At 43.7% G+C, this 67274-nt stretch overlaps 6 protein-coding genes and 1 long non-coding RNA gene across 8 annotated transcripts in view; 5 read left to right on the top strand and 2 right to left on the bottom strand.

Annotated features, from left to right (window-relative positions):
* The first annotated feature begins 8963 nt into the window (after nucleotides 1-8963).
* LOC125298374 lies at nucleotides 8964-10471 on the top strand. The gene is made up of 3 exons (XR_007194192.1): nucleotides 8964-9322; nucleotides 9754-9858; nucleotides 10269-10471. It is a non-coding gene; the product is annotated as an uncharacterized LOC125298374 (long non-coding RNA).
* Nucleotides 10472-15304: 4833 nt separating this feature from the next.
* f8a (coagulation factor VIII associated) lies at nucleotides 15305-21961 on the top strand. The gene is made up of 12 exons (XM_048248714.1): nucleotides 15305-15494; nucleotides 15960-16006; nucleotides 16219-16291; nucleotides 16918-17077; nucleotides 17510-17578; nucleotides 17969-18089; nucleotides 18491-18583; nucleotides 19706-19770; nucleotides 20223-20304; nucleotides 20493-20539; nucleotides 21000-21055; nucleotides 21422-21961. The coding sequence occupies exons 1-12, from the start codon at nucleotides 15325-15327 to the stop codon at nucleotides 21501-21503; spliced, it is 1065 nt and encodes a 354-aa protein (XP_048104671.1). The 5' UTR covers nucleotides 15305-15324; the 3' UTR covers nucleotides 21504-21961.
* A 1931-nt stretch (nucleotides 21962-23892) lies between these two features.
* On the bottom strand, nucleotides 23893-30437 carry emp1 (epithelial membrane protein 1). Of its 2 annotated transcripts, none has more exons than XM_048248712.1 (5): nucleotides 29891-30437; nucleotides 28840-28922; nucleotides 27772-27880; nucleotides 26568-26708; nucleotides 23893-24884 (listed from the first exon to the last, which is right to left on the bottom strand). In XM_048248712.1, exons 1-5 carry the CDS (start codon nucleotides 29934-29936, stop codon nucleotides 24724-24726), a joined length of 540 nt encoding a protein of 179 aa, XP_048104669.1. In that variant the 5' UTR covers nucleotides 29937-30437; the 3' UTR covers nucleotides 23893-24723. The 2 variants fall into 2 exon arrangements, with proteins under 2 accessions (XP_048104669.1, XP_048104670.1); XM_048248713.1 differs by lacking the exon at nucleotides 29891-30437 and adding an exon at nucleotides 29718-29864.
* Nucleotides 30438-30859: 422 nt separating this feature from the next.
* On the top strand, nucleotides 30860-38318 carry si:ch73-90k17.1 (mediator of RNA polymerase II transcription subunit 15). Its single transcript, XM_048248986.1, has 9 exons — nucleotides 30860-31379; nucleotides 31497-31615; nucleotides 31902-32052; nucleotides 34682-34800; nucleotides 35396-36505; nucleotides 36595-36982; nucleotides 37089-37427; nucleotides 37794-37926; nucleotides 38231-38318. The coding sequence occupies exons 1-9, from the start codon at nucleotides 31010-31012 to the stop codon at nucleotides 38316-38318; spliced, it is 2817 nt and encodes a 938-aa protein (XP_048104943.1). The 5' UTR covers nucleotides 30860-31009.
* Nucleotides 38319-41323: 3005 nt separating this feature from the next.
* LOC125296994 (extensin) lies at nucleotides 41324-49029 on the top strand. Its single transcript, XM_048247118.1, has 6 exons — nucleotides 41324-41969; nucleotides 42087-42245; nucleotides 43840-43958; nucleotides 45376-45529; nucleotides 46928-47040; nucleotides 47505-49029. The coding sequence occupies exons 1-6, from the start codon at nucleotides 41585-41587 to the stop codon at nucleotides 49014-49016; spliced, it is 2442 nt and encodes an 813-aa protein (XP_048103075.1). The 5' UTR covers nucleotides 41324-41584; the 3' UTR covers nucleotides 49017-49029.
* A 56-nt stretch (nucleotides 49030-49085) lies between these two features.
* Nucleotides 49086-56707, top strand: LOC125296995 (zona pellucida sperm-binding protein 4). The gene is made up of 13 exons (XM_048247119.1): nucleotides 49086-49488; nucleotides 49751-49872; nucleotides 51423-51714; nucleotides 51989-52113; nucleotides 52442-52541; nucleotides 52841-52957; nucleotides 53413-53585; nucleotides 53738-53835; nucleotides 54757-54884; nucleotides 55242-55422; nucleotides 55763-55919; nucleotides 56192-56261; nucleotides 56614-56707. The coding sequence occupies exons 1-13, from the start codon at nucleotides 49086-49088 to the stop codon at nucleotides 56640-56642; spliced, it is 1995 nt and encodes a 664-aa protein (XP_048103076.1). The 3' UTR covers nucleotides 56643-56707.
* Nucleotides 56708-60256: 3549 nt separating this feature from the next.
* The window catches only part of evi5l (ecotropic viral integration site 5 like), an 83496-nt gene continuing 76478 nt past the window's right edge, over nucleotides 60257-67274 (bottom strand). Inside the window, exon 19 of the mRNA XM_048248985.1 lies at nucleotides 60257-60453. Within this exon, the coding sequence (XP_048104942.1) occupies nucleotides 60257-60453 (197 nt within the window). The remainder of the gene's footprint in view (nucleotides 60454-67274) is intronic.

The raw sequence follows: 67274 nt of genomic DNA, 5'->3' as shown, positions 1-67274 counted from the left end.
GTCCTAAGTGTGGTCATGTGAGACAAGTGAATCAGCCCTCAGTGGGGAGCTTATTTTAAGGCAACTCCTGTGTGAGTCATTGGAATCATCATCGAAAATAACTAAATGGCCAAAGAAGGATTGACTATGTAAAAAAAAGCAATGCTTTTGTATGAGCTTTCTTGCAACAAAAGCAAAAATAGTCTGAAGTTACACAATTCAGGAAAAGAGAGAGAGAGAGTGTGTGTGAGACAAGACTTGCGACACACACTTCCAGCTGTGTACTTGTGCCTCAGTAAGTGTAGAAGTTCAGGGGAAGAAAACAGGCGAATATTTTGTGTGTGTGTGTGTGTGTGTGTGTGTGTGTGTATGTGTGAGTGTACGTGTGTGTGTGTGTGTGAGAGGGTTGTGTAAATTTTGGAGGAAGTGTCGTTTCTGTCCAGCACTATTTCATTATACCCATGGTGCAGAACGTTACTGCTTCTTCTTTCACTAAGTGAACAAGACTTGAGATTAAGACAAGATTACGAGTGTCTGCTATACTGGCCCTCCAACAAACTAAAAACAACTAATCCCAGCAGCACCTTGAAATGTTCACTTGGAGTAGCTTACTCTACTGGATGCTCGTATGCCTGCTTGGTCACATTGAAGGTAGGCTGGAAGTGCTCACGAGTTGTTCCATATGTTCTAGTGTGAATGAGAACATGACCTTTGTGTGGTTCTATGTGAAGAACTTTAATTACGCACAAACCCCAGGGTTAGTTCCTGCAGGAGGATGGGTTGTGTGTGATTGGTTTTGGACAGATTTTGCGAGCCTTGTGAGTTTTTGCGTTGCCCATTTCTTGTTCTTGTTCTACTGTATGTACATGCAAGATTAATGCCTGAGTTGGATCACACTGAAGGTAGGCCAACCAACGTTTAGGATCTGTTCTTGTGCCCTAATGTGTTTTTGTGTTCTAATGTTCTAGTAAGGATCTGGTCTTGTACCCTAATGTGTTTTTGCGTTCTAATGTTCTAGTAAGGATCTGTTCTTGTGCCCTAATGTGTTTTTGTATTCTAATGTTCTAGTAAGGATCTGTTCTTGTGCCCAAATGTGTTTTTGTGTTCTAATGTTCTAGTAAGGATCTGTTCTTGTGCCATAATGTGTTTTTGTGTTCTAATGTTCTAGTAAGGCTCTCCCAGCTTTTTGATTTAAAGTCCTATTATGTGATAACAGGGGTTCCACCGTGTAGGAAAATTTTGTCTCAGGAACATTTGTCATATTTTCTGTTCATAAATGGCAATGTTGGGGGAATTCACAACGGTGCTCTCACAAGGATGTTAAAAATTGAACGCTGATAATGGATCAGGTAGATGGTAACAAAGGCAGAAGCAGAAGGCTCATGAGTGCCTGCCTGACTGCATCATGTAATATCATGCACTGTCGTCCGATCTCATCTCCAAAAAAGCACCTGACATACCTTCCACCTGCAAAGTTCCATGTAAACCCAGGAACGGTTACAGCATATTCTGTTACTGTTCAAACAGCAGCCATGTGAATAGGGAATGTGCAATATCAGTCACATTTCATCAACAGTAGAGCAGTGTGACTCATTAGGGCATATGGCCACGACATGCTTTGGTCATACATGACATTGACATGCTTTTGGTCCTTCTGACCCACAACATGCTTTGGTCATACTAGGGCCCATGACATGCTTTGGTCATACTAAGGCTCTTGACATTCTTTGGTCATACTACGGCCCACGACATACTTTGGTCTCACTGACCCATGACATGCTTTGGTCATACTACGGCCCATGACATACTTTGGTATATGGCCCAAGGCATGCTTTGGTATATGGCCCACGACATACTGGTCAACTTATGTGTCAATCAATTGCCTATCACGTTTTTTGTGGGGACATTGGTCATGGTTTGGGATGAGTGGGTTTACAATCATAGACACCTAATCTCTTTATTATTATTATTATTATTATTATATTACTATTATCGTTGTATAATATTGATATTGCCATTTGAGAAACTGATTTTTGTTTTCGCAGGCTGTAAACCGTGATCGCAAGATTAAAACAAAAAATCGCGAAATATTTCACTTTATATCTACTGAATCTAGAATATATGAAAGATTCACTTTTGTCACATTTTTCACTTTTTAAAATAAATTAGGGGTTAACTTTTCACAATATTCCCACCTGTACATGCATACAGTTTGGGTGTCCAATAAATACATTTGGACACACATCCAATCTTTGCAGTGTTTTTTGCAGTGCCTATCTACTTCAATAGAATTCTGTTAGCTTAGCATTCTGTTAGCTTAGCATTCTGTTAGCTTAGCATTCTGTTAGCTTAGCATTCTGTTAGCTTAGCATTCTGTTAGCTTAGCATTCTGTTAGCTTAGCATTCTGTTAGCTTAGCATTCTGTTAGCTTAGCATTCTGTTAGCTTAGCATTCTGTTAGCTTAGCATTCTGTTAGCTTAGCATTCTGTTAGCTTAGCATTCTGTTAGCTTAGCATTCTGTTAGCTTAGCATTCTGTTAGCTTAGCATTCTGTTAGCTTAGCATTCTGTTAGCTTAGCATTCTGTTAGCTTAGCATTCTGTTAGCTTAGCATTCTGTTAGCTTAGCATTCTGTTAGCTTAGCATTCTGTTAGCTTAGCATTCTGTTAGCTTAGCATTCTGTTAGCTTAGCATTCTGTTAGCTTAGCATTCTGTTAGCTTAGCATTCTGTTAGCTTAGCATTCTGTTAGCTTAGCATTCTGTTAGCTTAGCATTCTGTTAGCTTAGCATTCTGTTAGCTTAGCATTCTGTTAGCTTAGCATTCTGTTAGCTTAGCATTCTGTTAGCTTAGCATTCTGTTAGCTTAGCATTCTGTTAGCTTAGCATTCTGTTAGCTTAGCATTCTGTTAGCTTAGCATTCTGTTAGCTTAGCATTCTGTTAGCTTAGCATTCTGTTAGCTTAGCATTCTGTTAGCTTAGCATTCTGTTAGCTTAGCATTCTGTTAGCTTAGCATTCTGTTAGCTTAGCATTCTGTTAGCTTAGCATTCTGTTAGCTTAGCATTCTGTTAGCTTAGCATTCTGTTAGCTTAGCATTCTGTTAGCTTAGCATTCTGTTAGCTTAGCATTCTGTTAGCTTAGCATTCTGTTAGCTTAGCATTCTGTTAGCTTAGCATTCTGTTAGCTTAGCATTCTGTTAGCTTAGCATTCTGTTAGCTTAGCATTCTGTTAGCTTAGCATTCTGTTAGCTTAGCATTCTGTTAGCTTAGCATTCTGTTAGCTTAGCATTCTGTTAGCTTAGCATTCTGTTAGCTTAGCATTCTGTTAGCTTAGCATTCTGTTAGCTTAGCATTCTGTTAGCTTAGCATTCTGTTAGCTTAGCATTCTGTTAGCTTAGCATTCTGTTAGCTTAGCATTCTGTTAGCTTAGCATTCTGTTAGCTTAGCATTCTGTTAGCTTAGCATTCTGTTAGCTTAGCATTCTGTTAGCTTAGCATTCTGTTAGCTTAGCATTCTGTTAGCTTAGCATTCTGTTAGCTTAGCATTCTGTTAGCTTAGCATTCTGTTAGCTTAGCATTCTGTTAGCTTAGCATTCTGTTAGCTTAGCATTCTGTTAGCTTAGCATTCTGTTAGCTTAGCATTCTGTTAGCTTAGCATTCTGTTAGCTTAGCATTCTGTTAGCTTAGCATTCTGTTAGCTTAGCATTCTGTTAGCTTAGCATTCTGTTAGCTTAGCATTCTGTTAGCTTAGCATTCTGTTAGCTTAGCATTCTGTTAGCTTAGCATTCTGTTAGCTTAGCATTCTGTTAGCTTAGCATTCTGTTAGCTTAGCATTCTGTTAGCTTAGCATTCTGTTAGCTTAGCATTCTGTTAGCTTAGCATTCTGTTAGCTTAGCATTCTGTTAGCTTAGCATTCTGTTAGCTTAGCATTCTGTTAGCTTAGCATTCTGTTAGCTTAGCATTCTGTTAGCTTAGCATTCTGTTAGCTTAGCATTCTGTTAGCTTAGCATTCTGTTAGCTTAGCATTCTGTTAGCTTAGCATTCTGTTAGCTTAGCATTCTGTTAGCTTAGCATTCTGTTAGCTTAGCATTCTGTTAGCTTAGCATTCTGTTAGCTTAGCATTCTGTTAGCTTAGCATTCTGTTAGCTTAGCATTCTGTTAGCTTAGCATTCTGTTAGCTTAGCATTCTGTTAGCTTAGCATTCTGTTAGCTTAGCATTCTGTTAGCTTAGCATTCTGTTAGCTTAGCATTCTGTTAGCTTAGCATTCTGTTAGCTTAGCATTCTGTTAGCTTAGCATTCTGTTAGCTTAGCATTCTGTTAGCTTAGCATTCTGTTAGCTTAGCATTCTGTTAGCTTAGCATTCTGTTAGCTTAGCATTCTGTTAGCTTAGCATTCTGTTAGCTTAGCATTCTGTTAGCTTAGCATTCTGTTAGCTTAGCATTCTGTTAGCTTAGCATTCTGTTAGCTTAGCATTCTGTTAGCTTAGCATTCTGTTAGCTTAGCATTCTGTTAGCTTAGCATTCTGTTAGCTTAGCATTCTGTTAGCTTAGCATTCTGTTAGCTTAGCATTCTGTTAGCTTAGCATTCTGTTAGCTTAGCATTCTGTTAGCTTAGCATTCTGTTAGCTTAGCATTCTGTTAGCTTAGCATTCTGTTAGCTTAGCATTCTGTTAGCTTAGCATTCTGTTAGCTTAGCATTCTGTTAGCTTAGCATTCTGTTAGCTTAGCATTCTGTTAGCTTAGCATTCTGTTAGCTTAGCATTCTGTTAGCTTAGCATTCTGTTAGCTTAGCATTCTGTTAGCTTAGCATTCTGTTAGCTTAGCATTCTGTTAGCTTAGCATTCTGTTAGCTTAGCATTCTGTTAGCTTAGCATTCTGTTAGCTTAGCATTCTGTTAGCTTAGCATTCTGTTAGCTTAGCATTCTGTTAGCTTAGCATTCTGTTAGCTTAGCATTCTGTTAGCTTAGCATTCTGTTAGCTTAGCATTCTGTTAGCTTAGCATTCTGTTAGCTTAGCATTCTGTTAGCTTAGCATTCTGTTAGCTTAGCATTCTGTTAGCTTAGCATTCTGTTAGCTTAGCATTCTGTTAGCTTAGCATTCTGTTAGCTTAGCATTCTGTTAGCTTAGCATTCTGTTAGCTTAGCATTCTGTTAGCTTAGCATTCTGTTAGCTTAGCATTCTGTTAGCTTAGCATTCTGTTAGCTTAGCATTCGTTACTAGTTCTAAATGGATGGTTGCTTACTGACCCAAAGGCCAGTCGTTAGTTCTATCTCTCCCGTTGTCAAGCAGGCCTATCCCAAGATTCTGATGAACTTTTGGCTTTGAAACATCGCTTTTACTTAGCCTGCTGTCATCCATCTAGCTAAAAGCCACCTCCGTCATATGCTGGGCAATTTTGCAATGTTCTGAGCGTCTGCATTTTACAGCTCGGATGCAACGCGTGACAGTTCATTTAAACTTCACAACGAAGTTGGCTAATTAATATACAAGTGTGATACAGGCCAAAAATGGATCTACTTCATAGGTGTGCAGATAACATACGGTTAATGGTCGTTCTAAATTACGTAGGACAATGGGAAATTCAACCAAGCAGTGGAATAAGATTTAATAATAGACCCTTTCAAGAGAGTTCTATTATCAGCATCATAGTTGGCCCCACAAGACTTCCTTTTTGACATTCCATATGTTATCTTAATGCAGAGGAAGTAGATTGGGGCCCAAATAGAACGTTCAAGCATTGTTTTTGTTTTTATTGTTGAAAGGGTCTATAAGTAGTGTACAGTTGAACAGAATCCATAAAAGCATGACCATGTACCCATGATTATGAGGTGTAACACTGAAAGATCGGTGACTTGTAGAACTCCAGTCTTGCTGAGTTGTGGAAGAAAGCAGGTTACAGGTGTAACTGTAAATTATTGTTATTTACCAAAAAACAGAAGGGCAAGACAGCATACTTCCATTTCAGATCTCTCAACAAGTGTCCCCTTAATTATCTTCCCACCGGGTACATCCCCCAGTACCAATCTCTCATTACTAAACTAACTAAAATCTTACACACAAATCACTTGTTGACACATGGCAACAAAAACATAAAATAAATAATAAACTCCACATTGATTGTTTTTTCTTAATTACCACAATGTCAAGTAATATAAGGCTACAATATTATGACAAAAAACCTTAGCTGTTAATGAACGCAAAAGAATAAAAAGCAAGACAGTCGAATGATTTATGCCATTTGGAAATGTGAAATCTAGTTGGGAATAAGCATGGAGATATTACAGACCCAGACAGAGAGTGATAAATTACCTCTCTCATTCATTACAATGGCTGACGCAATACTATGCCAACCTTAGCCCAGTTAATGACCTCCTACGCCTCCCGTTTCATGGTGCTCAGTTTTGGCACAAGAGCTATGATGAGCTAGTTGCCTCAGCTACGAATGCCACAGACCACAATAGCCAAAGGGTCGTCTACACCAAGAACGATAACTATTACAATAATGGCAAAAAAGTACTGAAAGTAGGAATGACAACGTCCACACATGTAGCCTACCATAACGTAATGAAGAACGATATCGCTGAGGATCACTTTCAGAGCCATTTTGAGAACGATAAAAAGCTGACAGCCAATCAGAGATATTTCAGATATTTTTGGAATGTCCTTAGAATGGAGAAGGTTCCAAAGATATGGAAGGAGTCTACTATAGTCCCAGTGCCAAAAAGCAGCACTATAAAGAGTGTAAATGACTTCAGACCAGTGGCACTGACCTCACTGGTCATGAAGTCATTTGAAAAGATTGTGAAATGGTTGTTGTTGTTGAGGGTGGGTGAGGCCTTGGATCCGATGCAGTTTGCATACAGGGCTAACAGGGGGGCTAGAGGATGCCCAAATCAGGCTTGTGCAAAATTCCAGAATTGAATTCAAACTGGCTCTGAAATTCCAATTAAATTCTTGAATTTCACTTGCATTTCAATTGAGGTAGCAAACAGGAAGCCAAATTGCAATTCGAATTGTGCACAACCCTGGTCCAAATTACACTACTAAACCTCCTGTACAGTCATCTGGAAGGTCCTGGTACACACGCCAGGCTCTTGTTTCTAGATTTTTCTTCTGCTTTTAATACTATCCAGCCACATGTTTTAATTAGAAAACTATTATCAGAATTTAATCTTGAGAATAAACTTGTGGGTTGGATTATGTATTTTTTAACCAACAGATCATAAAGGTCAATGGCTGTCTTTCAGAAAGGCGCGTCTCTTCCACTGGCTCTCCTCAGGGTTGTGTACTTTCCCCTCTGCTGAAGTCCAATAGGACAAAAAAAATATTTTATTCCTGGTGCAATACGCCTGTAGCCTAGAAATCTAGACGCACCCTAGCGGCGGCAAATTAATTTGCTCAGCCTGTACGTCTAGTATCAAACCATAGGAATTTCTATTGGCTGGACGTGGACTTCATCCAATCACAGCTCTATTTTGTTAGAGAGTCTTAAGGCGGGCTTAACAGGATAACGACAGTCCCTCGACAGTGAACAACAAGGAAGGTGGCTATGGCGAAGCGAAGAGCGGTTGTTTGAATCGGGCGTTGGCGTCAACTTTGGAGGAGTTGGACTTGTGCTGTTCTTTGAAAGTTGAGCAACACAATGCACTTAAGTCATTCCTTTCAAGAAGGATGTCTTTGCCGTTTTGCCGACCGGATACCGGATATGGTCGAAGCTGGCCTGTGCATGCCTAGGCAGTTTGAAAGACAATTCTCTGCCCGCCCCTTGGATTAAAGCGAGGTGATTGGTTCGATTCCAGACTATACATTTCAATGATATAGGATGGCCCGCCAGGCTAATACGCCTGCTCAATTTGCACAATTTTGCTTTTTTTGCGCATAAATTATTCTGATGACCATCTGTCAGAAACATAGATAGATAAGACACTTTCTTATGTGTATCTTTGTGCTATTTATGTTTACCTGACTGCGAGACAAGTTTCCCTTTGGGACAATAAAGTTAACTGAACTGGAGAGTCCATCAAATTCTAGACATCACATTCATCAACACGAGGAGAGACTTTCCTTATCGTTGGTCAGTGTGGGCGCTCATATCGGTACAAATTACAGTCGTCGTACCTGGTGTGAACGGCCCTCAACTTGCTGAGGTTATCCCTCTTGGCCCTGTGAGAAGAGCGTGCTCATAGATGTATAGTTGTGCATGTGGGGTCTATGTGCTTTGGTGAATGGCATACTATAGGTGTATAGTTGTACATGTGGGGTCTATGTGCTTTGGTGAATGGCATACTATAGGTGTATAGTTGTACATGTGGGGTCTATGTGCTTTGGTGAATGGTATACTATAGGTGTGTAGTTGTACATGTGGGGTCTATGTGCTTCGCCACAAAGGTTCTGCTGCTATCCGTAGCCATATCTGCAGATCACAGTGCAAAGCCCTTAAATAAAGTATCAACAATCCTCAAAATAGCCTGCACACACGCAAACATGAACCAGAGAGGGTTTTTTCCCTTTTTTCTTTTTTTCTGAAGTGGCTCCTCTTCGCTGACGTCTCTCTTGAGTCAGTCGAGACAAAATAACACACGACAGCGTACAGCCATTGTCTCCCTCCTGAGTATAGGCTTGTGTAAGAGGCACCTTGTCCAACAGCCGGAGGAAGCATAGCGGGTATACACACAATTTGCCCGAAATTGGTTCACCCGCTCCAGGGCTGCAAAGAGGCCCTGATCGGCCATCACTGTAGTAGAGCATGAATACTGCATGCACTGTCTAAACCATGCATTCACAACACAGACTGAAGAGCTAGTGCACTTATAAGAGTAGACAGGCTTTTATCACTCGTCGAGAGTGAGTAGGTCAATTTTTTTTTAACATTTGTTATGTTTGTTTTATTCTGTAGCATCCCCTTGTTCTGATCAAGGTCAGTAAATGTCCTGAATACTGTATTTTGTTTTTGTTTGGTTTTGAATATGTTAGTTCGGGTTTCACTTTGTTGTGCCTTTATACATTAAAACATTAAACAGGACATTTCATCCAAGGTGAAAGTTTAAAGGATACACATTTGTATCACTCAAGCTGAGTAGGTGAACTCACAACTTTGTTGTCATTAACAACGTTGCTTGGGCTTGCTTGAAATGTCTTTGAAATGTCTTGTTTTGTTTGTGTTTATGTTTGGCTTGACCTAATTAGTTTTGTTTTGTTGTGTTTTTAGAGCCAGGCTCCTCTCGGTGGCCATGGTGACAATGGTACGAACGTCACCAGAATCAGAACCAGTCAGGGGGGCGATGCCGGGGGGGCAGGGGTACAGGACGCAACAGACGAGGAGGCGGCCCCGGACAACTCTGTCTACACGGTGGGCTACATCTATCAGTTAGCCTGTCTGTCTGTCTGTCTATATAACTCCTGTTATGTCTATCTCTGTCTTCCTTTCCATACATCTGTCTACAGTATATACATACCGGTAGTCTTCTACTATGTGAATGTGTCTATTTATTTGTCTGTCTTGAAAACGCATCTTATGTTTGTTATTGAATAAATGTTGCTTAATCTGTCTGTCTACATGCTTATTTGTTTGTTTCATACACATATACATTTCATGTCTATGTTAGTCCATGCATGGGTCTGCTTAACCATCATTTTGTGTGTGTGTGTGTGTGTGTGCTTTCAATGTTGCCCTGCAGGAACAATCTGTGATAGAATAGCATTGCCCTTGTGTTATTTATACTTTGACTTACCAGTAGTTCCTCTTTCTCTCTCTCTCTCTCCCCTGTCTCTCTATCCTAGACCCTGGAGTCTCGTCCTGCATCGATTTATGATGTGTTGGATCCATCTGCATCAAACAGCAGGACGCAATCAAAGAAGAGCAGCAGGAAGAGGTCACAGAAAAAGGTCAGCCATAGACAAAAACATTCCAAATTAGAATGGGCTCTGCTCTGTTCAAGGGAATAGCTAGAACCAGAGCCATATAAAGGTACCTGGCTCTGGCTAGAACTATTCAGGACCTCCTGAAAATTCTCAGCATCTCTAGTCTCAATGTTAACGTATGCCATACTGCCTTCCATTTTCGGTGTCTGGCCCTTGTGGACAACTATAGAATCTTTAAACGCCCCCTATACATTCCTCTCTCCATCACTTGCTTGCTTCTGTTGAACTATTTCTAGCTCTTGCATCAGGAGAGGAATAGTCCAGTACAGCTCTCACAAAACTATAATTTGGCCTGATTAAAGATGTTAATGGCCAACTTAATTATTGTGTAGGCCTTCATTTTTTTTAATGATGCTTTCTTTGTTTCCTCTTAGGATGAAGTTGCCCCTGCAGAGGATGGGATATTTGAATCTGTCTATGAGAATCTGTGATGATTTTTTGTAACGTCATCAGTCGTATTGTCTTGTGAAAACATTTACCTGACCTGCCCTCTGTGCCGTGGTATTTTATGTAGCTTGTGATGCCTGTTTTTAAACTGTGAAGACAATGTGTCATTTCATTCTAGTGGGTTGAGAGTTGGCAATAAACTATGCACTCGTTTGTCTATCTTTGAGTGATTACATCATCTTTATATTGACAATTGGGGAAATCATTTATGAGGTGAGTTCAAGACAGACAACACTGTGCAGAGCGCTGGCCTATAGGCCTATGATTCAATGCAAACAGTGAAGCGTTGAAGACTGTTGTTTGTGCAAGCGCTCTAAGAAGGCTATTGTTTACTTTCTGAATCAATGTAAATACAGGTTTCATTTTTTTTTTTTTATTTTAATTTTTATCTTTCACCTTTAAATGACTTTAGGTGAATAGGCAATGTGAAGAAGAGGCTAAGTGGTTCGCACTCTGAAAAAAGTGACTAAAGACAAAGAACCTTATAGCAAGTTAGTCTGGGAAGGAGCCGATTGGCATCTGTTTCCAAATCAGCAAAAACCCAAGAATGTGTATTGACTTTGGAACTGAGTAGCACAGCTGCATTTAAAACCTTTGTTTACAAGAAAGATGTTTGCTGCACTTCTGAAACGATTTGGTAAGAGTTTAACGCACCAATTTAAGTTTCATTTCACTGCTGGTTACATTCCTGGATATTGTAAAATGGGAAGTTCAGTCAGTGGCTACCCACAGGCGCCTTTTCAGACGGACCTAGGAAATTTAAATCGGCTATCAGACCTGATACCTGATACCAAGCTATTTGTGTGGGTTCACCCAGGCTAGTTCAATCAGGAAATCATACCAAAACTGTGCAAAACGTTGGCAAGCAATTCTCACTCCTCTGCGTTCTCCACCTAGCTTAAGGGCCCTATCATGACATTCTAAAGCGCATCGTCACTCGTCAAAAGTTTATTCAAATTTAGTAGGATGTCCAGTTCACATTGGGAGGGGTTTCGTTATCATAACATTGGAGTGCATGGCAAAACAAGGTGTTCCTAGGTTTTTTAATCAGTCATATGGGTGTGTTTGGGGCGTAACATCATTTAAACCAATGACAATGACATCTGTCATTCCCTTTAACGGCGCAAAGCGCGATATGTCAAATAAATGCATCAGTATTTTGGCATTCAACGGCGCATTTGAAGGAGGCTGTTTGCGAGACCGTATGGAATAGTCATTCCTAAACCATGCTTTACTAAAACCTAGCATAGCTTTTCATTGCCGCTTCAACGCATTTGCACTCGTCTATTATTTGAACTCATTGGCAAAGTGAAACTAACTTCACCAAGGTGTCAGTCAACGACAAGACAGTGCTGACTGACAATGGGTTACCATCGAAAACATAGGGTAGAAAAAGCAACACTTACCCTAATATTGCTCAAATTACCTCTTTCTACTGCAGAGGAGTTGCTTATATCTCATGACAGTGCATCTTCAGCTGTGCTCCATGCGTGTCTCTTCCTCTCCCCTAATCACTTTTAACCGTCATTACCAATTTGCAAATGATGGTGAATAACTACTCATCATGAGATGTACAGTATTTTGTAATATATTTATTATGACCGCCGCGCAGCGAAGCGACGGTCATATAGGTTTAGTCAGATTTTTTTCAAATTTCATGTTCAAATTTCCGTCAAGGATTCCAGGGACACTGTAAGACCGGAGTACGCGAAACTTGTTGGGCATGTAACCCCACATGGATAGCATGGAACCATCGTTTTTCATTTTGATCTGTAGCCCCCTGGACTGGACCTCCCGAAAGGAGGGTAGGGCAGACACAGTTTTCTGTGAATATCTCGAGAACCGTAGGGTTTAGGAGGACCTTTTTTTTTTTTGTATGTTGATCTCAAGGGGCCATGTCAATCCATTCCATAACCACTCATTTCATGTATAGCGCCACCTAGTTAAACACAAAAAGTAAAAAATGAGGTGTTGTAATCGCGGAGGTGTCTGTGACCTAACATAGTCAAAACTGCACGAAATTGGAAGTGTAGGATCATTATGACACCCTCTGAATGCACGCCAAGTTTAGGTGGAATTCCGTTCATGGGGGGCCACACAATAAATTAATTTGTGTTACTATACACCAACTGGCCTGTAGGTGGCCGGAGACAGTTAATATCTCGAGAACCGTAGGGCCTAGGAGGTCCACCTTTTTTTTGTATGTTGGTCTTAAGGGGGCATGTCAACCCATCCCATTACCACTTATTTCATGTATAGCGCCACCTAGTTAAAAATTAAAAAGCAAAAAATTAGGTGTTTTCATCACAATATCTCTGGCTGACAAGGTCAAAACTGCACGAAATTGAAAGTGTAGGATCATTATGACACCCTCCGAATGCATGCCAAGTTTTGTAAACTTTCGTTCATGGGGGGCCTTACAATAAAATAATGTATGTGTACATTTAGTGACCGTACACCAACAAGGATTCCCGGGACACTGAAAGACCGGGGTACAGCAAACTTGGTGGGCATGTAACCCCACATGGATAGTATGGAACCATCGTTTTTCATTTTGATCTGTAGCCCCCCCCGCTGGACTGGACCCCCCGAAAGGAGGGTAGGGCAGACACAGTTTTCTGTGAATATATTGAGAACCGTAGGGCCTAGGATGACCAATTTTTTCTGTATGTTTGCATCCAGGGGTCATCTTAACCCATTCCATGTGCACACATGTGCATAAACAGATACACACGCACACACATACATTCACAGTAATCATTCATATGACACATACTCACACAGTAGACATATGTACGCATGCATGCACACGCACAAACACAGGCACATACGCAGGGCAGGCACACACACAAGCACACACACACACACACACACACACAAATAAACATAAACATGTACACGCACGCATGCACACAATCATTTCTCAGATTTATTAACAGGCAAGAGTGGGGTTGTATAAAATGAATTTTACATGTGAAATCTATGAACTAATCATGTTTTAGTACTTGTTGTTTAGCAGATACCAGTGAGAATTGAGTGTGGATAATGCAATTTAGTGAGACAGTTAGAATCATATAGGCCTTTCCGCGTGATTTATTTTTGTGGAAAAATTGTGCTGGACTGGGTGGCGGTCATATTTTGTACCACTCTGCGGTACATCTAGTTCTAATTATGTTTCCCATTGTAATCGTCCAATTTGTAATGTTTTGCATTGACGTGCGCTGGTGTGCGTTCATGAATGATAGAAGGATGGTGCGTGCACCTGCCAATATGACTGTTGACAATGCGGTCTTAAAATAACATATAAACAACTCGCCATATAACTGACCAGAGGGGTATTCCAGAAAGGAGGTTTAACAAACACTGAGATAAAACTTAACCCCTGGGTTGTCTTAACCTGTGGCGACTAAACCCGAGCTGTCTGTTCCAAAACACCGGTTACCAGTTAGTTCAATCAACCCTGTGTTAGATAACCTAGAGTTGTGCGCGTTCACTGCAAACTTATAAAGGCATCATCTATTCAGAGTCGAAACCGGCGAAACGAAGAGCACCGTATTTTTCAGAGGCGGGGTAGTCGAGGCTTACGAGGAGGAGAGAACTGTAATAACAAAAGAAGAGCAATACTTAAGCGTCTGCGTCCGAGACCTTGCTTGGCAGAGAATAGCCTAACTGACCACTGAAATGCGTAGGCCTACGTTTAGGATAGCCTATTTAATGTCAAAAACACAATTAAATAATTCAGTGGACATCACATAGGCTATTGTATTGACTGCTTTAAATGATGCTTTCTTAAACTAGCCTACCTTGTCACAGATTGAGTGGGCCATAGAATTCTTTGAGAATCCCAAATGTAATTTTCTATTTTAGCGGGTTCTGCAGCTGTGGGCCAAGTTAAACTTTTGCGCCTCCATCATCGAAAGGGTGAAGAATGTCGGAAGGCATGGGTAGCCTATTGGACACATTTCGGTGCACATTTGGAAAATTTAATAGGCTAAGTGATGCTGACCTGCCAGTTGGTGAAATTATACTCTAATGATCCTCGTGGGTTTGTGTATATTTAAACTTATTTATTCATTTTCTATATGTTTTCCCTTTTTTGTAGCCTAGGCTACTGCACAATAATTATATCTTCAGTGTGTCTGAGATTTTTTTTGTCCATCCGATGTCTGGTGAGCCAAAGGCAAATGTCCTATGGTGTTGGCTAGCTAAGATTTATTTTATTCTATTCTAATCCATGCGTAGCCTAATGTAGGGATGGAGTCGAGAATGCTTTTCAAGTAGCCTAGCCAAATTTAGGATTCAGCGGAAAAACTCTAGCGCTCTTGAAAAACTCGTTTGGAAAAGAAAGGATGGGCTATCATATGATTTCGTGGTCTTATCGCCCTCTCACGGCTAATTCCACGGATAAATATTACATGATTTTGTGCTTCTTTGTCAATTGGACCTTCTTCAAAATGAAACGCCATTGTGTGACAAGTGTAAAAATAGCGGCCTGGTTGAACATGCACTGAAATAACTGAACATAATTGAACATAACCTGAACAAAACCTACACCCTACCAGGTTAAATTCAGAGTCTATGTTACCATAGTTACTTACATTGCCTGATAATTTTTGAGCTTTCTGGAACTGAAATCCCAGGTTTACCGTTTACTCTGGGTTTACATACCCAGTTAACTTCAGAGCCTATGTTACCATAGTTACTTACATAGCCTGATCATATTTGAGCATAGACTATACAGTCTATGTATTTGAGAGTTCTGGAACTGAAATCCCAGGTTTACCGCTAACTCTGGGTTAACATACCCAGTAAACCTACTTTCTGGAATACCCCACTGGTGTACAATAGCGATTTTTAGACAATGCGCCAGGCCCCTCCCTAGGTTGTTAATTGCCACACCCCTGGACGCATTGTTTAAAAAATAAACCAATACCGAATTAAATTCTGCGCGGGTGGAAAACGAGTTTTACGCCATGCGCCAGTATGCAAAATACAGCCCTACATCAGTTTCCTAGGTACAAAGAAAGAGACTATCCAATAGAATGGCGAGGTTTATATGACATATCAGCACGTGATTTTCTGTTGTCATTAATCATGGCAGCCGAAGGAGACTTCCTGACGCGCTATCGAGCAGTGTCAAATAAACTGAAAAAGTAAGCCATTTTCTTCCTTCCGAGTAACAGTTAACGCTTGTTTTCGTTAAACCTGAGTAAAAATTCTACACATATGTACTTCACCCTAAACACATTGTAGAATAACTAGTTCGTTGGTTAGGCTAGTTGGATAGCTAACCTAAAGCAACATTAGCACCTAAAGTTAGCAACAATATAACGTATTGCTTGATATATCTATAGATACAGCATGCTTAAATATTTTTATCAACAAGTATTCTGCAAAAGCTTTATGTTGCCATTAAAAGTCGTTGTATTCACTGACGCCAACCGGCTATCATGCAGCGGTTGTGTTTGTTTTGAACCTGTCATGCAATCTAGCCTAGCTAGCCAAGCTTGTTTTAATGTGATGTTACGATAATGTATCATTACGTGTGCTTCAGCACAACATTATGTATTTTGTCTTGGCCACTGAGTTACATTTAACCGTGTGGTCTTCCATTAAAGGCGATTCCTTCGGAAACCCAACGTCGCTGAAGCCAGCGAGCAATTCGGTAAGTGACATTTTCTAAAAAGACAAAGCGCATCTTTCATCATCTGAAGGTGGGGTAACGTTATTCATAAACTTTATTGAAATGTTTCATCAACGCTCATATTCAGGATTTCTTACATTGCGACTAACCTTACCATACTGTAGGTTTCTCCAAGTCTATCATTTTCAGAGATTAATAGGAGTTTGTCATTTCCACTTTGGTGTCGTTTGCAGGTCAGTTAGCCAAAGAGTTGAAACAACAGGACTGTCTTCAGTATGCAGCGTTCTGTAACTTGGCCATGGCTCGGTAAGTTAACCTTTGACCTCTTGAACTCTCTTTACACCTGAATGCAGCAACTGGGTACGCTCACACACTTTGCTATCCTGCCAATCGGATGCCTTTTATCGTCCATGGGTTCCAACTCTGGTCTTGGGAATTGCAGCCTTCTCGATGCTTTATAGCACAGAATGGGAGTATATGTGGATTTCTATCCCACATAGAAAGCATAAATGTTTTCCTGTGGATGTTGACGTTCGCATGGAAACCATTTTGCATGCATATTTCATGTCCCAGTCTATGCAATGCATGCTTATTATTTCCTATCAAATACACACAGACATGCAAATGAACATTCATGTATACAACCATGTATACAAGCTCACATACATGTCGCATGTATACATCTATACATGCACACACACTCACACTCTCTCTCTTTTTCATTCACTCACTCACTCACTCATTCAAACAGACACACACTCACACACACACACACACACTCACACACCAGGGGATCTTGCATGCGCATCCCTCTCTCTCTCTCTGTGCTGCTTGCGTATCCAATCACTGCCATTAACCGCAACTCCTGATTTCTGAAGACCCATACTTGCCAGAGGTGAGGTGCCTTGCATTCAACCACCACCTTTGTGTAGGTGCGAGCAGACCCTGTTCAACGCCCCAGGAGAGGCCCTGGCGCTGACTGACGCCGCCCGCCTCTTCCTGCTCTCCGAGCGGGAGAACCGGGCACTCCAGGCCCCAGGCTTCGATGAGCACCTGCAGGCCGCACTCAACTGCTACAGCTTCGCCATCAAGGTAACAGCACAGGGTCTGTTCAACTGCACAGGGTCTGTTCAACAGCACAGGGTCTGTTCAACTGCTACAGCTTTGCCATCAAGGTAACAGCATAGGGTCTGTTCTTTCAGGACGACCCTATTTAGGCAGGGATCACATTGACCAGCGGCAAGCGGCAGCTTTCCTATTGTTTGCCATGCTTTGGCTGCAGAAAAGTTCCAACTCCAACTTTTCCGCTGCCTCTTCTTCGTTATGTGTGATGCAAAAAAAAATCTTTCCTCATATCAGGGACTGAAGAGCAAAGAAATGTTTTTTGAATCTCAAAGAGATCAAAATTATTGTGCCAATTTATTTTTTGTGTCCAGAGGTGGTGGCTTGAGTTTTGCGACCTTGAAGGAGGGATTTTTTTGGGTGACATCTGACGTGATTGCTTCTTTATCTCTTGTCTTGTAGGTGTACATTGAGATGAACCAGCCCGTGATGGCTGCTAGTTTGTGTCTGGAACTGGGTAATGCTCTCAAGGTAACGAATGATTCAACCATTCACTTTGTCAAAATCTCTCCAGCATCTTGCTAGCGTTTGGTGTGATCAGTGCAAGTAAAGAGCAAGAGGCTTTTGTAAGGAGCTAGTAAAGGCACTCGAAGCCCTTCAGTGATTAGTTCCAACATTTCATATATAAATTGATTATAATACCCATTATAATATCTTTTTTTTTTTTATGAATTCACTCCTCTGGTCATTGTCCACCATCCCAAAACGTATCCACTCTGCCATCCAACCACACTTTGAAAATGTTCTGAAATCCATCCCCAACGTCTTTCGTTGCCTTACATCACTGTGCATCAACCCTACCATCAACACCCCAACCAACCCCACCACCCTTCCTCATCCTCATCCTCTTCCTCTCCTCAGGAGATGAACCGGCCCGGTGAGGCCATCGTGCACTTCCAGCGTGCGTCGGAGCTGCAGACCCAGATGCCCATGGAGTCCCTGCTGTCCCAGTGGGAGATGGCCTCCTGCAAGATACTCACGCGTGAGTATAGTCCAGTCGCTTCATTATCCCAAAAGGAAACTTTGTCTGGCAGTCAGGTACACAAAAGATGGAAAGACACAATAAACAGATACAGTACAAACAAATAAAATGAATAAATCAATACATTTATTCACTTGGACAGATGATAACCATTTAAATATATTAGGACCTATGAAAACAATGTAAACATTTATATTTATGAGAACAGATTAACGATATGCACAAATGAAATGCATTGATTCACCTGGACAGTTATCTTTCAAAGTCAGGGGAACATTAATATGACATGGTTCATCATCCTATTTTCAATCCTCTGGAGGCAGTTGTTCTAAAGTTATCTGATCAGATATTGGCTATTGGATGGATTCAATTCTGAAATTGTGTGTGATTGTGATTGACAGGTGATTATGACGGTGCGCTGGCCGTGCTGTCGGAGATGCAGCTCACGTGTCAGGAGAGAGGCCTGCTCCTGCCCGGCACCAACACCCCCGTTGGTATGGCTCAAATGCTCTAACCCATGACCACCCTAGCACCTGCCTTTGCAGTGGCTTCCACCAAAACTAACTTCGAAGTGCCTGTTCGTCAATTTCCTGGTCCACAATGAGTGTGCTATTGCTATTGGTGCTGTACAAATCAGCGAAATCAAATTAAGAATTCATGTAACAATTTGAATGGTCACAAACTGACTGACTTTGTTAGTCATGTCTCTGAACGGCCCCTGCAGATCGAGCTGGCCTATGGTGTCCTCAGTGCTACATACATATCTCAGCATTTAGGACCTGTCTACCAGTGACCTTGACCAGAACCATTTCAACTGTTGTACTCTTGTGGTCACAAGTCTACCGGTAGTTCCTATTAGTGACTGGGCTCGTTGCTGTTGGCTATTATATGTTTTATTTGTAGGCAGTGGTAGTGCAGTGGCTTAGGAGCTAGCCAACTTATCTTAGCTGGGCTAACATGCAAGAGTTGTGGGTTGAATTGAGCAAGGCACTCAAGCACTTAACCCCGCGTTGCTCTGGGGACAAAGGCCCTGTAATATAACTGACATTATGTAAGTCTCTTTGGATAAAAGCGTCTGCTAAATTAATGTACGTGTACATTTGCCGGCTTGCTCTTGTTCTTGTTCAGCTGCAGACATACTGCTATCTGCTGTGGCGATATGTTGTAGTCACTGTCTAGTCGCTAACATTAACTCTAGACGACGTGCTGACATCTGTGGTGTTGAAAGTGGATGTGTAGTTGAGATTCCTATCTTGTCGTTTGCGGTAGTGTTGCTCAATGCCACACAGGCAGCAGAGTCATGGTGATGCACACGCACCCTCATTTTGACACACTTCCTTTGATACATAGAAATGTACATGTTACACACTGGGAGAACTTCTCTTAATCCTACAAAAAGACTTCACAAAAATAGTGTGAATATGTCTTCAGACACCCCTTTGACTCAAGTGAATAACTATTTGTTTTTGAGTATTAACGATGATTTAATTTGGATAGAAGTTAGTCAGAATATAGTTGGATTAATGAGGTCAACAGTTTTTGAGTATGTTAATGTTTTGATCATGTTCTGTGTGTGTGTGTGTGTGTGTGTGTGTGTGTGTGTGTGTGTGTTCCAGGGGCATTCATGGACCTGATGGCCAAGTGTGAGATCTCCAGGGTGCTCCTGCTCATGTTGCTAGAGGTGGATCTCACTCACCACAAACACATGAACAAAACAAACAAACTAAACAAAATAAACATCAATGTATTAATTAACCCCATGTATTAATCTCATAGCTGAAGACATTTTGCAAAATCAATGTACCGTATTTTCAGGACTATAAGTCACACTTTTTTTTCATAGTTTGGCTGGTCCTGCGACTCAGGTGCAACATATATATATTTATTATATATATGTTTTTTTTCCCTCTTCATGACACATAGTTTGGCTGGTCCTGCGACTCAGGTGCAACATATATATATTTATTATATATATGTTTTTTTCCCTCTTCATGACATATTTTTTGACTGGTGTGACTTATAGTCCGGAAAATATGGTATAAACCTCGGTCAGTGGTCAGGAAATTACAGTACTGTCACTGTCCATCATAAAGAAGTAATACTTATCTCTGTTGTCTGATTGGTTGTCCTCAGCCCCCGCCTCAGAAGCTGCTTCCTGAGCATGCCCAGACGCTGGAGAGGTATGCCTGGGAGTCCTTTGACTCGCACAGTCAAGGTGAGCGCACACACACACACACACGCACACACACGCACACACACACACACACACACACACCTCTCTCTCCCCCACTCTCTTCCTGTCAGTCTCTCAACTGCTCTATTGAAATAAAGGCAAAAAACCCCAATCAACCATCATTAACTAATCATCATTAATCATCAACTTAATCTGTCTTTCTCCTCTAGTGACCTTCCTTCCAGAAAATATTTTCCTGCTCCTCCAGTCTGTTGTGGTAAGTGCCCAAGTTAATGTCCTCATGCCCTGGACATGTAAATGGATGTATAGGGATGTAAAGGGCATATTTGTTTATCCAAAGTGCAAAGTCCAGTGAACCACATTACAAGGTCAAGACAAGAAGTTTGAATTCCATTTAGATGTTCTGAATTCCATTTGGATGTTCTGAAGTCTTTTATTTGTAGGATGTCCGACCATTAAGCCATTGCTCTCTAACCAAATAAAGTACCAAGAAAGGTTGTGCCACTTAATTCAGCCTCATCTGTAGGTTGCTTTAGAGCAGAACAAATGTACATTTAAGGTTCCTCCAAAATGAATAAATGGACATTGTAAAGTTAAAAGCCTGTGTCAATTGAATAAATGTAGTAATAAAAGCATTTGCAAATGAAATGTAAATGTGCAAGGCTTTTTCCAAATTAACAAATGTAGGATTTACTAATTGTTTGTGTGTGTTTTAGATGGCCTGTCAAGAGAAAGACACAGAGTCCCTGAAGTCTCTGCAGACAGAGCTGTGGTACGTCTCATGTCTTTCATATTCATGATTCATATTATTTATTTATTTTTGTTCACTGGAGTCGTAATTTGCTCCAGTGACATCAGTACGTCTAGTTTAGTTCTCATCATTACCTGTGATTTTATTTTCATTTATTTATTTTTTTTTTGGGGGGGCGGCTTTCCTTGACTACTGAGCCACTCCTCCCCGATCTTCTATTATGTCTTCTATTTCTTCCTCAAATTTGAACCATTCCTTTATTATGTTTTGTCTAGTTATTTCTCATCTTCATCTCTCCTTTGTTGTGTCTGGTCTCCTCTCTCTCTATCTCTATCTTATGTGAATATTCTTTTATTTTTCTAAATGTTTCACTTGCTCACTTCACAGGCCTCTTTTCTCAGCCGAGGAGAATCACCTTCTCCATTTGGTGGTGCAGGAGAGAATCACCCCCTCTGGCCAGGGCGTTTAGTTTAACCCATCCCACAACCCCACCCCCAGAATCATGGTCAAAGGAACATTCCAGCCTCTCTGCCTGGTGCAGATAGAACACTTTTTTTTGTTTTTGTTTTGTTTTGTTTTGTTTCTACAATGTCAGTTTACTAAAATCACTAAGTTTGATTCGGAATGTGACCTCCTTACATGTCTTGGTTAAATGAGGTGCGTCATCTGTGGTCCAATCATGAGTTTTGCACAAGATGGCCCCCCACCCCCCACCCTCCCCCGGTCGAGGCTGTCTGCTTGTAGCGGAGCACCTCCATCTGGCGAGCTCCTGCACTGCGCTCTGTAACGTCTTGTTTTGCTCAGCCTGCTGTAACTGAGCTGTGAAGCTATGGAGATTATATATATTTATTCAAAGTTTTATGTTTGAAGGATATGCTTATATAAATGTAAGGTGTAAATACAAGAGTTAATAAACAAACAAACCACTGCAAAGTCTGGTGTCATTCCTTGGTTTATTGACGCGAGTCTGGTTTCCATGATGAGTACACACATGATGTGTGACAGAGGTAATGAGAACAAATTTGACTGAATATACCGTAACGGACAGTACCACCAGTCCCCAACTGTAGGACGGAAACTCAGTAGAGTAAAAATAGCACATACATCCCTTAACTGCAGGTGGTGAATCTAGATTTGTGCTACCCACAATGTGGTTTTGCGGAAGAAAAGCCCCTCCTTGTCCAAGAGGTTTTTCTTTATACACAACCTTCATCAGTGTGTGTCAGGGGTCGGGTGGGTTTTGATAACCTGATGGAAACCAAAAAGTTAAAATCCCAGCACTGGCTAACGCTTATGCTAAACTAGCGAACTGGAGATGGGCAAACTCTTCTGGTACATCTACTCTATTTAACTTGGCACTTAGCAGGAAAACTCAAAAACCAACTATAGCTTCCTCCTTCCATTAGACAAAGCCACCCGTCTAATAGCACAACTTCCACTAAAAGCATCACTTTTGATTTGTAACCTTTCAGTTACAAACAGCAAGACCTTCCCGTCGTGATTTCCATTAAAGTGTTTCATATATCTTCGGAGATAGACTCACGCAGACACCATCCTGATGATGCCCTAAACCGGTCTGCTTATGCACCAGCAGTGGTACAATGGATACATTAAAAAAAAAGAGTAAGAAAAGTAAAAAAAAAAAAAAAAAAAACATTTATCATATAAAATAGCAAAATGAAGATAATCAACAGTGACTAGATGAATGATTCTGGTCCTCATAACGCTGGTCTACCCCAGCAGCTATACTGCACTAGTGAATGTGGTGAATGTGAACGTGAACACACACACACACTCACACACAGTTAACTTGAATTGGACAAGTCTACTTTACCTGAACAAAGCTCTCAGCATGTACAGAGCAAGGGTCAGCTTGAAATTTTACAGAATGACAAAGTGTGTGCATATATATCTCTCTGTCTTTATACATTACTCTGTCTTTATATACCATACTTACATATAACTATACATATTTCTTCTTTTGTTTACATCGCCTCAGCTTGTTTCCTCTCTCTACCTCACAGTGCCAATGCTATTTCCTCCAAGCCTCTCATGGCTGTGCAGAAACACACTAACATCTAGTACTAGTGCCCAAAAGTGCTAACCTGACTCTCGCCAGATGAATTTGTTCCGCTTAGCTCCGCCTAGCTTCACTCACATCTATCTGGGACCTCTTCCGATGAGAGTGATTTCTGCACCAGATTTTATGGTAGAGCCAATCAGGACGCAGGGCGTGAGTTTCATAGATGTAACATAGTGTAGAAGCGACTGTGAGACTGTTATCAGCGTCACGGGTTGGCTTCGATGTGAGTGGTTGAAGTAGCCCGGCAATAGATGACGGACAAGTGGCTTATCCAATCATATGCAAGCATTTTTTGATTAGGCCCAGCCTTCTGAAGCAACACTTCAATGGATTGATCCCAGATGGATGAGTGGAGCTAGGCGGAACGAAATTCATCTGGCGAGAGTCAGGTTACAAAAGTGACCCATTGCCAACAACACTAATTGAAATCAGTACTGTATGCTCTCAACTGAGGTGTGAAAGTTCAGGTTCAGAAAAGATCAAATAAAAAAAAAGGTCCTGTCAGATTTTGGGCCCTTACGAGTCAATTGTTTATGTACATTCCCATCCAAATAGTGCAGGCAGGCAGGCGCAAAGTAACTGCTGGAGTTTTTTTTTTTTTACTGTGCTCAATAATGCTAATAAATCCAACTGGTGCAAAGTTTGAGTTGGCAGATCTAGCCTCACACACATGGCAAAGTAACTTGTTTAAGGCTAAATGAATTTCCTCATAGACGGAGTCTCCGTAACCTGTAACTAAGACCAACCCCTTAATAGCTTCAGTATGTTTGGGGGGACAAAGAACATAGTGTTCAAGAAGAGCAAATTTGAGACATTTGAGCTACAACACAGCACATCTGAGGTGGTGCATCTGGAGAGCTGACATAGAGAGAGAGGAGGGAGAGAGAGAGAAGGAGGGAGATGGAAAGAGTGGAGGGAGATATACTGATGGAAACCCCAGCTGTTCGATCATCTAAGCAGGACAGAGAAGGTGAGAGTCAGACTCCCACATTATTTTGGCTCAGCAGGGGAAGTCCAGATAGACAGTGCGGATAGATAGATCGATAGATCGATAGATAGATAGAAAAGATAGATAGATAGATAGACAGATAGATAGAAAGATAGACAGATAGATATATAGAAAGATAGATAGATAGATAGAAAGATAGATAGATAGACAGATAGATAGATAGATAGAAAGATAGACAGATAGAAAGATAGATAGACAGACAGACAGATAGATAGATAGATAGATACTAACGCAAACGTCTGTTATCCGCACCCTGCATTCTGGACCATATCCCCACAAGTGTACTTTTGGCCTTGAGAGCCTGACTGAGAAGCACTGCCAAGGAGTCCCAGCACCCCACCCCTCCTTCCTCCATTACCCAGAAGGCAGCTGACGCTGGAACACTCATGATTTGGCCTGACCCGGATCTGGCATCGATTTGGCCCAGATGTGGTGTGGATGTTGTTCTACACTGATGTTCCAGATCTGATCCTGCTGCTCTGTGCCAGTGTCAGCTGCCTCTGGATGACTGTTTGTGTGTGTGTGTGTGTGTGTGTGTGTGTGTGTGTGTGTGTGTGTGTGTGTGTCTCTGTGTGTGTGTGTGTGTGTTTCTTCTTCCTACTCGATGTTCTTCCTCACTACGATGTACAGTGCGCCGGTGAGCAGAGCGAGTAGCCAGGCCAGCCAGGCCAGGACGTACGAGTAGCCATACCAGCCGTCCTTCTCCCCCTGGTGGAAGTGGTCCGTGTACACCGACAGGCACACCATCAGACAGAAACCTGACCAATGGGAGAGAGGGGGAGGGATAAGCGTTATTTATTTTTTATAAAGGTCTATTCTACTATTCTACATAGTGTCCTCAGGTCTTAAAGGTGCTCTAAGCGATGCTGGGTAACGTCACTTCTGTTGACTTTCAAACAAAACAGAGAGCTAGCTCGCTACTTCCTCCCTCTCCCTCCTGTGCTGCTCCAGTGCAATTGAAACTCTCCTCCCGTCTGTGATTTGCTGGAACAGTTTGTTATGTTTTTATGGGCTAGGTTTGCCCAGGTTGTTTTTTTTTTTGCTGTTTTTGGAGCCTGGGCTGTCCACAGAGATCACATTTTTTTACAGTGTATTCAGGACACAGATAGCTAGCGGATGGTTAGGTGATGTTTGCAGTAAGTGACATAAAATGTTTTAGCCTAAAAAACGTGTGGCATCGCTTAGAGCACCTTTAATAAAGCATCTGTGTCACACTTTGGTCAAAATGCCAAAAGGATGAAGCACCACAACACCTTTTTTCTTACCCTGTCTGAAGAGTCATGCTCAGAGTGGCCCCGTTTGTGTGCCTGCCCTATACAAACACGAGCATCTTGCAAATGGCTTTTCATTTGTATTATTCTAACTCTAAGTCATTGCCTTGTAGCCTTTTTCTCTTTTTTCTTTTTTGCCTTAGGTCATTTCTTTGTTTATTGCACTTACAAACTTTATTGTGAAGCACTTTGGTGCGGCTCAGCCGTCTGTAAATGTGCTATAAAAATAAAAATTGACTTGACTTGACTTTGCTCCGACAAGTTGCTAACTAACTAGACCCGAACTTGCAGGAAAAAAAGCAAACTTCCACAGTCATGAGACTTGGTCCAGATAGGTAAAATTGAAGTGGTCATATTCAACAAGCTAGCAGACTTGATGCCACTTTAACCAGCTAATCTGAATGTCTTGCTGAATCACATTTAGGGCCCAACTGTGGCCTACTGGATAGCACTTCGGACTTGTAACCGGAGGGTTGTCGGTTCGAACCCCGACCAGTAGGCACGGCTGAAGTGCCCTTGAGCAAGGCACCTAACCCCTCACTGCTCCCCGAGCCGCTGTTGTTGCAGGCAGCTCATTGGGCTGGGATTAGTGTGTGCTTCACCTCACTGTGTGTTCAGTGTGTGCGGAGTGTGTTTCACTAATTCACGGATTGGGATAAATGCAAATTCCAAATTTCCCTCACAGGATCAAAAGAGTATATATACTTACTTACTTATACTTATGTTTTCAGACCTAGGCAGCCAAAAACAAACAACTAACTTGTGCTCTTTCGATGTTTCTGCTCAAATACACTACAAAAAGAACTAGCACTAAAAAAGCACTAAAACTAGCACTAAAGAGATATTTTCATAATAGGTCCCATTTAAGTCTTTTTTGTATTGTACATTTCATTAGAGGGAGAGAGAAAGAGATACTTACTTTATTTTTCGCTAAATATTTCATAGCAGTCATAGCGTAACTTGAATCTTGTAACTCTCTATTAAAAATACTAAAATTATTCATCATAATGCTGTAATTAGTTATAGACCCTTTCAAGAGAGTTCCATTATCAGCATCTTAATGCAGAGGAAGTAGATTGGGAACCAAATAGTTCAAGCATTGTTTTTGTTTTTATTGTTGAAAGGGTCCATACTGTATCCACTCTGAGAGCCCCTGGTGTGCAAACTTACAGGCGAAGAGCTGAAGTACCCCTGTGAGTGTGAACCTCTCGCCTTTGCCCAGCATGAAGATCTGGTAGATGAAGGCAAACAGGGAGAAGACCAAGAACATGCAGGCCAGCACTGCGAATGCCTGGACCGCACCCAGGTAGTCTAGGAAACCACACACAAGAGGGAAGAACAGAGCTGTCACAGTCTGTGGTGGAAGAAGGACACAAGGAAAACAAAAAGGAAAGAAAACACAGTTCATAGACATAGTCAATGGGAGGACATAAGAAGAAAGGCAATGGCCAATAAGTGATGGGGTACAATGTTATGTTGTTTTAAAGGTACACTATGCAGGTTTAGGTATTTTTGGCGACTGTAGAGGTCCCTCTAGAGTCGTGATGTATTTATATTTTACTCTGCTGCACTAAATAGCAAACTTTGTGACTTATCCCCCGTGTACACAATGAAAATGCTTTTGTTGTGGAGGTGAAGGATTAACAACAGGCAAAAAATATCTCCAAAGAGCTATACCTACTGACAAGGTAATGTTTCACGATTTTTGCGAGATTTGGCGGGCCGCCAGCTTCCAAAGTAACATTGCTGGTTCTGCTAGCGACCAATTCCTGCTTTGCTATCAGGATGATTCGCTCGACTGAGTATAACTATAAGTATATATACTCTTTTGATCCCGTGAGGAAAATTTGGTGTCTGCATTTATCCCAATCTGTGAATTAGTGAAACACACACAGCACACACACAGTGAGGTGAAACACACACTAATCCCGGCGCAGTGAGCTGCCTGCATCAACAGCGGCGCTCGTTTAGCAGTGAGGGGTTAGGTGCCTTGCTCAAGGGCACTTCAGCCGTGCCTACTGGTCGGGGTTCGAACCGGCAACCCTCCTGTTACAGGTCCGAAGTGCTAACCAGTAGGCCACGGCTGCCTAAGAGTTTGTTTACCATTGTAATGACTTCGAAGCTGTTATTTTAAGGTAAATTTTTGCATAGTGTACCTTAAAATAAACAGACAAAATAGGATTAAATTGCGTGACAGAGATCCCTGTATTTTACAAAAGAGGATTAAAAAAGAGATAACAGAGGCTTAAGGCCAACCTCACAAACAAACAAACAAACAAAAAAAACTCATCCGCTGCACCTTATTTCTGCTACACCTGCAACGTGATTCAAGAACACACAAGACGTGCTCTGTGCTCTCCGAGACGTTTCTCACCTCTCCGGTAGGAGCTGGGCAGGTCTGTGTAGACCCACACCTCATCATTGTGCTCCATCACCCAGCGCCCCCATATGTCTGAGTACAGGCTGTCCGTGAACCACCATGCCTGCAAATCACAACATACGACGTCACAAAGACAACATTAAACACTGTCGTACAGTACAGTACAGGCTGTCCGTGAACCACCATGCCTGCAAATCACAACATACGACGTCACAAAGACAACATCAAACACTGTCGTACAATACAGTACAGGCTGTCCGAGAACCACCATGCCTGCAAATCACAACATACGACATCACAAAGACAACACTAAACACTGTCGTACAAAACAGTACAGTTATGTTCAGTTATGGAATTATGTTGTTATATTCTGTTATTCCAAACTGCATAATCTGACGTATCTGCTCTACTGCTGCCTCATTTCAATACATAGCATCACAATACAATATAACACAATGCATCACAATACAATACATAGCAATACAAATCAACAAAATGCATCACAATACTACACATAAACTTCTTTCTTGTGCATTTGTTTAAGATAAGTTATCGCCTATTCTTGCCATATTCTAATGTGTGGTCTGTGAGAGCTGTCTCCAGTTCAGTAACTGATTTGAGATGATCTTTTTTTTTTAGGTTCTGATTTGGTCATCCAGTGTTTCCCATACATTGACTTATTTGTGGCGGCCCACCACAATATCAACATTGACCACACAATGATTTTCCAGGTTGTACTAAATTGTGCTTGAATCTGGTTAGCATCATAACCACGCTGTGCTAATTCGTTGCATTTAAGTTAATTCTGCAAACCAACCTCCACAAATAGAATTCTCTGGGAAACACTGGGTCATCATTCCAAATTGTGCAACTGCACTGCCTGTGTAGAAGACTGAACAGATGAGTAAATGAGTGGTTAGGTCAGTGAGGTGGTGTTAGAGTCGATAACTTATGTCTCCCTTGGGGGCCCATTTCTTGCTGTACAATTCAAACAAATCAGAACAAGCCCACAGGGGAAATTGAGATGCCATCTCTCTGCAGTCTTCACAGAAATACACTCACATCGTCAATGACAGCGATGAAGAGGAACACAATTGCGGTGACATGGAGGAGGCATATTCCAGCAAGGGCCTTTAACATACTCACTGCAAGAGAGAGAGAGAGGAGAGAGGGGGGAGGCAGAGAGGGACAGATGGGGAGTTGGATAAATCGCTTAATATTGCACAGGACATGTGATATACCATTTTTGACATGCAGACTGATGAGGAGCCAATATGGAGGACCTTAAATCTTCAGTTGCCCGTAGTCATTATTTATTTATAATGGGTGGCAGAGAAAAATAACGTGATGGTTTCGTCCACAGTGAAGCATTGAGATGGACATTTCTCCTCATTTTAACAGCAACAAGAAAACGAACAGAACTTCACGGTGAAGTTGTATTATTTAGATCTCATGTTGTTTATTGACATTGACATGGCAGCAGTAGAAGACTATATTTATGGATCACACAGTAATTTTCAACTAAGCACTGCTATCGTGTAGGCTAGCCTATAATGTTCCATTTTTAATTTTGATGTATTCGAACACTGTAGTCACACAATAAACGATCTGCAGTCCCTGCGGCATATAAGGCTACCTGTTCATTAGGCTATATGATGGAGGCCCGTGATGATGTAGGTTGAACAGTTACACGGACAGACTTTGTCTGCATGGCAAATCGACGAATAAGATCGACCATCCGAAACATATTTCGGCCTGTCGCCGACGTGCTTGAGATATGCATTAGCCTACTTTAACACTAGGCTATTGTTTAGTAGCCAATGCAACATTTGGAGGACGCAGGCTTAGGTAGGCTATTAAACGCAATATATTTCCGAAAGTAACTCCCTATGGTTATCACACTGCAATGACAAAATATAAAGTGCCTGAGAAATCATTACCTGCTCAAAGGTCTGCAAATTTACGCACGAGTCTCGATTTTCAAAATAAAAAAAATCCACCCGACAAAGTCAGCTCAGAGGCAGCATCCCTTGCATCAGTACCGCTACCCTCCTCCCCCCCACCCGTCTCTCGCCTTTACTGCAGTGAAACCCCACCCATCCCAAGGACTTACTTTTCCTAAGTCCTTGCGCAATCCATGGCCAGACCGTCAAGTTCATTTGTCGTCAGACCGTTAGCCTATTTTTCTATTCGCCTGTAAAAAAAAAATCCAAATCAACGGCGCCAAAGCTTTTCGGCAATATATGGTTTAGTGGTTTAGGCTGCTTAATCAGTGTGTGGATTTAAAGAATTAGGCATTTGGATTGGGTCCTACAACTGGGCTTCTCAAATTGACGATTACGAAATGGTTTTCTTATCTGGCTTTGAGCGATGATCAGAATGTGCAATTCCCCTCATTTCCATAAGCTACTCATTCTTCGTCCACTGATATCTGACGCACTGAAGTCACACAAAAAATAACGTTCCAACTTAGTCCATTATTGTAATCGCACCCCAACCTTCCCCCATCCCTAAAGCTCTATAGCCTAGGCTATTATTTCATCCCGCAATTAGTTGCATTAAGGAAAGCTAAAATATATATGTTGCAGGTAATAATTCGCCCCAGTGCCTTGTCAGCAGCCTAGAAGGTCGACCGGGTCCGGGCTAATGTGCGTCCACGGGACGGCCACCTGAAATCATAGCCTGCATGTCCCTCCCACTATCAGAAAAGTGCTGCGAGCATCGTTGCTTACTGCACACATTCGAGCACCGCTATTGGTAGGTCTGGATGCCAATAAAGGAAAATCGGACCAATCACAAGTCTTTCCTTGAAAGTGAGACGTTTGTTTGCATGGATAGGTATAAATATAGGATTATTATTTAAAAGAAACTCAGTGGTGAAAATATGTATTATTGAAACATAGGCTATGTTTATTTAGGCTACGAGTAAAATATTCAATATTATGAAATAGCCAATTAAACATAATTTCATTTAGGCTATGAGAAAAGTTAATGATAGTTGAAAATAGACGAATGTGGCCGACCGCTCGTGATTGGTCACAGTATTATTAACAAACACATGCCATTTAGGGATTTGAAATGCTATTTAATCGGCTAGAGGAATGCTGTTAGTTATTCCTGGTGTGGTCTGGTCACCAGAACATTTTCAGTGGTTTACTCTGCTTGTTTTATGTTCATGTTAATAATAGGCAGATTTACAAAGAACACGTGAGTGTGTAAGCTGATACTCAAAATGATTAGGGTAGGTCTACCCAAGGCTTGTGCAGTTGTGTGCATTGTCATTGCTTTGGTCGGCGTTTTGCCCACGTGCATTGGATCTGTCGAAGTGTCGAAGACTTCGTCTAACTCTACCGTAGGCCTACTGTTGCCAAATGAAGCGACTGGAGAAGAGAATGGTTCCGAGGATGAGGTTAGCAGCTACAGACACCCACGGAGTGCCAGCTCTGTAGAATATGCGAAACGCGAGGCCGCTTTCAAGAACTATATGTTGAGGACTCAGTCAAGCGAGGCCGTTCCAGAGGACCCTGAAGTTCTGTGCGGAAAGAACTCAATCAATGTGAGAATTCGGTCCGACGATGCCGAAAACCTCCACGTCTATGCACGTGAGTATGGAGTCGATAATTAGACTTGACAAAGTTGAGTGAGTCAGGACTAAAACAAGTAGGCTTATCTCGTAACCTAATTATTATTATTTGTTCTATATGTAAAATTGTTTGTAGCGAATGGCTCACCACTCACCCTAAAGGAACTGCCTGTCTACTGTAACATCATTTCTAAGACGTTGAACAGGGACGTTGTCTTGGTATCTCTCATTGATGGGTGTTTTGTCAAACCGCAGGTACGTGCTTGCATAATCTTTTCATTAAATTTTACCTGACGACACACCGACTCGTGTGGTTGAAGCTGATTTTAATGATGACTTAACTACACAAACATATGCGCTAAAAACTCCGAATTTAAAGGTGCAGTCTGCATTTACCCATCTTACTGAAATTGCGCGTAGGCCTGTGTGCGCTCAGAAACCTCAGGTGTTGCAGTAGCTTCCACCTTTCATCACAATTGTGGACATTTTGTGTGTAATTATTTCCTTCTTAAGTGTCCTCACTATGTCTGTTGATTTACAGGGTTCTGCATATGTTCTTAACCTGATGTGGTTTGGAAGACCTATACAGGTGACCTGTCCTAGAGAAGAACCACCACTGATTATCTGTAAAACACACTCAATGGAAGTTTTGTTTTGTGGGGAAGAACTTGATAAAACGCTTTCAATAAATGGTGAGTTTATTTTATTTAGTTTAAAACTCTCTTAAAACGAATGTGTTAAACAACACAACACAGTTTGTGTTTCCTTTTTTTATTTGTTACACAATATGTGTTCAAAATAATCCAACTTGCGTTAAAAACACAACAAACCAGAGGGACAATACATTAGTTTTAAGAGTGTATATTGCTTGATGGTGTAAATTTAGATACAGCGAATATGGAAACATTAACCCATTTAGCTCACTGAATTGCCGATAGTGTGCGTCACCAAAAAATAGACCAATGCATCATGGGATTGACAAGACTGGTAGCATCAACTAGGGCATGTCACTAGTTTACACTCGGGCATGCATGTCACTGAAGCATTCAATTTGTTGCAACAGTTACCTTTCACTATAATCAATGAAACACTACCTTTGAGGTGGTGGCAGCGCATACATGCAAAAAAAAAATTAGACCGGTCTTCTAAAACAATTTTACACTCCGCAAACGGAACCCTTCAGTTGCGTGCCTGGCAGGGGCGCTTCTAGATGATTTAGGCCCTATGACGGACAGTAATTCTGGGTCCCCGGATAGCCTAATATATAGTATTACCGGTATATATTATCCTTAGATTCGTCCTAACCCAGCGGCGCCCCTGGTGCCTGGTGTGTAGCCTTTCTAACTTTTACGCCTTTTACGGGGGGGGGGGGGACGAGGATCTTTGATAGTAAGCAACTTGTGGGGTATACTACGAAGCACGTTAGACATATCTAGGCTATGTAGACATATCGATGCTTGATGCCTTGACTCAGGGGTATACGTTAAGTGATACTATGATAGCAGTTATGTGATATATTTAGGCCTTTTCACACAGAGATCCCGCTAAATTTGCGGGAAGAGGAGACGTCTTTTTGCCGTCTTTTTGTGTCTGAAAGCGAGGTGAAAATTTGCCGGCCTGCTGATCTGTTCACATGATGCGGCATTTTGGGGAGCCAGGAGGCAGGATCACCTATAGGAAATTAAATTGTGACGTGCAACAGGGGGCGTGTAGAGTGATAGTCGTAGGCCTTATTATGCGTGCTTGGGGCTTCAGATACAGCAGGTGTGTGATTTCAAAAACCATGGCGGGAGAACCGACTGCACTTTGGTTAGCTTGCATTTGCTTTGCTGTTGCTGTTAGAATGTTAGATTCTTGCGATAGATGTCTTCAGACAATAAAAAGTAATTTGGAAGGGAAATTGAAGAGTTGCCCTTGCGTTCACCGTGATTCCCCTTTGAAAATCAGAGGTTCACAGGCTACTGTGGCCTTGGTCAGTGGCGCCGCCAGCCGTAATCCTGTACGCACTGTGCGTACAATTTATTAATATAAACATTCAATATTACAACAATAAAAAATAGCTTGTGTATTGCCTTAATTGAAACATGCTTCGCGCACAAATGGGCAAAGAGAATGGACATCTCAACATAAGGATACATTAGAAGAAGATGATTGGTGTAAACTTTGTCACACGACGTGATGAGCAGTTCTGGCGCTTAAAAACGCAACGTTCCATTCAGTCATAAATCATTTAAGCGTAGGCCTAGTGCTCGTCATGAAAAGAAAACAGCAGTTTAATATTTTTCAGATGTTTAACAGTAGGCCTAGGCGCACTGTTAGCAGTTATGCCGAAGGCAGTGAGATTATTAGGCATTGCATCCTGTCACTCTGTTTGGGACATCGCAGTTCAGGTTGATAAGATTCAGTTAAAGGAGAATTCCGGTGTGATATTGACCTAAAGTGTATTGAAACATGATACCGAGTGTGAACGTATGTCTCATAGCCTATCTCGGGCTTGTCCCCTGCACTCCAAAATCTGGCACTAGTTAGCCGATGCTACCAACCACTTTTTCAATAGTGGTGCTTCGGCATCGGGCTAGCCATGCAAATAAATCACTGTTTTACACCCATTTACGAGGCTCAATGTATCTCCACACTTCATTGGTAGACTTCCGAGGGCCCTGCCATTATTATTCTGAATAATGTTTTTTGTTTCATTTTCACCTGCTGCCATGTGCGTTTGGCAATGGTGTTGCATCTGAAATGTTCACAGGATTAGGCATACACTAAATCAGTCAATGGGGGCTACTTAAACATTCAATTATCCTTATTACTGTAATCTATATGCCCACTTCTGAATTGGGTTGCATCTGTAGGCCTCTGTAGGACTATGCTGTCAATCCACCATGCCATTAATGCTGTTCACATCATTGAAGATCGTAATAAAAATGTAGATCTTGTATTTAAATCCTTTATGCAAGTCATGGTGGGGCAGTCGTGGCCTACTGATTAGGGCTTCGGGCTTGTAACCGGAGGGTTGCTGGTTCGATCCCCGACCAGTAGGGACGACTGAAGTGCCCTTGAGCAAGGCACCTAACCCCTCACTGATCCCCGAGCGCTGCTGTAGCAAGGCAGCTCACTGCTCCGGGTTAGTGTGTGCTTCACCTCACTGTGTGTTCACTGTGTGCTCTGTGTATTCACTAATTCATGGAGGGGATAAATGCAGTGACCAAATTCCTTGTATACGCAAGTATACTTGGCCAAGAAACCTGATTTACATTTACATGATTTACATTCTATGCGTTTTCAGACTTACATCATGACCATGTTTGTGCCTTTCAGTGAAAGGCAGATGGATTCCCCTGCAGTATGCGCTAGCCCTGTGCCAGTTCGAACTTGACACCACTCCAAAGATGCTATCTTTTTCAACGCCGTACATTGGTTGTGGCATGACCCATGAGGTGCATAATGGCCACTCGCCCTTTGTATTTGTTTTTCATTTTTGTTCTTTTTCTGTTTTTAAAGGTCCTCTAAGCGATGCTGGGTCACGTCACTTCTGTTGACTTTCAAACAAAACAGAGAGCTAGCTCGCTACTTCTCCCCCTTCCTCCCGTAGAATTGAAACTCTCCTAAACGTGATCTAGTCTGTGATTTGCTGGAACAGTTTGTTTTTATGGGCTAGGTTTGCCCAGGTTGTTTTTGTTGCTGTTTTTGGAGCCTGGGCTGTCCAGAGATCACGTTTTTTTTACAGACAGCTAGCGGTTGGTTATGTTTGCAGTAAGTGACATAAAATGTTTTAGCCTAAAAAAACGCTTGGCGTCACTTAGAGCACCTTTTAAAGACAAATCCTCTCTATGGATGTTTGTGTTTAAACATGAAGCAATTTATCCAAAGTGACGGTTAAGTTAAGGTTTAAATTTTAAATAGAAATTTGACAATTACTACACAACATTATGACTGCAAATTACTCGAGGTTTAAGAAGGTTGCATGTCAGATGAAGCATATGAAGGATGTACAGATAACTCCCTGAATGACTGCCTTTTATTGGTTTACAGAATGGCTTCCACAACCTGAGCATCAGGTCAGAGGAGATGAACATGAGTCTGTCCTGCGCAGACAATGGGTATGCAGATCCTCTCTCAAAAATACCCACGATTCCTGAGCAACTAACTTCCCAGTTACCAAAACAGCCTCAAGTTCAGAGGGGCCCCCAATCTGTTGAGCAGTTCCATCAGCAAGTTCCTCAGCAGGTGCCCCAGCCGTCCCAGGTTCAGCAGTTGCCCCAGTACACCCAGGTTCTTCAAGAGATCTTCCAGGAGCAGTCTGAAGTCCAAAAAATTCCACAGCAAGTCCCCCAGCAGCCCCAGGTTCAGCAGGGCCATCAGGAGATCTTGCAACAGCAGTCTGAAGTGCAGGAAGTTCCAAAGCAGGTTCCCCAGAAGCCTCAGGTTCAGCAGTGGCCCCAGCAGCCCCAGGTTCAGCAGTGGCCCCAGCCGTCCCTGGTTCAGCAGTTGCCCCAGCAGCCCCTGGTTCAGCAGTTGCCCCAGCAGCCTCAGGTTCAGCAGTTGCCCCAGCAGCCTCAGGTTCAGCAGTTGCCCCAGCAGCCTCAGGTTCAGCAGTTGCCCCAGCAGCCTCAGGCTCAGCAGGTGCCCAAGCAGACCCAGGCTCAGCAGGTGCCCCAGCAGATCTTGCAGCAGCAGTCTGAAGTCCAGCAAGTTCCACAGCAGGTCCCTCAGCAGAGCCAGGTTCAGCAGGTCTCCCAACGTAACCAGTTTCAGCAGGGCCTTCAGGAGATTGATGTGAAGAAGCACCAAATCATGCAAGCTTCACAATTACACAGACCAGCACTACAGCACTTTTTTAAGCCTCAAGTTCAGCGTGTCCCCCAGTCTATTCAGGAGTTACACCAGGAGGTCATTCAGCAGTTGCCCCAGCAGTCTCAGGTTCAGCAGTTGCCCCAGCAGCCCCAGGTTCAGCAGTTGCCCCAGCAGCCCCAGGTTCAGCAGGTGCCCCAGCAGCCCCAGGTTCAGCAGGTGCCCCAGCAGCCCCAGGTTCAGCAGGTGCCCCAGCAGCCCCAGGTTCAGCAGGTGCCCCAGCCGCCCCAGGTTCAGCAGGGTGACCCCCCAGCCCCAGCCCAGGTTCAGCAGGTGCCCCAGCAGCCCCAGGTTCAGCAGTGGCCCCACCAGCCCCAGGGCTGAAGAAGTGGCCCCAGCACTTTTTAAGCCCCAGGTTCAGCAGTGGCCCCAGGCCCCAGGGTTTCACCAGGTGGCCCCAGTTGCCCCAGCCCAGGTTCAGCAGTGGCCCCAGCCAGGTGCCCCAGGTTCAGCAGGTGCCCCAGGTCAGGTTCAGTGCCCCAGCAGCCCCAGGTCAGCAGTTGCCCCAGCAGCCCCAGGTTCAGCAGGTGCCCCAGCAGCCCCAGCCGCCCCAGGCTCAGCAGTTGCCCCAGCCGCCCCAGGCTCAGCAGTTGCCCCAGCCGCCCCAGGCTCAGCAGGTGCCCCAGCCGACCCAGGCTCAGCAGGTGCCCCAGCAGATCTTGCAGCAGCAGTCTGAAGTCCAGCAAGTTCCACAGCAGGTCCCTCAGCAGAGCCAGGTTCAGCAGGTCTCCCAACGTAACCAGTTTCAGCAGGGCCTTCAGGAGATTGGTGTGAAGAAGCACCAAATCATGCAAGCTTCACAATTACACAGACCAGCACTACAGCACTTTTTTTTAAGCCTCAAGTTCAGCGTGTGCCCCAGTCTATTCCCCAGGCATTCAGCAGTTACCCCAGGAGGTCATTCAGCAGTTGCCCCAGCAGCCCCAGGTTCAGCAGTTGCCCCAGCAGCCCCAGGTTCAGCAGTTGCCCCAGCAGCCCCAGGTTCAGCAGTTGCCCCAGCAGCCCCAGGTTCAGCAGGTGCCCCAGCAGCCCCAGGTTCAGCAGGTGCCCCAGCAGCCCCAGGTTCAGCAGGTGCCCCAGCAGCCCCAGGTTCAGCAGGTGCCCCAGCAGCCCCAGGTTCAGCAGTTGCCCCAGCAGCCCCAGGTTCAGCAGTTGCCCCAGCAGCCCCAGGTTCAGCAGTTGCCCCAGCAGTCCCAGGTTCAGCAGGAGATCGGTGTGAAGAAGCACCAAATATTGCAAGCTTCACAATTACATAGACCAACACCACAGCACTTTTTTCAGCAAGTGTCCCCAATGCTGCCACTGTCTCCTCAGCAGCAAGTCTCCCAATCTCCTTCTAAAGTCCCTCAGATTCCCAAAGAACTGGAAACTCCTCCTCCACCAACTGAAACTCCAACCACCAAACCGGAGCCATCAAATGAAGGCAAACAAGACCAAATCAAGTCTAGTCAGCCCACTAAGGGCAAAGACCCTCTACCTGCCCCAAGACCTTCCTTGAGTCCTAATTCTTCCTGTTTTGCACCACCTTTTCCTCCTCCTGGTACCCCTTTTGCCCTGAACTGGTATCCTCCATTTAAAGGGATGGGACCCTTAAGATCCACCACTCCGCCTATTGATCTAATGGGAGCTCAGCAGCAGAAGTTTCCAGAACGCAGTCTTCCTCAGGCTCACCCCTCCTCTCCCAAGCTTTCAGAGGCTCATATTGAATACAAGTACCAAAAGCCTTTACTGTCTCCAGTTACACCTGCCGCCACAATCCCTGAACTTAAAGCGACTACTCCTAATACTCCAAAAGTGCAGACTTCCTATTGGCCAGACCAAAACAAGTACCCATCTGTGTCCTCCCTTGATCCCAATCAGCATCCCAGTCCCCAAATTTGGCACACTTTTTTGACTAGTAAGTCTTCATCTTTTAACAAGGGAGTGGCTTCAAATAAGCCGGACTTTCTGCATCCCAAACCACCTTACCAGTATCCTGGACAGAGTCAAAATCACATGCCTGTTTTTTCTGCACAGTCTGAACATGCACCACAGGATCCCCATAGTCAGCAGATGCCCCAGCATCAACCTCAAGTTCAAGAGGTCCCCCAAGCTGAAGCCCTGATCCCACAACACATCTTACAACACATCCCACATTCTGTGAACCAGGAAGTCTCTCAAACCTCCAATCAAATGTTCGAACCTCATTATTCTTCAGTCTAAACCAGGCAACTCACTCGCACTTCTTTCTGGTAAAGAGCCTTGGTCAAGATTTGGGTATTAGATGCCTGTCTGGCAACCTCAGGTCCAGTCACCATAACAGCCTCAGATGCATTCAGCCACTAGCCATAGCTGCATCCCCAGAGACAGCCTATAAACCTGGAGCTGGACAGACCCTGTTGGGCACCAGTCAGGATGATCCCACTCAGCAGCCATCAAACCACCAAGCTTCACTGTACCCTTTATAGTACAAAATACGATGTTTGGATTTCTGGCCACTGGGCCTTTGTACCCAGTGATGCTCGATACATCAGGACCTCTACAACTGGGGGTTAAAATCACCCTGAGGGATGAAATGGATGACAAACCAGCAGAAATGCAGTAGTTTCGGCCTGAATGCTTTTCCAATAAAATTGTTTAACTTTATTTTGTGACTTGTTTTTTCCTGTGACCGAAGATTCATTGGATAGCGTGGTCAACATATTTAATGTACCTCTCAATGTGCTTTTTGGGTGTATAGATGCTGCACAGTACAGGAAACCTTTTACTGCACAACACTTCTGACTGTATTGCCAAAAGATGCGATTGTTGGTATGTAATCAGTTGTAGCAGTGCAAATAAGGCTCTGCATGCCTTTCAGGTATCTAGCTATCTAGTCTTACGGCTTCTACTGTACACACAGTTGCGTTCCGTCAACGCATGCCAGTGGGTGTTCCCGACGGCAGCTATGCAAATGACGAAGTTTAACCGTAATTTGATTGGTTGGTGCCATCTGTCGAAGCAGCAACAGCTGAACTTCTCAACGCAAGCGACGGGAGAAATGCGACGCAACAGACCCACAATTCAGTTCAGAGCCCATGTAAAGTGAATGGGTTGTGCTTCCAGTACTGCTATGGACACAACTGTGTGTAGGAGCCGTTAGACCAAAATCACATATAAACTTCAAGGCCTCAGCCCTAACGGCTCCTACACACAGTTGCATGCGTTGCAGTGCTGGAGACGCATCCCATTCACTTTACATGGGCTCACGTCATCCTCTGCCGAACTGAATTGTGGGTCTGTTGCGTTGCGTTTCTCCCGTCGCTCACGTTGAGAAGTTCAGCTGTTGCTGCACTGACAGACGGCACCAACCATTCAAATTACGGTTATACTTCAAGTCATTTGCATAGCTACCGTCGGGAACACCCACTGGCATGCGTTGACGGAACGCAACTGTGTGTAGAAGTCGTTAGAACTTACTGACTTGTATGAATAGACCAGAGGGATATACTATGAAATGAAGTGAGTGGTATGTTGAGCCTGAAGCCAGAGATGTGTTCAAATTTGGCAAGAAGAGGCAATTGAATGTGGCAATTCCCTTCTTGGTTGCCACTGCATTCAAATTATAAAGCCAACAATTCACCATTTTTATACCAAAGCGTCCAAATTGAAAAGTTGAAAGGAATTTTTGCTTCAAATCTGAACACATTTCAGACATAAATGACCACAGCAATGAAGAGAACTGACAGAAATGTGCTATTACTTGTTGGTGCCTGCATCAATGGCTTAGTACTTGTTTTGTTATGTTGCTGATTGGATCATAAACGGCCACACCAATAAAGGGGAATGACTGAAGATTTTGTTGGTATTTCTTGGTAGAGAACCCATCATGAGTGTGGAGGGAGGTGGGTCTGGGACACCAGATACCACTGTTGAGCCTTCTGGACGTGTTGTGGGCCTAATTCAATGAAACGCAGATGAAGGAAGGTGCCTGCTTGATAATCCCAGTGAAATGCTCTCGGAGACTTCTGTTGGTGATGTTTTTTGCCCACAAAGGTTTGCTTTGTTGGTGATTTTATTTGTTTGTTTGGTGGTAAATAGATTTGGTTGTTGACAGACCGCTGTGGGAAATCCCCTACATATTAGTAGCTCTAGGAATTAAAGGTCTCTCCTGTGTATGTCTGAAATAAGATAAACATACCAATAATCTTTTTTCCCAAATACTCTTATGAATGAGGAGGTTTCAAACTGTAGAGCCGTTTGTAGCTTTTATTAGGCTTATCCCATGTCATGGCCTGTTCAGTTTTGGACTAATCTTTTTTTTTCTGTGTTCAGATATAAATCTATAAATCTACAGAAAGTGAAATAAATTTAACATGCCAAAAGGATACACACTAGTTTGGAGATATTTTCAGGTTATGTGCAGGTTTGTTAGACCAAGTTATCCTATAATAATATTAATATAACTAAACTTTAATTTTGTATAATAATAATAATAATTAGTATTCGTATTATTGTTGTTGTTGACTAGTGGTTTATCCTACTAATATGAACACTGATTATGTTCCTTTAATTTCAAGCATCGAAAGCTGTGACTGTTTTTCATTAATTTAATTATTAAATTAAATTAATTTTAACAACCTTTTCTTGTATCGAAGTTCGTTTGCAGGCTAATTTAAACTTTTCTCTGAGTAATTATGAGCAATACGTTCGACCGCACACATCCGGGAACTTGACTCGTGACAAACGTTCCCGCCCCTTTCGGGGGGAAAACAAACAACCCCTCTCATTAACTCCAACGCAAATTAGGGTCAATAAACGTAATTCGTACAGAAATCGCAGGAGTAAATAATAACAAAAAATACCACAAATCAATATGACCACTCAATACATAACCACTTTGCCGGTCGTTGACCGTGAAAGATACCTACAAAAGCTTAATTCAATTAATATAAAAACATGTCCCTACAGTCTCCCGAGTACGAAGTGGTGCAACAACCCCACTCAGTGACCAGAAGTGTCATACGGTCTTCTCTTTTTATGGCTTGTAGCCATAATTTTCTTCTGTCAGGATTTTTTTTGAGGACATCGTAGGCAAAAGAAACTCAGGGAGGGGTTCTTAGCTGTGTGGTTGGTACATGTCTACCGGTTCACTCTGGCTTGTTCTGAGGGAATGTTTTCCCCTCAAAAGGGGCATGGCGCAAACAACCTGCTCTGTGTGACGCGGGTCCGGTTGTAAGTATAGAAACTGAATGACGTTGACATTGGTGGCGACCTTGGAATGGCGTACGCCTACTTAGGCTACCTACCCAGGTGGAGGTAATTGCACCTTTCTGCAGTATTGTGCTGCATTGATTCGACTGTCCGTTTGTCGGTGTGCAATCGTGCATGTGAGCAAAACATCAACTGGAGATGTCTTGGCTGCGGGTGACAAAAATATTTGTATTTTTATTTTTATTTGCGCTCCCTCTACCACCTTTCGCGCTTCGAACGTGGAGTTCGTTACAATTTGGCAATTTCAGCGCAGCTAATGTTTTAGACATTTATCGTCAAAAAACGACCGATATCAGCGGTGAGGGCCGAGGGACTGATACTGTGAAAGGCAAGATGGGACGACTGTTACTCTCAAATCAACTGAAGTCCATTGAAAACCTCAAACATACGCCAACGGAGCAAAGGCCTTGGGAAGAACTGAATATCATTCACCTGCAAAATGGATCATGGAACCTACAACCACATTCAGTCACACGCAAGAAAAGGTCACTCATTAGTAACGGCTATCAGTCTGACTTCTCAGGTGAGAAATATTCAAAAAACACATTGTGAAACCAACATTCTAGCTCATAACTAATCAACTTAATAGGCTAACTAAATGTGTGCATTTTCGTCAATATCCCATCTTGTTGTGGTTAAGGTCACGTTCACCAAAAGAAAGCGTTTGTTTTTCCACCTGGCCCTGATATGCACACGGGCGAGAGATGGCAGTCGATGAGGCCGGTGGTGGAATGTGCGGGTAACGCGATGACCCTCACAGCGCAGGGAAGAGGATACACGAATTTGTTGGTAGACCGAGGTAAGCGTTTGTAACAGGTAGCCATGTTCGTCAGCCACGTTGGAAATTAACATTTTAAACTGTAGCCCTATTTTGTTGGACGACATTGAGGGTTGATTTGAGGTCTATGGCTAATAAGTCTGGCCTTGCCAGGCCTACACATTAGTAGTATTAAAGGAGAATTCCGGTGTGATATTGACCTAAAGTGTATTGAAACATGATACCGAGTGTGAACGTATGTCTCATAGCCCATCTCGGCTTGTCCCCTGCACTCCAAAATCTGGCTAGTTAGCCGATGCTACCAACAACTTTTTTCAGTAGTGGTGCCCGGCATCGGGCTAGCCATGCAAATAAATCACTGTTTTACACCCATTTACGAGGCTCAATGTATCTCCACACTTCATTGGTAGACTTCCTAGGGCCCTGACATTTAAAACGAGACATTGAGAACTTCGAAAAAGCACTGGTAGTTTACTTACAAGGCGATTTGTACAGACAGTATCTTCCACGAGTTTAGCGTTTGCAGCCATCTTGAATTTAGTCACGATAAATTAAGCAGCAGTAAGAATGAACAGGTATGATAAGGGATCAGATTCCAAAATAATTCAGTGGAAATGCATGGTTCGGTTTTCTTCCAGTAGCAGCAACTGGAATCCATGCATTTCCACCGAATTATTTTGGAATCTGATCCCCTTATCATACCTGTTCATTCTTACCGCTGCTTTTATCGCGGACTAAATTCAAGATGGCTGCAAACGCTTAAACTTCGTGGAAGATACTGTCTGTATAAATCGCCTTGTAAGTAAACTACCAGTGCTTTTTCAAAGTTCTCAATGTCTCGTTTTAAATGTCAGGGCCCCCGGAAGTCTACCAATGAAGTGTGGAGATACATTGAGCCCTCGTGAAATGGGTGTAAAACAGTGATTTATTTGCATGGTTAGCCCGATCGGGCAACCACTATTGAAAAAGATTTTGGTAGCATCGGCTAACTAGCCAGATTTTGAGTGCAGGGGACAAGCCGAGATGGGCTATGAGACATACGTTCACACTCGGTATCATGTTTCGATACACTTTAGGTCAATATCACACCGGAATTCTCCTTTTAAGTAATTAGGTTATTATATATGTATGTATTATGGATGTATGTATATATATACTCTTTTGAAACTGTGAAGGAAAAATTGGTCTCTGCATTTAACCCAATCCGCGAATTAGTGAAATACAGCACACAGTGAGGTGAAGCACACACTAATCCCGACGCAGTGAGCTGCCTGCAACCACAGCGGCGCTCGGGGAGCAGTGAGGGGTTAGGTGCCTTGCTCAAGGGCACTTCAGCCGTGGCCCACGGCTGCCCCACATTATTGTGTACGAGATAATACCCTAGGCCAGTATATGACTGATGAAATGGGTTTCTGTAGTTCAGCTATTAGAGATGCCCAAAAGTATTAAACAAATGCCATATGGACTAGATACTTATACTTAGGGAGCCAACATGGCGGCAACGTTGTATTGGTTAAAAATAAATCTTCAAAACCATAACATCTGTGAAATACAAAAGTGTATTAAGATACAATTGCTTTGTGTGACCTAAAGCATCAGAAATTGTCTTTCTCAGAGGGGTCGTCTCCAGTGTCGCTTTTCCACATGCCACCTCACTGTGGCTACAACATGAAGTACACGTGGAAGGACCTGGTCCTGCGTGTGCCGTATGACGGCTGCTATATCATCCGAGAGGTAGGCCTCTGAACGGTAGTAACACAATGTGGCGGGTGGTAACACCAATACTTAAAACGCACATGAGTTTTGAAAACTCAGAGTAATAGTATTCTTCAACTCCTTACTCGTGTGTTTTTTGAGCTAGTAATCTACTTTTTGTTCAAGATATAATTTGGGAGGTATGCCTCTGTGGCACACCAACTTTGTCATTCATCAGTGATGAATTTATGACAGCTTGTTAAAGAGCTAATAGGCTCAGTCAGTTTTAACCAGAATCATATTTAAACAGAAATAGCTAAAGGTTTCACTTGGTATTCAATCAGCATAATAGTCAGCCATATTTCTACAGTTCAGACTGGGCTCTGCAAAGCGACTTGAGACATTCATATGGTAAGGCGCTATATGAATAAGAATAATAAAAACACAGGGTGACGGGAATGTTGGAAATTGAACATTCTAAAGAATTTTGGGGTTCATTGAATTGAACATAGAATTTTAGAATCTTATATTGTTGCGGAACAGGATCTTCAGTTAGAACAGTGGTCCCCAAACTTTTTCTTCCGAGGGCCAGCTTACTATGCTATGCCTGGCTCTAAGAGAGGGCCAGTGACTCGGAGTATATCAGTAACCATAAATAGCTTAGTGCTGTGAACAACAGCAGTCTACCTTAGTTGAATATTCCATTACATTTAATCTATAGGCTATTGCAATTTAATACCATTGTTAGCTGTGTTTTATATTGCTATCATGCCATATCAGTGTAAAACGTAACTCAAATTAAATAATACTAATAAAAAGGCTTTTGCATTCCCATAACAAGTATATTTTATTAAAAAACTCTGAACTCTGAAAATGTAAAGTTCTCAAACTATGAGAATTTTATGAAGCACTGAAGTGGTCTGAAATGACCACCATTCTAACTTTCATTTACCTGAACTTGTGACCTCTTTGTAGGCCTATGAACATTTGAACGAGTGAATACAAAATAGAAATAATTATCCCAGAAAGTCCCAGAAATTTGACTTGAATAGTAGTTAGTTAGTTGATTAATTGATAAACTTTTACAATACTTTGAGCACTGATGCAGTCAGCATAGGCCTTATACATTGTTTGCAGGTAAGCCTACATTTTATTCTGTTTTTGATGGCAAACGCGAAACAGCGCCAAAATAACCACCAGTGGACAAAAAGAGTATTACATGTGTACTGTTAAGACTCGCCATAGAGAATGAATGGGCGAAATTGCGGAGGTTCTAGTTTGACGATGTCGTACTCCCGTGTGGGCCGGTTGCTATATACCACGGACATGTTTTGGGGGGCCACCCAAAATGAGTTGGCGGGCCGTAGTTTGGGGAACACTGAGTTAAAATGTTCAAAACTCCCCTGCTGAAGGGTTAATCCTTAGGTTTTGATGACTGCCTTTTCCCTCTGTCCAGAATGGCAGCTATGTCCTCCCTCTGCTGTGGTGGGGAAAGCCGGTAAAGATCTCTTGCCCAGTGATTTCCATCCCCCAGCTGCTGTGTTCGCCCTACGGGATGGTGCTGAAGATCGCTGGGGTCGAGGATGGGGGACAGACACTTAAGGCCAAAGGTGCTCGCTCAGCTCACACTACACAGGAAGGGGTAGAACTTTAAGCTTGTGTGTTCTTTCTTTCTTTTTTTCTTTTGTTCTTTCTGTCTTTCTTCCTTTCTTTTATTACTCTGCATCTCTATCTATCTCCTTTCTTTCTTTTTTTCTTTCTTTCTTTCTTTCTTTCTTTCTTTCTCTTTTTCTCTCTTGCTCTATTTCTCTTTTCTCTCTCTCTCTCTGTCTCTGTCTCTGTCTCTGTCTCTCTGTCTCTGTCTCTGTCTCTGTCTCTCTCTCTGTCTATCTGTGCACATGTTGTGGACCGAGTGTGTGTCTGTCTTGTCTATTCCATGGATAGGATGGGCATTCATACATTTTCATGCATATAGTGCATATAGTTCACCTTAGTCCTTAGATTACAGTGCTTTATGCAAGGCAGACAGTCAGAAAGTTGTGTTTTGAGCTATTATCTGTTTTGTATCCATACTCTTGGAACACAAACTCAAAAAACCTGCCTAAGGCAGATCTTTCCACAGCCCCAACACATTTGTTAGCCATTCAAAGAGCACATGCAATGCTTGACCTTTGACCTATTGCATTTTTGTGTCTTGAATGGCCCCTGACCATTCATCAGACAGATGCCAGAGCAGCTTTTTGACTCCTCTTCCTCTATTTGAAGATCAGCGTTTGTGTTGTTGTTTTTTTCATTCTGTGCGGTGCACAAAGTGCATTTTACAGGCCCACATTTCTTTTCTTTAAAGTGTAATTCTGGAGTAATTTGAACCCAGGGTCGTTTTCACCATGGCAACAAGTCGACAGCCCAAAAGACAGCTAACAGTGCAAGTACTAAGAGCAGTGCGCTAAACGTATCCAAAACTCCACTTTTCTAACCACTAATAATGTTCAAAATGGCACTGTATGAATAGTATAATTCAAGCCTATAATGATTATTGATACGACCCAAATAATGCATCTGTGAGGGATTGGATTCACAACGATTGTCTTGGATTTTAGTGCTGAATTGTCTTATGACATTATGTGTATATTTATGTGTGTGTGTGTATATATATATAGTGTTGTGTGTGTGTGTGTGTGTGTGTGTGTGTATATATATATATATATATATATATATATATATATATATATATATATATATATATATATATTTTTTTTTACATACAATTCACACACTTTAGGACCGGCACAGGTAAGCAAATAGATTCTTTATAAAAATGAGATTACATGAAGCAAAGAGATGAGATGACAAATACATGAAACCACAATGCCAACATCAACAACATGCACCCCAACAGTCAGCTTCCAGATGAGCCATTACTACATTCTAGAAGCTTTTCTTTTTTCCGCAAAACAAATAACACTGGCTTCACCTATACAATCCTCTCCTTCCCCTCTGGGGCTTAGTGGAGGATAAACAGGTGCCCCTGGTGTCCTCGGAGTGTGCCCATCCCATGAACTCGCCACCTGAACATCTGTTTGTCTTCGCCCCTTACACAGCTGCCTGTGTGACGCTGAAGGTAGGTTAAGCTGGTTTCTTGCTGTGACTGAGGGCCATGGCGCCCCCTGCTGTTTGATGGATGGAATGCAGCCTTCTCTGAAAAACTTAGTGGGAGGTTAACAGATGGAAGTGATTGGAAATGAGCTGTGTGTAAAAAGTTATGAGGGGATGTGTAAAGACCTGGACAGGTCCGCCGCCTCTTTTTGATTAATGCTCGTCTGCTAAACGAAAACGCCTGTCTGGAGGGTCCACAGGATGCAGTGGTAATATAAACCTAGTCATAGAATATAGTTTCTTTTTATGGCCTGCTCAAAATATGGCTTATTTCCCCTCTGGTTAGATTTAAGCAAACATATCTTTTCTAAAAACGGGTCTGGAAAAAAATAAATGACGCGACTGATCATGATTCTGTTTTGGAACCTCTAAATCGCGAATGATCATGATTCTGTTTTGAAACCTCTAAATCGCTGTTTCTCCCCTCAGGATGACCACAGCACAATCGTCGCCGTCGTCCACGGTGGAACAGGGTTCACCATGGCCTGTCCTCTGCAACTTCACATGATCGACCATCTGTCCTCTCCGTCTCAATCCTCTTCCGCTGTCCCACCTAAAAAGCCCGGCCCAAAGGAGCAGTCCCAGTCTCCACCCCACCCTCCACCTCCACCCACCACCCCTCCGCCTGTCGCTGCGTCGACCCCGATCCCCAACCCCACGGGGGTGCCTGCCTATGCCCCTCTAGGTCCTCCATACATGCTTTACCCCCCTCAGAAATTTCCGGGATATCTAGCTCATGCACAGCCGTACCCCCAACAAGAGCACGGTCCTCCGCCCGTCCCCACTGCCCCGGCTCCCTCCGCTCCCATCTCCTCGTCACCTGGACGACCAGTGGACACCCCTGACCATCCGCTGCAGCATCCTTACAACCCGTTCATGTCTTTCTTGCACCCCTACGTCGGCCAAAAGTTTCCAGCGCCTCCACACTCCCGGCAAGAGTCTCCAGCTCCTCCTTCTCCGACGATGATGACTACTCCTGCTCCCACGTCTGTGAAGATTCCTCCCCCGGCGGCTGAAACTCCAGGCTCAGCAGAAGGAGGGGCTTACGGTCACCTCCTCTCCTCCTCCTATCCCTACGCGTATCCGTATATGGGACTGACGTTTCCGGGTTTTCCTCCTCATCCGGATCACAAATTTCCGTCTCCTCCGGCAGTACCCACCTCACCCCCACCTGCTACCACACCTCCTGCCCCCACATCTCCTGCCCATATGTGGGTTTACAGGCCCCACCCGTACCCGTACCCGTACATGGGGCAAATGTTGCCCACCCACCCTCACACGCAACAAAAAACACCTCCATCTTCATCCTCATCTGCATCTGCAGCTTCAGACCCTGAATCAGAGACAACATCTACGCCGTCACCGGGGCCCTATGATCGGCACTTCATACCTTTCGTTTACCCTCACATAGGGCTGAAGTTCCCATCTCATCCTTACCCCCAACCAGAAGCTCCATCTACACCTGCCCCTACCCCGCCCTCCCCAGCTCCTCCCAAAATGCCCCCCTCGTCTCCAGCCCTCGGTTCGCCGCCACAGATTCCCTTCTCCCCGTCAGGGCAGTATCATGATTTCATTTCTGAGCAGTACCCTTACATGGGGCAAAAGTTTCCAGCTCTTCCTGGTCACGCCCAACAGGAGACTCAGCTACCTCATCTTCTTCGTCCACTCAGATACCCCTTCCAGGTCCAGCCAGCCACGGTCTGCTCTCCCAGTCCCAGATCCCTCTCTCCCCAGCAGGGGCACTACACCCATACAACTACCCTGGCCTCCCCTGGTTTGCCCCCCCACCTCCCCATGCTCCAGGTGACCCCTCCAGTGCACCCTCAAAAGATGGCCCCCACTCTCAGCTACCCCACGCTCTGCACTGGCCCCACTTTTACTGGCCCCACGTACCACCACCATCAGGGCCCGGCCCTGCTTCTACCGACACTACTACGGTAGCAATGCAAGCTCCCACTACTGCTACTACGACGACTGCTGCTCCTGCTACCACAACTACTGCCCCAGAGGATGCTACAAATACCCCTGCAAGCCCTCATGTCCAAACACCCGGTCAGTGCTGCTGGGGGTCCCATGTTGTACTACCCTCCGGCTCCGTTTCCGGTCACTGCCTGTCCACCGCACTCCCAGCTGACGTGTACCGGTTATCCACACCCCGGCTATGACTCGCTCACCTCAACGACTACCATAGCGCCTCAAACGGAGCATCCTAGCCAGGGATTGTCTCTGTTGGGGCCGCCAGCCGTCGTACCATCCAGTGGTACCAAAGGCCAGTCCTCCACTGATCTGTGGGATGCTGAGATATCTGGGCCCCCCAAAGTACCACCTGGCCTGTCTCCCGTCCTCTCCTGCACTGTGGATCGCCTGGTCGTTTCCCTGCCTAGCGCCAACCTCGACTCCATCCAGCTCAGAGGTGAGTGACTCTTAGATCCGTGGTCTGTGACATGTAAACAGTGACTGAAGATGAAGCTATTAAAGATGTCTGTGTCTGAAGTCTGTGAATCTGCAAAAGGTTTGTTCATACTGTTGGTCCTGTTAGCAGTGACCAATTGTGTAGAGTTCCCAGTTGCATGTCAGCCAAAATAATATAACTTGAATATATTACTTGAATATAAACTTGAATAAAATGGAAACTGATTTTGTTGAGTAATTCTTGTGATCTGTGTGTGTCCCAGAGGCCGGAAACTCCTGGGTGTCGGTGGCCTCCACTCTGCCTCACTGCCGTTATGATGTGAAGTCCGACCTGAGGGGGGCGCTGCTGTCCTCTCCTCTCCCCGCCTGCCACTCCCGACAACCCGTGAGTGACCACTTGTGGCTGTTTCCCGAAGTCGAGCATGCTTCCTTGATAGAATGCTTCCTTGCGAGTCGGGTTCTACGAAGATGAGGTTATAGGCCTCCCCTAGCATTCTCGGACTCTACTTTGGAACAGACTAGCTTGTGTGAACGTGCACATCACTGTGGTCCGTCTTTCGCTTTTAACTGCACGCTTCTGTTTCAGTAGGGGCACTGCTCAGATGATTGTCAACGCAGAGGATTATGGGTAAATTCTCAGAACGAAGGATGCAAATTTCGGAGCATTCTTGACATTGGAACAGTGCTCGGCGGAGTTCGATGACATGGCGACCTTGAAAAGGCAGCCTTTGAGTATGCTTCCTCGATTTTGGGAAACTGCCTGTATGTCTATAGGCTTGGGATATACAGTTGAGTCTCAAAAAAATTGAATATTTCCCCCCTGCTAGAATCATCACATTTGTGTCTGATTATGGCTTACGCTTCATGGAAATCGGTTTCTGAAAATATTAGAATAAAGAGCTTCTAATACAGAAATGTTGGTTTCCTGAGCCTTTCATTTCTTAGTCTGGTTCAGTAAACACAACCACAATCATGGGAAAGACTGCTGACCCGATAGTTTCCAAAAGGCACTTATTGACACCCTCAATGGTATGCTGCAACAAAGCATATTCATGGAAAGTTGACTAAAAAGGGAAAAGTGTAGTAGGAAAAGGTGTACATCTAATGTAAGAGAGGGAAGGTGCCGCACACTCCGAGTAAAATGAAAAAACATTTAATAGGCGATAATGTTTTGGCCTACAAGGCCTTCATCAGATCGCAGAAAAAGGTGTACAAACAACAAGATTGACTGCAGCCTTGAGAATTGCCAAGCAAAGCTGAATCTAATTTTTTGAGACCCACCTGTACTTGCTTTTTGACCAAGCTTTTACGACCAAGTGTTACGTTTGTGTACATAACTGGCTGCGTTGTGAACGAAACCTTGCCCCTAGCACTCCATGTGTAACTGGAGGATTCTCTACCAGAGGGCAGACCAAAGTATTCAGACCCAGAGTCGTGAATAAAGTCGGTCTTGCATGCTCACGCACGGTCACACGCTGCACCTATACTACCGTTCCTAGCGTCCATGTGAAATGTTGTATGTCGTGAACGGGTCATGTTCATTTGTGAGGATGTTCATAACCGACGCATCGAACAGGCGCAGAATACACGTGACAGCCATGATGCGTGTGTGTTGTTAAAAGCAAGTATATCCCCGCCCTCATTAGTCTTGCAGAGCCAGAGGTAAACACTAATTTAATATCAGACTGATACTTGAACCAAGTTAATTAAGATTCTTTGTTCTCTTCAACTGAATTTATTGAATCTCCAATTTAATATAACAATGAGTTCACTCATAGCATATATTTGTTGAAGCATTCAGTTGTGCTATTGAGGAAGCGTTTTCGGCTAGCGTACATCCGTAGTCTTTCCATGCTCACAGCATACTTGATGATGATGATGATTTTATTTACAGCAATTAAGAGCACAATGTTTGGTTTTGTTTTCCATCTCCAGGACAACCCCTCCATCCTGTCACTGCCTGTGAGGTTCTGGGATGTTGTGCTCGGCCGTTACCGTTACTTGAACCTGCTGTGCCCCGTCACAAGCCTACCGCCCACCACCACCACGGCTGCACCAACCACCCCGCCCACCACCACCACCACAATGGACTCTGGTCAATGGACTCTGCTCCCTCCCATCCCGACCGATTTGCCCTCCCCCGTCCCGAAGCCAGAGGTGCTGTGCTCCTCCCAGCACATGACTGTAGCGCCTCCCCCTGGGCCGGTGTCTGCTATAATGGTCAAGGGTACGTGCTCATGGGATCTCTTTCACATAAAATATAAAATAATGAAATATAGCATATGTACTCCATAGACAGAAAATACAAAATGTTGTAATTAAAAAAAACAAAGTTGGCTTCTTTTAACACTGAATCAGGTTTCCCTTGTGTGTTAGGCAATTAATCCATTTATTCTGTATAGAGGGACACTGTCATCTGTTATCCCTTCCATTTCATAATATAACGGTGTTCATGACTATGTCTTTTGTCTTGTTGTTTTTTTTTTTTTTTTTTTATCTAGACCTGGATGGGAATGAGGTGAAACTGGAGGATGCCCCAGTTCATTGTGGGTACAAAGTGAGCATGGGCAAAAGCAGCCACATCACCATCGTCCTGCCCTACGACTCCTGTCATGTGACGATCAAGGTCAGATAAGGACACATTCATGCACAATAGGGATGTGGGGGGGTTTATATGATGAATCTAAAATATTAGTTTAAATTTTAATGACAATCAAGTCTATTGTTATTATTTGTTGACAAGATGAGTTACCTAGAAACAAAAAAGAACAAAAGATTCAGATGTTGCAGTGCTGAGAGAGGGAGAAAAAAGACATCTCAACAAAAGATATCTCAGCAGAGATCCTTCAACCCTCTGATATAAGGGCCTCCCTTGGTTAATGTTTCATGTCAGACCTGTATAATGTCTGTGCTATTTTTTTTTTTATAACCGGTGGCTCCTGTTTCCTAACCAGGGGAATCGGCACAGGGTGGTGTTGAGATATCAGCTGTGGGATGGACGCAGCGCCGAGGCCCAGCTTTCCTGCCCTCTCCCTACGCCTCCCACAGGACCACGTAAGTCCGCCGTGTCCACCAGTCGCCATGACGTCGGATGGAACAAACTTATATGTGCTTGCAATGATAATATCACATATATTAGTGTGGTGTTTTCATCTGACATGTTTGTTTCTGTCTTTTGGTCCCTCTTCAACCTCTTCTCTTTCTCTATCTGTTTCTCTTTCTTTCTTTCTTTCTTTCTTTCTTTCTATCTCTTTTTTCTTTCCCTTTCTTTCTTTTCTTTTTTCTTTCTTTTTCTTTCTTTCTTTCTTTTTTCTTTCTTTCTTTCCCCACCTTTCCCCCCCCCACCCCTCCAGAGTGTGATGTGCCCAGTGAGATAGCCTGTACTCCAGACCCAGTGTCTGCCTCACAGTGCCACATGCTGGGCTGCTGCCACTGCCCTGCCACCGGAGCCTGCTACTACCCCATGGACGGTGGGAGACGGACACACACACACACACACACACACACTGCCCCACCAACCGGTACTGCTACTACCCTACGGACGGTGGACACACACACACACACACACACACATACATACACCAGCTCCCAAAGTTAGTTGAAAGAGGCAGTACAACACTACCTGCGACACAACATATGATTGTTCTAATGGAATAATTCAGGAATGAATAGTTAAAGAAATAATGTACAGACATGCAGGAGAGAAGAGCATCTTGGCTACTCTTTGAACTGAGCTGTGTCCTTTTACATGAGCAAGTGTGTGTAACAGCACTGGGACTGAGACTTGAGTGCTTTCAGTTTGCAAACTTTTACACACAAGAAAGTCTTATCTGAATTGTGTGATGTTTAGCTCAAACTAATGTTGTTGAAGTGATGGGACTCATTCTGACTGTGTGATGACACCTCACCTCCCTCGTCTGTCCAGAGTGCACGGAGGACGGCCATTTTGTTTTCTCGGTCCCCTCCACCATCATGAGCCCTCCTCTCAACCCCGCCATGCTCATCGCCGGCGGCAACGCGTCCTGCCCCCCCTGGCGAGCCACCCCCGAGTACGCCCTGTTCAAGTTTCCGCTGGACGGGTGTGGGACCCACAAGTTTGTGAGTAGAAAAAACACACACACACACACTGTCGTGTGGAGTGAATGTAAGTAATGTGCATAAGCTGGTACAGATGCATCTCATGATTCTGCAAATCTAAACGGAGTGTGTGGGATGATGGCTGTGCTCGTCTGTCGTTATGTTTCGAACAGGAAGTGGGGGAGTCGGTGATCTACATGGTGGAAATTCTGAACACAGTTCAGGCCATCTCGTTAAACTATGGCACCATCACACGGGAGTCTCCAGTAAGGTATTGAGTTCAGGCCACGTTAAACACACCATCGTCTCCAGTAAGGTATTGATCACACGCACACATGTACTCTCAGTTCAGGCCATCTCGTTAAACTATGGCACCATCACACGGGAGTCTCCAGTAAGGTATTGATCACACATGTAAACACAAACACACACACACACACACACTCCTACACACAGAGTAGAGTGCAGTGTAATGGAATATAGCTGTTTTGTCTTTGTCAACACCCCCTGCATTTTGCATATGATTTTACATGCACCTGGTTTCAGTTAGTGCATCAAAGCGCTGTTTGTTTATTGGGTGGTTCTGTTGTGGACTCTCGATGCTAAGCTGCATTCTGGCCCCCAGTTTCCAGCGTCATCTTGGTAGTCGGGCCTCTTGCAAAGAGCTTTTTCGGATTTGTGTTAGATCAAAACAGATGGCGGGTGGTTGCTGTGATGCTGTCCACCACCACCGGTCCGTCTGGTTCTGTGTAACACGTCCAGAAATCTATGGCACAGCCAAGTGCTCATGGGAAAAGGATACATTTCCCAATCTAATTATTGTGTAATCCACCTGCTTTGCCAACGCACCTCTGAGAGACAGGATGCACGCCTCACCAGGAACTTACTTTCCACATCTCCAACAGTCTGAGAATGCTGTCCCCTGGTGCTTTACAGTGGGGTTATGATTACTGATTCAACTACAGTGATTCATCTCCATTGTTTGAACATGTTTGAAAATTATGGTAATTTCTAATTATGTTGCTATTTTTTTTTTTAGTTGCAGTGGGAAAATGAGAAGCCTACCTGAGAAGTACTACTAAATGGGCAGTCATTTATCTGCGACAAAGCTTCGGTTAAAATGATTCTGTGAAAATGTTGCAAATGATAACAAGAATGTTGTGCAACTGAGGACTTGTGTGTGTGTTACCAGGGTGCTGGTGGAATGCAGGTATCTCCCCGGGGCAGTGGTCAGTGTGGGCTACCTGGTGAAGAGGCCGTCCCTCGGCCCGGCCATCCAAGCCCAGGGTGTGTTCGGTGTCCAGCTCAGGATTGCTGAAGGTGCTCACCAGGCCTCCCCATAAGAATGCTGGACTTTTATTAGGACTTAGTCGATTATAGTTAGTACTAGACTAAAAAAGAGACCTTTGATGAAGCTTTCTCTCAAGTGTGTTACCTAGGAGTTGGCTAAATCCACATGCAGCAAACCAGCTCAATATGTTTTATAATGCCTTACAATTAACATGTATAATTAACATGGAAATGACAAATACCAAGATTCAGTTTAAATCATAATGTGCAATGGGTAAAGGTGAAATAAAGTAATGAACCTTGAAAATGATCATTTCATTAATGCTGGTAGTTGTTTAGGCCTTGTGCTGCAGCCTTACATCAGTGCGTTTCCTCCCCCCTGCCCAGACCACACGTACACGTCCTACCACCCTCAGTACCACCGGCCCCTGGGCCTGCTGCTGGGGAAGCCCCTGTACCTGGAGGTGCGGCTGCTCAACCCCCCCGACTCCGACCTGGTGCTGCTGGTGCACTACTGCGTGGCCTACCCTCGCTCGGCACACGCCACCTGGGTGCTCATCTACGACGGGTACCACGGGACTCAGTAGGGGGTGGGGGTGGGGCTGTTTTTATATACACTACCGGTCAAAAGTTTGAAATTTGATGAGACACTTTGAAATTTCCATTCCACTCCATTATAGACATAATACCAGCTGTAGTTGGCGATTGTTTGATTTATCTGTACTCAATCAAAACAACACAACTGCACTTTTATTGATATTACCTGAAATACACAATTAAATTAACTCCACTTTTTTAATGTTTTAAAAAATGGAGATATAGCGTTTTGGAACCAAGCTATATGTATATATGTGTAGTTATAGTTTTCTATTGCATTATTATTGCGTATCCTGTGTTTCCTGTCTCAGGTGCCCAAACCCACTGGATCCTGTGCCCCAAGTCTACCCGACTCCTCCCCTTCCTGACGCGCCCAGTCAAACCCGCAGGTTCACAGTCTCCACCTTCCAGTTCCTGACCAATGAGAATAGGGAGGATGCACCAGACCCCTCCCACTCAGACGAAGAGGTAAAGACCCATCCGTTGTACTGATTGTTGTTTTCCATCTATTCTTTATTTTTTGTTGCTCTCTGTGTGTGTGTGTGTGTGTGTGTGTGTGTGTGTGTGCGTGCCTGTTACTGTGGTTTTGTCTTTCTCGGACTACTTTCTCTCAATGAAATGAAACGATGCTTCATTGGCACTATCGAATCCATGGCGAAGCAACACATCAGAAATGAATGAGTAATTAGTGAGATCTCCCCTCTCTTAAACACTGGTGGGCCTCTGTCTGACCCCTGCAGATCTACTTCATGTGCTCCACCGAGGTCTGCTCTCCCTCAGACGGGCCGTGCGTGGAGGGATGCTTCAGCGGTGAGTATGTCGGCCTCGCTTGCTCACAAGCGCACTCTTTCACTCGCTCGCTCTACACTCCACACACACACTCTACAACAAACAGACACATGCTGTACATAAACACACACACACACACACACGGAAAGAAGAGCTCTCTCACTGGATGGCGTTGAAGGTGGGGTTCTGCAAGTACAATGGCTCAATCCAGACCTGCCATCCTGATGTCCAAGTTAAAGTTTGAAGCTACTGTATTATACATTTTGTGACACTTCAGTTATTGAAGAGAACTAAAGCCCAATTTTGTTAAAGGCCAAAAATCATTTTGAGACTAAAAATTCATGGATTACTGAAGCATGTTCTTTTCCCACAGACCCGTCTAAAGACGACACCAAACACTAAAACAACAACAACCTCAAACTCGACAAGACGCCCAGTCTCACACTGCTCCTGCTGTACTAATAAACTCCCTCAAAGAGAGCCATGTCTCCAAGTGTCCTCATTCTGCCTACTATGTATCCTATATGATATATCCTATATCCTACTTGAATTTCCCCTAGGGATCAATTATCTATCTATCTATCTATCTCTCTATTTCTCTCTCTCTCATATATCTCCAAGTGAACTTATTCTGCCTACTATGTATCCTATAGGCCTATGTTAAACAAGCCTGCTGTAAGAGCATGTTGTGTGTGATGTCTGTATTCTACTGAGACCTTGGATTTCCCCCTTGGGGATCAAGTCTGTCTGACTGTCTGTGTCTGTCATCCATTGTAACATTATATGATTTTTATTTTTAAAGGCCAGTTATTTCATGGATCCAGGATACTATGCATCCTGATAAAGTTCACTTGGCCTTTGGAATTAAAATAGCCCCACATCACATTCCCCTTCACCAGAAGGGTAGAGATCGGCATGGTTTTATTTCAAGGTGCTCTAAGCGATGTCCTACATGTTTTAGGCTAAAACATTTTTTGTCACTTTCAGCAAACATCACCTCACCATCTGCTAGCTGCCGGTGTCCTGAATACACTGTAAAAAACGTAATCTCTGGACAACCCAGGCTCCAATAACGGCCACAAAACAACCTGGGCAAACCTTGCCCATAAAAACATAACAAACTGTTCCAGCAAATCACCAACGAGATGCGCGGTTAGGAGAATTTCAATTGCACGGAAGGGAGGAGGAGGAAGTAGCGAGTTGGCATTCTGTTTTGCTTGAACTTAAACAGAAGTGATGTTACCCAACATCGCTTAGAGTGCCTTTCAGTTAGTCTATCTGGTTTGAATTGCATTGAGCTCATCAGTCTAAATTTGAGTTGAGTGCATTGTTCCAAATTATGTAAGAAATAACACATAAAATGACTTATATTTTATTAATAAATACAAATAATAACACAATGTGTTGGCCCTGAGTAAAAAAGAAAAATACATCACATGTCTGCATGGCACATTTTTGTATGGTACAAAGTTATTCTAAACATTGCATAGATAAGATTGTATTTGTACACATTCTTGATCAGATGATCTGTAACGTTTTGTGTGTGTGTTCTGTTATTCTGTTATATCCATTCCTGTCTGTTATGTGAGCAAAGCTGATGTTTGTGTTTGTGTGTGTTCAGAGCTCTGAGCATAGATCTCTGTGTGTGTGTGTGTTCAGCTCTGAGCGTAGGCCTGTGTGTGTGTGTGTGTGTTCAGCTCTGAGGGTAGAGCAGTGTGTGTGTGTGTGTGTTCAGCTCTGAGCGTAGGCCTGTGTGTGTGTGTTCAGCTCTGAGCGTAGGCCTGTGTGTGTGTGTGTGTGTTCAGCTCTGGGGGTAGAGCAGTGCGTGCGCGTGTTCAGGTCTGAGCGTAGATCTGTGTGTGTGTGTGGGTTCAGCTCTGAGGATCGAGCCAGAGACTTTCTAATGAGACACAGCACTCAAAAAATACTCCATAGAAATGCATGGGGCTAGTTTGTCACGCCAATATGGCCGTTGTCTACACATATCCCATCCTTCCTCGGCAAAGCGTCGACATGTGAATACATTGAGCCAATCATATGGTGTGTTGTGAAGACATCGTGCCAATCATGTGTTGTGATCTCGGGCCGCTGGAGCAAGATTGGTGTCGTGAAGCCTTGCGCGACGCAGCGAGTTCGACCCAAAGACTGTGTCCGATGAGTGCCCATAAAACGTTGGTATATGGCCGCCGAGTGGAGGGACTTGCCTAAAAGGACTTTGATAGAGCTGTGTGTGTGTGTGTGTGTGTGTGTTCAGCTCTGAGGGTAGATCAGTGTGTGTGTGTGTGTGTGTGTGTTGGGTTCAGGGATGGGAGGATGGAGCTGTAGGTCTATGTGTCGTGTTCAGCTCTGAGCGTAGATCTGTGTGTGTGTGTGGGTTCAGCTCTGAGGATGGAGCTGTGTGTGTGTTCAGCTCTGAGGGTAGATCAGTGTGTGTGTGTGTGTGTGCGAGTGTTCAGCTCTGAGCATTGGCCTGTGTGTGTGTGTGGGTTCAGCTCTGAGGGATGGGAGCTGGCGTGCAATTGGCGTCAATGTTCAGCATGTTCAGCTCTGAGCGTAGGCCTGTGTGTGCAAGTGTTCAGCTCTGAGGGTACTGTAGATCAGTGTGTGTGGGTTCAGCTCTGAGGGTAGAGCAGTGTGTGTGTGGGTTCAGCTCTGAGGGTTGAGCAGTGTGTGTGTGTGTGTGTGTGTGTGGGTTCAGCTCTGGGGGTAGAGCAGTGTGTGTGTGTGTGTTCTGCTCTGAGGGTAGATCAGTGTGCGTGTGTGGGTTCAGCTCTGGGGGTAGAGCAGTATGTGTGTGTGTGTGTGTGTGGGTTCAGCTCTGGGGGTAGAGTGTGTGTGTGTGTGTGTGTGTTCAGCTCTGAGGATAGAGCAGTGTGTGTGTGTGTGCGTGTTCAGCCCTGGGGGTATAGCTGTGTGTGTGTGTGTGTGTGTGTGTGTGTGTGTGTGTGTGTGTGTGTGTGTGTGTGGGTTCAGCTCTGGGGGTAGAGCAGTGTGTGTGTGTGTGCGTGTTCAGCTCTGAGGATAGAGCAGTGTGTGCGTGTTCAGCCCTGGGGGTATAGCAGTGTGTGTGTGTGGGTTCAGCTCTGGGGGTAGATCAGTGTGTGTGTGTGTGTGTGTGTGTGTGTGGGTTCAGCTCTGAGGGATAGATCAGTGTGTGTGTGTGTGTGTGTGTGTGTGTGTTCAGCCCTGGGGGTATAGCAGTGTGTGTGTGTGTGGGTTCAGCTCTGAGGATAGATCAGTGTGTGTGTGTGTGTGTGGGTTCAGCTCTGAGGATAGAGCTGTGTGTGTGTGTGTGTGTGTGCGCATGTTCAGCTCTGAGCGTAGGCCTGTGTGTGCAAGTGTTCAACTCTGAGCGTAGGCCTGTGTGTGTGTGTGTTCAGCTCTGAGGGTAGATCAGTGTGTGTGTGTGTGTGTGTGTGTGTGTGTGTGTGGGTTCAGCTCTGAGGATAGAGCAGTGTGTGTGTGTGTGTGCGTGTTCAGCCCTGGGGGTATAGCAGTGTGTGTGTGTGTGGGTTCAGCTCTGAGGATAGATCAGTGTGTGTGTGTGTGTGTGGGTTCAGCTCTGAGGATAGATCAGTGTGTGTGGGTTCAGCTCTGAGGATAGAGCAGTGTGTGTGTGTGTGTGCGCATGTTCAGCTCTGAGCGTAGGCCTGTGTGTGCAAGTGTTCAGCCCTGGGGGTATAGCAGTGTGTGTGGGTTCAGCTCTGAGGATAGATCAGTGTGTGTGTGTGTGTGTGTGTGGGTTCAGCTCTGAGGATAGATCAGTGTGTGTGGGTTCAGCTCTGAGGATAGAGCAGTGTGTGTGTGTGTGTGCGCATGTTCAGCTCTGAGCGTAGGCCTGTGTGTGCAAGTGTTCAGCTCTGAGCGTAGGCCTGTGTGTGTGTGTGTGTGTGTGTGTGTGTGGGTTCAGCTCTGAGAATAGAGCTGTGTGTGTGTGTGTTCAGCTCTGAGGGTAGATCAGAGTGTGTGTGTGTGTGTGTGTGTGTGTGTGTGTGTGTGTGTGTGTGTGTGTGGGTTCAGCTCTGAGGATAGAGCAGTGTGTGTGTGCAGTGCAGCTCCTGGTGCCTGCGTAGCTCCATCTTGCGCTGGCAGCTGTAGAGGCAGTGTGGGCAGTTGAAGGGCTTCTGCTCGCAGTGCTTACGGCTGTGTGTGATCAGGTTGGAGCTCTGGCTGAACGCCCGGCCACACACGCCACACACGTGAGGCTTCTCTCCTACACACACACACACACACACACACACACACACACACACACAGATCAAACACACACACACATACAGACACACAGATCTCACACAGATACATACTGTAGATCTCACACACACAAACACACAGATACACAGATCACACACAGGCACAGCAAATAAAAACACACACACACACATACAAGCACAAGCACACACAGACACAAAAATTCACACACACAAGAGCACACTAGATAGGAAATGCAAAATGGATACACTAGTGCAGCACACACACTTACACACGGAAGTTATGCACACACATGCAAACAAACCGACACAGAAATGCCAGGGCTACATTAATATTTAGTGATTTGGAAACTGCTTTTCTCCAAAGTAATTTACTTGTCAAGTGCACAGAAGCATAGCTGATGGAGGAAAAGTGGCATGAAAACACCAGTTTCACTAGACACACAATATGCACACACACACACACACTATGAGGCCTGTCCGTACCAGTGTGTATGAAGGTGTGCTTCTTCATGTCGGACTTCTGGTGGAAGCTTGCCACAGTACTGGCAGGGGGTAGGGCCGCGTGTCCGAGTGGATGAGCAGGTGGGTGGACAGGGTGGACGAGCGCTTGAACACCTTACTGCACACCTTACACTGGAACGTCCTCTCCTGAACACACACACACATGCATGCACGCGACACACACATGCATTCAATATTTTAGTTTTTTTTTCTTTCAAGTTTTATTCACTGCAGGTATGAGGGATCATCTTAAGACCAATATTAGAATTATTAGTTCAGCCGACAAGTGTTGCTCCACAAAATGAGGGGAAAAGAGACAAGATGTCTCTGTCTTCTAAGGGGTGTCGTAAGAGCTGATCAAAATTACATCAGACAAATTGAGATGGCATGGTCATTATCACACACTCTGATTGCATATCAACTCAAAAAAGTTCTACTGGAGTTCGAGTTCTATAGTGTGTTGCCGTGGTCACGGTATTTGCCTACTTACAGTACGTTTGTTTCACAGTGTAACAGTAATGTCCAGGTTGCTATAGAAACTACTTGACATTCTGTTTGGACAAGTTGTAACTGTTGTTAAAAGCCTACATTCAGAGACGGTTGATAAAAGCGAGACGATTCACAGAGGGGTTCTTCCTGTTCCCCTATGACGTATGGTTCAGTAGCGCCACGCCTTTTTAGGAGACTAGCGAGAGATTCTTTACACTGTGGCCCTATGGAAGAAATCCTTTTTTCTCGGATTATGCCCCAGCCCTTAGTTATACAGCTCGAGATTGGACATTTTAATGCATTTTCTGTAATTCACATGTGTTCCTTACATTCTGACACCGACATGGCGTTTTCAGATGAACAGTTAAGGAGAAAAGCGACTGTTTGCCACTTGTCTGTCTGTTTCTGTAACCCAACCCACAGCGATCTACTAAGTAGCCGAAGGTTCTCTGGAATAAGTTACCGTTGCTTACCACTTCGATGTTGATCACTCAATTCGCGAAAATGCCTAAACTTTGGGTGCATAAACAGACACCTTTCTGTCTTCTCTTTCCCTAAGGGCGTGGACAATGTACATACCGTCATATTGACTGATCAGCATCGTTTTTGATGTCTGGATTAGCGTTCAAATAGGCTGTATAGCAGCTGACCATACACATAAACTAGGGCAGTGGTTTCTCAACCTTTTTTCAGTGATGTACCCCTGTGAAATATTTTTTCAGCCAAAGTAGCCTTCCCCTAACCAGCGCCAAAGCATTTTTTAGTTGAGGAAAAAGGATTTAAAACAGAGCACTGTGCCATCAGTGTCTAATTTATTAAACTTTGGAACTAATAAACACATACAAAATTCAACATTTTAAATTGTAATAATCCATGACTACATTTATTGCCTAATTATTTGTATTTTACATTTCATACCCCCATTTGAGAACCACTGTACTGTAGTATTGCATATTATTGTTTAACAAGTAGGTCATATCACATAATAATCTGGACCAGGGGTGCGTTTCCCAAAACTCATAGTTTGCATTGCAACCAACAAGTAGCCTAACTTAGTTAGCAACTATGGATTATGAAACGTGCCCTAGTTAACTAAGTTAACTAACTAGCACACCTAACCAGGCGTCTGCTCTCAATTAGCCTTACCTCTGATGTTTTGATAAAGTAAGCATGTCCGATGTATCCCACAAAGCCACTGCGGCCATATCTTTAGGCCTACTACCCGCCAAATTACAATGGAAATACAATAGGCCTACACCACTTATTTTTTTTCATTGACATAAGGCTAAAATATGATGAACACTGGCATTTTCTCTTTCCAGATACCATATTATTGAACTAGTAGAAGAGGTAGCTTGTTAATATAAGGGGTGCCGACTTGTCCATCCGATCAAACAAGTAAACCCTGAGGAAAAGGAGAATTTATAAAGTGTGTCAATGAGGCTAACTTTGAATGGTAGGGTTTTATTTGAAATTCACATTTTCAACAAATCCACAATTTAACACCTGCATACATAGCCACATTCTGCGGTCTACCCACAAGGAAAAAGAATAGCACAACTGCCTAAACCCCTCCATCAACTGCCAGTAGATGTGTCCTGCATTGAGTGGTAGTTAAGCATTACAAAACTAAATACTGTGTTATTGTCTTTTGAATTAACTAACATCCTGAATGGAGTGTAGGAAAGCAGGATCTCTTCTGTTTGGTTGGATGAAGGTTGAAGTCATATGGCCAGCATTTACAGCACCTAAAACAGAGACAACACCACACAAAGTAAAAATAAAAAAACATCATGAATTACAATTATGTTCTTATGTTCTTGAAATTAAAGTTACTACACCTGCATTGCTTTTGCTTAATATGATCCTTCCTACTATAAATGCTGTGATAACACAATGGGACTGAAGACTATGATACATCTGGAGAGGCTGCCAAGTTAGGCAAATACTACGACTGACTTCTTTTGAGGCCATGAACAGGCTTTTGATGTCTTAAATTCGCGGTATAAATGTCCATTCAAATACCCTACTCCAGTTTAGCATCAGTCAAATTGTGGATTACAGCACTTGATTACAAACACAAACACTTACTTCTCGAAGCATCTCTGACCCCAATCCATGGCGTCGTCCTATAGGACCACAAAGCAGACATCAGATCCACCATCTTACGGAGAGCCTTCAGTGGATTGAGTCTTGGACCTTCAGGTTGCTAGAGAACAATACATATAGTGCAGCAATCATTCTCAGTGTGTTAACTAATGTTGAATAATAGATCTTTTTTTCCATACAAGGGAAGTTTAAATCTAGTTACAGAGTTTCATAGTGACAGGCTGTTGGTCGAAACATGTTGGCCAATGCAGCCAAAAAGGCTTTTTCCTTGGAGTGCCTTTTGCCAAATTAGTTTCAACTTTATTTTTTGGTAGTGTTTCATGAAGTCTTCAGGTCTGATTGTTAGTAGCCTATATGAAATTATATTTGATATGTTTAACTTTGAAAGTCTGTAACTTTGTATAGGGCAATTCCGCCAAAACTGTCACATCCATAATGCCAACTAAATACCATGGCATTGTGTTGGTGTTATGGATGTTACAGTTTCGCGTGGAATTGCCTGAATACATTTGAAGGCGGACAGTTAGGAGACACAGTCTATGTACATGGCATTGACTTATCCTCTGAATAACACAGGTTCAAGTTCATTCCTCCCCCCTTGGCGGGTTCATCCTCACCATCCATAGCGTCCCTTCTGCTCGATCCAACAACTGGGAGAGAATTAGCAAACATGACGTTCATTTTAGTGCTGCTGGATAAAGGGTCTGTGCAAGACCATCCGAGAAAAACTACTCAGAACTGATGTAGCGTTATTCAACACAATCGTTGGCGCCACCCTGACACACATTTGCCATCGAGACAAACTTAATACAAAAATATGTAATGTGCAGGATCGGGCAGAGATCAGTAAGAGAAAATCGTCGCGTCATCGGACAGAGAATATGGTAAAACTAAATGTTTCCTTTCACGCTAAGCTGATAATAAAATTCAGTGCACCAACAACTGTACATACGGTACTCATTTTTTACTAGCAGCTAAACACATTTCAAAACTGCTAAATCAATGTAAACTTAACGGTAGATCCTGATCCACAAGCTATAGTGATGCCGATTTAGGTAGAGCAAATATCAGGTTCAGAAAATTATCTTTGTAGCCTAACTACCAAATTAATCTGGTAGCTAGTGCCTCAGCTAGCTCTGCTAGGTATCAGATGGTTAGCTAGCGTCAACTAGCGTTACTCCTCAATGAGCTAACATTCATGGCCGACACGAGATAATAATAATGTTATTACCTAAACTCGCCCAGACATTTTACTACATAGATAACTTCGTTACACAGACACAGACTAATCACAAATACCTTGCCACATTTCAAACGGCCACTTACCTGGAAATCAGACCGCATCTTGCCAATGACGATGTACCAAATTCAGTCACCAGGCCAGCTCCAGTTGGTCACAGCAAGAGAGGAAAAAATGAAAAATCTTTGACGTTTTTCATCAACGAGGTGGAAGCGTCAGCGCATTCTGACCACGCCTTTTTAGGAGGCAGGAACTGTGTACAATTCCATTCCATTGTAGAAGCCTGTGCTGCTTTATCTTTGTATATTAAGGATCTTTGCCTACACTCACTGCCACTCGGTCTGTCGGCAACACTTTGCATCTGTCGTGCGACGCCTGTTGCCTGAACTGTAAATTGCCCTTAAGTCTTCACTCCGCGCCCCTCACCAAATCTCTTTAGCACGACTGACCTTGACCCTGTGACCTCTGTGACCCCTGTGGCCGCTCTCGGAGCAGGTCCTGAGGACACTGATCTTGTGCAGACCTCCGTGAGTCCTGTGTATGACTGACTCTGGCCCGGACACAGAGGAGAAACCCTGTGAAGACAGACACACACACACACACACACACACTTTATTACATATAGAAACAATCAATTCCTTGTCAGGGAATGACAATGCTTGTGAAATACACATCATGCTAACAATCTTACTTAATGTTTAACAACAACAACTCTGTGGCTATCTGACCAGCCTCTGTCAAACCACTGGTATCAGACTAACTGCTAACAAATTCTGCAATGCTTTGAGATTCAGTGGAAGTAAAATAAAGGTCCTGTGAACTTCAGTGTCCATGTGTCTGACTATTTGTTCCTATGGCTGGGTGACTGTGCCCATGTATCTGTGACTATTTGTTCCTGTTTGTGTGCCTATGTATCTGTGTGACTATTTGTGTCCATGTACTGTATCTGTGTGACTATTTGTTCCTATGTTTGTGTGCCTATGTATCTGTGTGACTATTTGTTCCGATGTCTGCGTGACTTTCTTGAATTTCCCCTTGGGAAATAGTGTGACTGTTTGTGTCCATGTATCTGTGACTGTGATTGTATTTATGTATATAAGACTATTTGTACCTACTATAAGTATCTGTGACTATTTGTGCCTATGTCTGTGTGACTGGCTGTTCCTGTGTGTCCTGTGACCCTGGCCTCACCTTGCTGCAGAATGGGTAGGGCCCCAGAGAGGAGCCTGTGATGCTGATCTGAGAACAGCCCACCTCTCGGCCTTCTGACCGATACGTACTCAGCAGCCTCTGGAGCTGCTGGGACTCGGGGTCGGAGGGCAGGGTGAGGTTGCGGGGGTCGTGGTGTTCCCTCAGTTCTTTGGGGTGCAGAGAGCGCCAGATGTGAGGGTGCGTAGGGGACGCCTCTTTGGATGCTAGCGACGGGAGATGAGACAGAGGAGGGCGGAGTGGTTACAAACAATGAAAATCAACTGACTGCACAATCTGCCTATTTTCATTTGGAGAATGTGTCAACAGAAGAAGTAAGAATATCCTAACGGCATAGCCATTACAACAACAAGGTGTCTTTTGTTCTATCAGAGAATTACACTTCAATCCTGCCAATGCAACACAACTCTGCTGGCATCAGTTGCATGCAGGCAACACATCTACACAACATCACTTGTTAAAGAAGCGTGTAGGACTTTATTGTTTGAGACATTCACAATGGCCTACAAACAGCAACAGCATGCAAATGCAATGATATAATTGTTTGACATATATACTCAAATTCTACCTGAAGCCCCTTTGATCTAAAACAGGTGTTTGTTTAATCGCTCAGTGACATAAATCAATAGCTGAACTGATTGATTAAATCAACACAAAGAGAAATTAATATAATATGATATGGTATAATGAATATAATTCACATTAAAACAACACCAAAGCACTTTTACTCTGTCGCACCCATGCTGTTTGTTTATCCAGCACTGGCTTTGGAAATAACGATGTCCACAGACAAGATAGAGTATGTTGCATGATATTATGAAAGTGCGATGTATTGCGACATAAGAAGCAAGTCAAATGTGTAGTTTCTTATGTCTCATTCCATCGAACTACCGATCCGCTACCCGATCTGGCAAACTTGCATAGTGCGGTTATAGCCGATAGAGGGCCGCGAAGCGAATGCAGAAGTGCCGTTCACCCTTTTACGAGTTGATGAACCACTGAAACGATTATTTTACAAAAAACTCTTTGGTGTTGCTTTAACACGGTGGATTTCCCATTCACACAGGCCTACCTGCGGCCCAGCTGGAGAAGACGTGAGGTGGGGAGTGCACGACCCCTGTCACAGCACCTGTGTCCGGGTCCTCCAGAGGCGCCGCCGGGGACTCGATAGGGGCGTCCCACGCAGTGCCTGAGTTCTGGAGGGACTCGGGAGGGTCAGCTGTGGGCAGGTAAGGGCTGTCATCTCTCGGGCGAGAGGACGAGTGACAGGAC

Source organism: Alosa alosa, chromosome 7 (genome assembly GCF_017589495.1).
Source record: "Alosa alosa isolate M-15738 ecotype Scorff River chromosome 7, AALO_Geno_1.1, whole genome shotgun sequence".
Classification (NCBI taxonomy): domain Eukaryota; kingdom Metazoa; phylum Chordata; class Actinopteri; order Clupeiformes; family Clupeidae; genus Alosa; species Alosa alosa.
Note: the sequence above shows the minus strand (reverse complement) of the source record. Positions and strands in the feature narration are given on the sequence as shown.

What these genes read in the sequence shown, in the direction of transcription:
- f8a (XM_048248714.1), top strand. Translation starts at nt 15,325, where the DNA reads ATGCAAAATACAGCCCTACATCAGTTTCCTAGGTACAAAGAAAGAGAC. An exon ending in GCTACAGCTTCGCCATCAAG is followed by an intron (nt 17,078 to 17,509) that starts GTAACAGCACAG and finishes CTTGTCTTGTAG; the next exon opens with GTGTACATTGAGATGAACCA. An exon ending in CTCCTGCAAGATACTCACGC is followed by an intron (nt 18,090 to 18,490) that starts GTGAGTATAGTC and finishes TGTGATTGACAG; the next exon opens with GTGATTATGACGGTGCGCTG.
- emp1 (XM_048248712.1), bottom strand. Translation starts at nt 29,936, where the DNA reads ATGAACTTGACGGTCTGGCCATGGATTGCGCAAGGACTTAGGAAAA. An exon ending in TCATCGCTGTCATTGACGAT is followed by an intron (nt 27,881 to 28,839) that starts GTGAGTGTATTT and finishes TGTGATTTGCAG; the next exon opens with GCATGGTGGTTCACGGACAG. An exon ending in GCCCAGCTCCTACCGGAGAG is followed by an intron (nt 26,709 to 27,771) that starts GTGAGAAACGTC and finishes GTGGTTTCCTAG; the next exon opens with ACTACCTGGGTGCGGTCCAG.
- si:ch73-90k17.1 (XM_048248986.1), top strand. Translation starts at nt 31,010, where the DNA reads ATGATTAGGGTAGGTCTACCCAAGGCTTGTGCAGTTGTGTGCATTGTC. An exon ending in CCAGGTTCAGCAGGAGATCG is followed by an intron (nt 37,428 to 37,793) that starts GTGTGAAGAAGC and finishes CTCCATTTAAAG; the next exon opens with GGATGGGACCCTTAAGATCC. An exon ending in GAGGCTCATATTGAATACAA is followed by an intron (nt 37,927 to 38,230) that starts GTACCAAAAGCC and finishes TTTTCTGCACAG; the next exon opens with TCTGAACATGCACCACAGGA.
- LOC125296994 (XM_048247118.1), top strand. Translation starts at nt 41,585, where the DNA reads ATGTCTTGGCTGCGGGTGACAAAAATATTTGTATTTTTATTTTTATTT. An exon ending in CTATCAGTCTGACTTCTCAG is followed by an intron (nt 41,970 to 42,086) that starts GTGAGAAATATT and finishes GTTGTGGTTAAG; the next exon opens with GTCACGTTCACCAAAAGAAA. An exon ending in CTGCCTGTGTGACGCTGAAG is followed by an intron (nt 47,041 to 47,504) that starts GTAGGTTAAGCT and finishes TTCTCCCCTCAG; the next exon opens with GATGACCACAGCACAATCGT.
- LOC125296995 (XM_048247119.1), top strand. Translation starts at nt 49,086, where the DNA reads ATGCTACAAATACCCCTGCAAGCCCTCATGTCCAAACACCCGGTCAGT. An exon ending in ACACGGGAGTCTCCAGTAAG is followed by an intron (nt 53,836 to 54,756) that starts GTATTGAGTTCA and finishes GTGTGTTACCAG; the next exon opens with GGTGCTGGTGGAATGCAGGT. An exon ending in TGGGTGCTCATCTACGACGG is followed by an intron (nt 55,423 to 55,762) that starts GTACCACGGGAC and finishes TTCCTGTCTCAG; the next exon opens with GTGCCCAAACCCACTGGATC.